The sequence below is a fragment of the Rhinatrema bivittatum genome, chromosome 7, assembly GCF_901001135.1.
Source record: "Rhinatrema bivittatum chromosome 7, aRhiBiv1.1, whole genome shotgun sequence".
NCBI lineage: Eukaryota > Metazoa > Chordata > Amphibia > Gymnophiona > Rhinatrematidae > Rhinatrema > Rhinatrema bivittatum.
Window position 1 is genome coordinate 163,598,450 of NC_042621.1, and position 72,089 is coordinate 163,670,538.

The window sequence follows — 72,089 nt, forward strand, 5'->3', positions numbered from 1 at the left end:
TAGACAATTGCACAGTAGTGCACTTAAGGAAAATAACCCTAATTGTAGATACACAATGATGGATTCTGCATTAGGAATCCAGAAAAAGCATTCAACATACTGTCCATAATGACTCTTAAAATCCTCAGCTCAGCGTGTCTGGTGATAACCAATAAAGCAAACATAATGCTAGAAATTATTCAGAAAAGAACAGAGAAAAAAATGGAGAACATCATAATGCCTCTGAATTAATCAATGGTGCAGCTGCACCTTGCGTACTGTGTGCAGTTCTAGTCACCCCATCTCAAAAAGGATAAAACAGAAATAGAAAAGGTACATTATAGAGAAGGGAAACATAACTGGTTAAAAGGGCTGGAATACTTCCTTATGAAGAAAGGCAAAACATGTTAAGCCTCTTCAAGCTGCAGAAGATATGATTGAGCGGGATGACTGAGGTCTACAAAATCATGAGTGGAATAGAACAGGTAATAGGGGATGGCTGTTCTCCCTTTCAAATAACACTAGGACTGGGGGGGGGGGGGGGGGGGAGGGGCGGTGTCATTCCTTGACACTAACAGATTTAAAACAAATTGTGAACATAGTTTTTCACTCAACACATAATCAAGCTGTGGAATTTGTTACGAAAGGATGTGATCAAGGCAACTAGCATAACTGGGTTTAAAAAGGCTTTGACACCTTCATGGAAGAAATGTACATACATACAGGCCGATACAGTATAGTGCGCTTCGAAGGAGCGCACTGTTAACCTGCCCTTGGACGCGTGTTTTCCCTTACCCCTTATTCAGTAAGGGGCAGAAAACGCGCATTCAACTCGCGGCACCTAATAGCGCCCTCAACATGCAAATGCATGTTGATGGCCCTATTAGGTATGCCCGTGCGATACAGAAAGTAAAATGTGCAGCCAAGCCGCACATTTTACTTTAAGAAATTAGTGCCTACCGGCACCGGGAAAGTGCACAGAAAAGCAGTAAAAACTGCTTTTCTGTGCACCCTCCTACTTAATATCAGGGCAATATTAAATCGGAGGTCCCGTAAAAAAAGAGAAAAAAAAATTTAAATGGGTCGGCGGCTGTCGGGCCGAAAACCGGATGCTCAATTTTGCCGGCGTCCGGTTTCTGAGCCCATGGCTGTCAGAGGGCTCGAGAACCGACGCCGGCAAAATTGAGCGTCGGCTGTCAAACCCGCTGACAGCCGCCGCTCCGGGTCAAAAGGAGGCTATAGGGGACGCACTAGTGTCCCTAGCGCCTCCTTTTGCCCGTTTCTACTGCACCACCTAATTTAAATACAGAATCATGCGCACAGGCGAGTGGCCTGTGCTCACGCTGGGAGAGCGGGCGTTCGTCCGCTCTCCCGCGGACTTTACTGAATCGGCCCAATAGTTATTAACCAGCAGGTCGATACAGTAACGTTCAGTTAAAGATTCCCCGTCTGTAACGTGCTGGGAGCGCACAATACAGACGAGTAAGGCGGTCCAGCAATACAGTCTCCAGTTTCACGCGTCCTTAGCGCTTCCTAAAATAAACACATAACCCTTTCCGCACCCAGCATGTAAATGAACGAAAAAGCTGTATAATGAAGGAATTAGCTATTCCCCTCCGATACTGTAACGGGCGCTGATATTATCTCCTCAGTAACCCGCTGTTCTGCCGCGGCCTTAACGTGCTAGTTTACCGCCTCCCCCTAGTAGGTGTTAGTGTAGTGTAGTGTAGTGTAAAAAATTGCTTACCTGCCCTGGTCCCCGGTCCAGCCGTCCGGTGTAGCCCCAGTCCGGTCTCCTGCAGCCCCGTCCGGTCCGCTCCTCCCGAAGCAAAAAAAAAAAAAAAAACCGAAAAAGTAGCAAGGCTCGGGCCTGCTACGGTAGTCCCTTCTCCCTTCCTCCCGATTTCACGGGTAAGCGGCAATGGCAGCGGGGGGGGGGGGGGCAGCGGGATCCGGGGGCAGCAGCGGCAACGGGGGGGGGGGCAGCGGGATACGGGGCCAGCAGCGGGGGGGGGGCAGCAAAGAAGCAAAAAAAGCGGCATCTGGGATCCGGGGGCAGCAGCGGAATTGATGCCCGTGCGATTTTGGCGCTCATGCCATGAGCGCCAAAATCGCACGGCAATTCATCCAGGCAGAGGGAACCGGTGGCGAAAACGGCCCACGGTTTCCTCTGCCTGGATGAATGCACGGCCCCCGCCGGAATGGATGCCCATGCAATTTTGGCGCTCATGGCATGAGCGCCAAAATCGCACGGCCATTCATCCAGGCAGAGGGAACCGGTGGCGAAAACGGCCCACGGTTCTCTCTGCCTGGATGAGTGCACGGCCCCCGCCGGAATGGATGCCCGTGCGATTTTGGCGTTCATGCCATGAGCGCCAAAATCGCACGGGCATTCATCCAGCCGGACACGCGCCCACCCATCCAGGCAGTGGCGGGAGCCGGACACGCGCCCACCCGCCCCCCGGGATCTGAAGCCATCAGCAGGATCGTAGCTCCCCCCGACGAAGACGAAGATGGCCGCCTGCACGGGGGAAAGCGTGCAATTGGCCGCTGAAGACGTGACGTCACATCCCGTGACGCCAAACGTCGTGACGTCACGTCTTCAGCGGCCAATTGCACGCTTTCCCCCGTGCAGGCGGCCATCTTCGTCTTCATCGGGAGGAGCTACGATCTTGTTCCTGATGGCTTCAGAAAAGTAAGTTACTTTTGCGACTTACTTTTGGGATCTTGACAGATCCCAAAAGTAAGTCACTTTTGGAAAAAACCAAAATTGTCGCTTTTTGAAAAAAAAAAAAATTGCTTTTGTTTTTTTTTTTCTTCTCTGCCGCCGCTGCTGCCGCCTACCTGCCCAATCGAACATGCGCCCACCCGCCCGATCGCCTTTGGGTTTTTTTTTTGCTTCGCCGCTGTGTCCCACCTCCTCCTGGAGCAAGGCTGCTTTCGCGCCCTGCGCCGGGAGGAGGAGAGACACAGCAAGAAGTAAGTCGCTTCGCCGCTTCCCTCCTCCCGGTGCCTGTCATTCCAAATGTCATTTGAAATGACATTTGAAATGACAGGTACCAGTGCACCCAGGTTACTGTATAGGTGCTGTATTAAGCGCCTTTACAGTAAAATGGGTTGTGCGGGCATAACCCTTCCCTATCGCTTCACAGCCGCGGCATGCATTTGCATGCAATTAGAAGAGAGTATCGGGGACTTAGTGAAGAGAACTGTGTGTGCGGGGAGGAAGGGTGCGCCTGACACTGCCGCACTCTTTCTACCGTGGCCTTACTGTATCGACCTGCAGGTGACTTAGGGAGACCCACCACTGGTCATAGGGAGTGAGCAGCAAGAAATCTACTTTTAGGGATTGGACAGTACCAGAGAGAGGATGTGAGGCTCGATGGACCTTTGGTCACACCTAGCATGGCATTTCTTATGTTCTGAATTTTCAGCAGGGATGATGATACACTGCAACCACGATCCCAGTCTGTGTTTCCAGCATTGCTATTTCTATTATGCCGGATGTGTAAGCTGCCAGTGTTGCTCTGAATAGCAATGCAGAATCGCTGGCCAGGATCATGGTAGTGTTATATCACAATTTCCACTGAAGATTGCCTTTTGAAAAGGTACTGGGTTGGGAGGGTTAGGGTTGGGGTGGGGGCGGAAGGGAGAATTTGGAGGCATATGAGGGCTCACTGAGGATAAATTTTTGCTGAACTGGGAAGCAGGTGGGGGAGGGAGAATGGAAATCCTGTGTCCAACCATCACTATTTGTTTTGTATTGAACACTTTGAGGGATTGGGGGCTCGGGGTTCGGCTGGGCAGTCCACATTTGGTTTCATGGAGCCACCATGCCTACGAGCCACTATTTTCTTTTTATTGCTCATAAACACTTAACCAGCTCTATTCTTGAACAGAACTGGTTAAAGCTAGAGTTTTCCGGTCACACAAGGCCAGATAACTTTAAACCTGTTGATATTCAAAAAATAGCTGATTAGGTTTTATCCAGCTAAAGGTAGCCAGAAACCTTTAATCAGGAATATTCAGCAAGACATTTATTCTGTTTAATATCTGGGCTACCTTATCTGACTAACTTTAGCTGAATATTAGAGGTTTTTAAAATATTGGCCTCAATAAGTTTAAGGGTTGTAGTAACATAGCTGTGATTTACTAAACCGCACTAAAAAAAATCAGCTGCTATAACATCCATTATTGACAAGCATTAGTGGCTGAATTTAATGCAGCTTGGATCATAGTGAATGGGACTTATTTACTAAAGTGCATTAATGCACATTATTGCAAGGTATTACCGTAGAGCACTTTAGTAAATTATTTGTCTGTCTACTTCTCAAATTAGAGGCAGGTGCCAAACAAAATTGTGTAGAGATATAGCTCAGTAATAGTATGTTTTGGTACAGTACAAGCAAAACAAAATGAATGTCACTCCTCAAATATAGAGAAATGAACAAATAAGCTGTGAATACCTCAGTCTCAATGTGTATCCTTATATTCCATTAAAAACTTTTTTTTTTCAAAAAATCCCTTTCATCTAAAAATGTTTAATGGAAGAGATTGATGGTTTCATATAAAGTGAAGGTTGTTTCAAGCAGCAACTGTTTTCATTGGCTATTTCCAGGTCACATGATAGATATATAAACAGAGAAATGGACAATATTCAATGCAAACGCTCCATCTGTGCATTTAGTGTCTTAAGTGAGATGATCTTGACTATAGGGATGTACGATTGGTGCTACAAAACAGAAGCAATTTCCCCTGACAAAGGATTTAATTTGAAATGTGGCCTCATTGGGGGGGCAGTAAACTATTAATACTTGATGCTGTCTGTTACTTTTTATCCTTGGTCAGCATGATATTATAAGATTGTGATTGACAAATATTAGCATAATGTAGGAGCGTTATTTTTTGAATTCTAAAAAAAAGTGTTGTAAAAAAACAGAGCTTTATAGAGAGGAAGGTGGTTGGTGGTTCATGATTATATTTAGTTGTGGGGCTTTCAGTACCGGGATGGTAACAGCCTTCACTTTATATGAAACCATCAAATCCTTCCATTAAAAATTTTTAGATGAAAAGGATTTTTTTGAATTTTTTTTTTTAATGGAATACAAGGATACACATTGAGATTGAGGTATTTGCAGCTTATTGGTTCATTTTTGTATATTTGAGGAGTGATGTTAATTTTGTTTTTCTTGAAGTATTGCACTTCTTCGTGGTGATTGTATATATTGGTTTGGTACAGTACAAACCAGCATTTCTTTTTGTTCCTGTTCCTAGTAGGGACAAGTGACATGGACATGATATTTCATATTTTCAGGCCTTATAGCAACAATTAGAAACGAAAATGTGTCCTCTTAACATTAATTTCCATTGGCATATTTCTGCTGCTGGAATCTCATTATTCATAGACCCAGACTACTTTGCTCAGAGTTACTGCTCTCGAGATAGGATGGTCTGACCAACACTGAGAGACTGTAACCTAGCCACTATCAGAAGATGCGATCAAGATTTGCAGTTACACATCTTAATCATTCCAAAAAAAGCACAGGTAGTCTCCATGGTTATATTGCTTTTTGAACTGCTGAACCCAGGTAGACCCATTCCATTTCTTTAGATCCAGATCCAGAAGCATCTGGACTTCTTTGGGACAAGAAAGCATTTAGAATAATGGTGCCAGCTGACCCTTTGCCCCTATCACATGACAGAGGCTACCATTGCCAATGAGTAGTTCGTGTCACATGTTAAGGTTGAAGAGCTGGCACCATACTTAGGGAACTCTCTATATTTGGCCCAGAGATTCCAGAATTGTAAAGGAATTGCCAGGTTTTCGGGTCAATACCTGAAAACTGTGGGTGCTACTGCAAATGCAGGCTCCAGAAGAAAAAATTGACTGGGCCGCATCTCAAAGAGCAGGGCAAAGAAGGAGGAGAAGCATCAGAGCGTTGGAGAAGAAGGAACAGGGTCTCCGCACATACCCCCTTCTGAGGTTTGTTGGGGGAACTTGTGCACACTATCTGCAAACAGCGTACACTATTTGCAAATAGCAAGTAGAAAAAATGATAATAAAATAAACAAGAAATTTAATGTTTTTTTTCTATCGTTTCATTTAAAAAAATGACTTGAAATGACAGACAATGTTGTTGATATTGAAATGATGTGTCATTTCAAATGAATGCACATCTCTAAGAAAATAAGAAATACTACAAGGTGCTGTTTGTGGAATGCAGCAAGTGGGAGTAAACATGCTTTCTCTTTTATTTAATAATTACATCTCATGGAAAAATACCCCCATCTGTTTCATGCTTACTGCTGTTTGCATCTGTACAAAGGTAATTTTGATCTTATTAACTGCTTCATCCCATAACCAATAGAAAAGGCAGGGGGTGTGCTCTATTTATCACAGTCTCTGTGTAAATTTAAATGAGCATCTTCAATTGTGCAGAAGATTTGAAAAACCTAATCCAAACTTTTCTATGAAGCTAACGTATTAAACAGAAAATAATTTTGCATGCAAAAATGCTGCATAGTGTGTTAGTGATCATGTGCACTATGGGGCAGATTTTAAAAGGTGCATGCGCATGCCAGTGCGTGCATGTTATAAAATCCGTGGGTTGCACGCACATGCATGCCGGATTTTATAAGCCGCGTGTGCGGGCGGCGCGCACAGGGGGGTGTCTAATTTTAGAAAAGTACGCATGACGATGAGATTGGGCCTCTCCCAGTTCCCTCCCCCTACCCATATTCCCCTCCCTCTTCCCTTCTCCTTCCGACCCCCTAAACCTGTTCGCCTACCTTTTTATTTTTTTCTTTTGTTGCTTACTGCTCCATTGCAGCAGAAGCAACTTGTGCACGCCAGCAGTACTTCCTCGGCACAGTAGCAAATGGCCGCTGTACCGGATACCTCTAGGCCCACCCCTCCCTGCCCCCCAGACTGCCACTCCCCGCCCCCTTCTCTGGGCCTGGCGTTTCAGCACGTGCCGGGGGTTACACATGTAGCCGAGCCACTTTGAAAATGCATGCGTCGAGTGCAAGGCTCGGCCACGCACATAACCCCCATTTTTTACACACGAGGCCAATTAAATATTTGGTTGTATTTGCTGTTTTAGCATGCAAAGTTAACTTCACAAATTTTTTTGGGTTCACAAATAGTTAAATTTCAATTGTTGTTTTGTGCTTGTAAAACTATAGTTAAATTAATGGTTAACAAGCTACTTTGATGCACAGTTATGCAAAGCAGCTCAATAACTATTACCACCTAGTAAAACTATGTGCAAAATTTTTTCGAAAAAGCCTTTTTTTGTAAAAAAAAAGTTGTAGTTGAAGAATTTGTAAAAATCAATGCAGCAAAACTACTACACGTGCTATTTTTTTTATACTTTATTACATTTTTTGCATTTATACAGGAATTTTAACAATGTGATATACACAAAACAGATTGAGAAAATAACTTTCCAGCAATATATGAATTCTTGACAATTCCAATTATCATAATCTGAATGCAAAACACATTCAATCTAATAAAGAAACAGTGGAGACCAAGAAAAAGAAATTATAGCAGATTGCTTAAAGAAATACATATTTCCTAACATGCTCACAGCTGTAAGGCCTCGCCAATCTTTCCTTTTACCAATACCTTAGGAGGATCTCAGGAACATGGACTAGCATCCAAATAGGAACGAAGCTGTTCTGGCTCATTAAAAATATATTTAGTATCCCCACAAAGCAATATTAATCGACATGGAAAACGTAACATTAATTTTACTCCTCTATCGATCACCTCCCCCCTCATCCGAGGAATTTCCTCCTCTTTAACTGTGTTGTCCTCACAATGTCTGGGAAAATTTGGATTGTTTGCCCATAGAATTTTAACTTTTGAAACCTGAAATAATGTCTCAGTACATTATCCCTTTCAGTTAGAAAAGAAAACTGCACAAGTAACGTTGCTCTTGACTTTATGTCCGCCTCAAAAGATTTTTCCAGATAATCAGTTAAGTTCAAATTTAATTCTTCTTGATTTTCCTGTTGTGATATACTTTAGGGGTGTGCATTCGTTTTGAACTTAAATGTAAAACGCAACTTATTTTTTTTTTAACTTAAAAAAGTGATGAGGCGAAAACGATCGGATTTCCAACTTATTCAACATAGCTATGTTGAATACGTTGGAAATCGCGATTGTTGATCCTAAATAAAAATTTAAACCCCTCACCCTCCTTAATCCCCCCCCCAAGTCTTACCACAACTCCCTGGTAGTCCAGCGGGGAGTCAGGACGCCATTTCTGAACTCCATTTAAACCCCCCAAGCTGGCCAAAAGTTCCTTTTGGGTCCAACGAGGGTCCCGGAGCGAACCCGCGGGGAATCACGTGACGCCGCGTCACTCCGACGTGACACCGACGTCACGTGCTCCTCGCAAAGGAGTTCAGAAATGGCGTCCTGACTCCCCGCTGGACTACCAGGGAGTTGTGGTAAGTCTTGGGGGGGGGGGGATTAAGGAGGGTGAGGGGTTTAAATTTTTATTTGCACGTATGGACATAGACTCAACTTATGGAATTCTCCATATGTCCATATTGACCGAAATTGACCCCCCCTTTCGACTTATGGACTTATGAACATAAACTTTTGCTCTGCACATCCCTAATATACTTCCACCCAATGGTTGTCTTGTTGGCAGGTAATACATAGTTGATATTACAGGTAGTGCATCTAATGAATATTTCTCTATATTTAAGAGATAACTTTTAAATAATTCCATTGGGGATGATAATTTTGTCTTAGGAAAATTTAGAATCCTCAAATTTGCTCTCTTTGACAGATTTTCAAGATTTTCCATCTTATTTTCAATCATTTTATCAGACTTTATCAGATTAAATAGGATGTTTTCAATCTCTTTTACTTTCCCATCCATTACTTCTAGCTGTTTCTCCACCATCACCACTTTTTCTTCTACTACCTGCACTTTAGTAATAGCTTCTTGGACAGTAACAGTTAGTGTGCTAATCAACTTCTGCATAGAAATCAAAATATTCCTTATTTCTTCTAAGGAAGGTGCAAGAGCTGGAGTAACGCTGTGAAGGGTATTATTATTACTCACAGTTCTTGCCTCCGTAAGGCTTCACCACTTTTTCCCTGTTCTGGGCATTGCTGTTTCTCCCGGTCCTCATGGCTCCTGGAACCTGGTCTCCCATGGTTCACTGAAGAGTCAGAGTAGCTCTCCTCTCTTCTCTGGACACCAGCTGCCATTAAAGAATTGTCTATAAGATTTTCCCACAGCTCGCGTGGCCGTTTCAAACACGGTAATTCCCTGGAGTGCCCTCGGGGTGGGTCCAGTATAATTGGTGCACCCGGGCTTAACGATATTTCCAGAGTCAAGGGGCTCGGTAGCTGCTCCTTACCGGCTCCAGCGACTTCAGCATCCGGGTTAACTATCGGCATTTTGGTGAAAGCTTCATCAATCCTGGGCAGTCGAGTGTCCCTTTCCGGGGTTGAGGTAATATCTCGTATTCGGGCTTTCCTTTTAGTATGTGGCATGATCTTTTTTTCCCCCCAAAAAAGAGAAAGGGAATAAGGAAGCTCAAGAAAAGATTTTGCTGACAGCCGGAGACAGCAGCCTTCACGCCCTTACATCTCAGCGGCCATCTTGGTCTCCCTACACATGCTATTTTTCTACAAGGCTCATTTGCATATAAATTCCAATAGAAAAAATTGCACACAAAATCATAATGTGCAAGATTCAGCACACATTAGTACATTGGCCCCTATACCTTACTATGTTTTCAAAATGCTCAGAATAGTTTTCTTTCTGTTAAATGTATAACTGTTTATATTTCTTCCAGCTTGATCATAGTTTTGGGCCACAAATTTCCATGAACCAGTATTATTCCTGAGAAGAATTCTTATCTTTCATAGTGCTAAAACAGTGCAGATATGGAAACAAGTAAAATTATAGTAATATTGAGGTCCATATTGAGTCATGCCACTGAATATATTCAGCTATCTTAAAGTTAGCCAGATAAGATATAAGCCAACCAGGGTTAACCAGATACGTTTTCTGGCTAACTCAACTCCTCCCAGTTATGCCCCAGAATGATCCTAACTTGGGCCTGGATTTATCAAAATGCACTAAATATCGCATGCGAAGGAAAAGGAGCGTGTTTTATGGTAATAGTGCACTTTGCGATAACCTGCCTATCTTAGTGCTTTGTATAGGTATTAGCGCAAACTGAGATAAATTTTTCACACTTTGTGATAAGTGCCAGAATTATTGTGACATTAAAAGTGAGGATGGATTCTCTACCTGGGCAACATCAAGCTAGGTTGCGAGAACACTGCACAAATCTCATCTTTGTGTGTTTCCTCACTCCGAAGGTCATCAAATCTTCACAAAAGAGCACTATTCTGCTCATACATCTCACTTTGAATTTCTAAGTGGCCCCTAAGCCCTACACTAATACCTAAACCTCACCTCGAGTAACTAGGTGGGCCTCATATAGAGGTATAAAATACCTACCTAGTATGAGGGCATTATGGCTAGTCTCTCTCTTTCTCTCTCTCTACCTGGGCAACAACAAGCTAGGTGGAGAGAACGTTGCCCAAATCTCCTCTTGGAGTGAGTTTCCTCACTCCGACGGCCAGCAAATCTTCACTAGAGACCACTGTTCTTTCCGTAGGTCTCATGTGGAATGCGAAAGTGGCCCCCAACCCCCGACGCTCATATCTAATCCCCACCCCGAGTTAGTAGGTGGCCCTCCCATAGGGATTAAAATACCTGTCTAGGGCATAGGCACTATAGTAAGAGTCTCTCTCTCTCTCTCTCTCTCTCTCTCTCTCTCTCTCTCTCTCTCTCTCTCTCTCTCTCTCTCTCTCTCTCTCTCTCTCTCTCTCTCTCTCTCTCTCTCTCTCTCTTGCCTGAAACAGGCTATCGGGGACCGCGATAACCCTTTACTGGCCTGTAACGCAAATTTGAGGGTTGTAGTTATGTTTCACCGCACACAATAAACTGGTTCCTGCTTTACATATGCTCCGCCCCAACTCCGCCCCCTGAATACCAAATTACTAATTTGCAATTGCAAACTGCTTGGAAAATGAGGCCCTTAGATAATTTATGAGTTATTTGTCTAAATAGCTTTTGAATATGGACCTCAATATGTGTAGTGAGTTTTCAGTGGAAATGATCATAAAGTATATTTAAATGGCAAGAATCGTATAATTGGTGAAATTTCATTTCTGCAAAGAAATCAATATTTTATGACATTTATGTATGTGTCTGTGTATTTCTCCCTCTCTCTCTTGTGTGTGTGTGTGTGTGTGTGTGTGTATATATATATATATATATATACACACACACACACAGAGAGGATTATTCGACTTTTCTTAGTAATTGCTTCCCCAGCCCATCAGTCACCCAAAGCGTTATACAAAAGAAACATACATATATTTTCTTAAAAAACATAAACATATAATAAAATATAAAATAATTATAAAATAAACAATCAACAATATAGCAAAAATCTTATATCCAAGACATTACCATGTACTTACTGTAGAATTCTCTAGATGACGAGAAATATTTAAAATCTTAATAATCAAACCTTGAGACAAACTAAAAAAAAAAAACAAATCCTGCATAAAACATGGCCGATTATATAAAATCTAATTTCTTGTCTGTCTCTTATCTACCTTTGCGCCCCCCCACACACACACACAGTTTAAATTTTTTAAATGGGTCACCCATCTTGGGAAAAAAATCCATCTTAAGACCTTTTTTCCAAAGGTTCAACAGTTTTCCTTGAACCTGATTTCCATCAGTAGCATGTTCCATAATGTTGTAGCCATGATTAAAAAGGCCCTGGCTCAGAAATAAATCCATCCCAAATGCTTAAAAGACAGATCAGACAATAAGGAACTTGGCTAAATCTTAATCGTCATCTTGGAATATACCACGTCAATTTGTTCATAGGTTATCAGGGCCAATTCTCCTTTAGGGCATTAAATCTCAGGGCCAACATCTTAAATTGCAAGCCGACCCTAACAGGCAAGCAATGTAAAGAATATAACACATGGGAAATAGAAAACTTTCTAGATTCTCCTAAATTCATTCTAGTAGTGACATTCTAGATTACCTGTACCCTGTGTGTGAGACATTCAGAAAGGCCTACACAGCCCTGGATTTGTCAGTAGGCAATCGTTATATTGTACCTGTGTCTTGGGCAGTAGGCTGGCTAATATTTCCTGCTTTCCAGCTCTGCTGAATCTTATTGAACAGAAAACAGCCTTCTGTTACCCTGTAACAGACCTTTACTGGAGGTGGGGAGTTTAAAGCACTAAAAGTGCCTTGGGCGGCAAAATCATAAATCCGTCACTGGGCCTACACACAGTCTATTGCAATAGTCCAGGTGAGATATGAACATCTCCTGGGTGATGTTAAATAGACTTCAGATCAAGAAAAGTACAGAGTTTCTTAACTAGCCTCAACTTCCAGAGGGTGGTTCATACCATCTGTGAGAAGTGAGACTCCTAATTAAAATCTGAGTCAAAAATAACTCTCAGGTCTCTCACATACGGAAAACTTTATCATTTCAATCCCAGTCTAACTGGAATAAAGTAACTTACCAAGCTGGTGTCCTAAAAAAAAAAATCTATCTATCTATCTATCATGTATATAGATACAGAATGAAACAATTACGCTTGATTGTACTTCCTCTTGACAGAGTCTCCCTGGAAGAATAGACTAAATTTAGACAATTTTCCCTTCAGTCATAGAAAAGGTTTTTTATAAGAGAACAAAAATTATTTCTTGAAATGGTAATTACAAGATCTTTATAAGGTATCCTGTTGATAAACTCATTAAAGAGGGATATATAAAAATAAGGATATACTACAATTACAGCGCACAGGTAGGAGGGCAAAGTAACTTCAACAATCTGAAATGTGCAATTAAAGGGTAACAATACACACCCTGGAATCTCATGTTCTTATTATAAAAAGGATATGCAGTGTTCAAATGCCTTTTTGCTGCTTTTCTGATAGACTTTAAAAGCTTTGGTTGCTGTGCTGATTATAGCATATTTTCCTGAGTGACAGCTATATAAATGAAGATTTAAAAATCTTAGTGTGCATAGAGAAACTATTCCTAGATATCCACAATCACTTCAGAGTGTGTTTCATTTGAATGCACATTATAAAGATAGAGTCTGGCTTTAGCCAGAATTATTAACCAAAAGACAAGTGCTGCTGTAAATATCAATAGTTAAACAAATAATAACTGGAAATCACGATGATTTTGCAATTTCTGCCTACTCTATTCTCCATATTCGTTATCCTTGAGTAAACAAATTGTGTGGTAAAAAGCATCATCCTCTATTTTCTCCTTCTATATAGCAAAAATATTTTTAGTAAGTCTGACCTAACAGGATTTTTATATTGTTTTATATTCTGTATTTTAAAACAAAACAGGCTGCAGAGTTTTGTATGACCTACAGATGTTGGTTTAAGGTGTTGGGAGTTACAATGGTCTAGGTGAAGCCTGGACAATGGTTACAGAAGCTTAGCTGTTTAAGAGGGGTCATAGCTGGCAGAAGTGGGGAAAAGCTGTTTTGGACGCTGCTTGGATGTAGGCCTTGGTGCAGATTTGAGTCTAAAATAAAGCCTAGACTCCGCACTTGGGAACTGAATATTAAGGTTGCTCCATCGAGGATCACTTTTGGGAAAAGGTGGCTGGGTTCCTTTTTCCCCAATCCACAGCATCTCTGTCATTTTTGGGTTTAGGCTTACTTTGTTTTGGTATAGCCAGTTGTAAATTTTATTTTAGCAGTCATTCAGGTTGTTAATGATTGAGCCTTGTTTTGTGCTGAATGAGATTTCCTTCCCTCACTGGACTGCCAAGCCCTCCCCATCACCTCTCCCTCAAAGTGACAGTCTGCCATGTTCCCCAATTCCCCCCCCCCCCCCACCAATAAACAGTGAAAACTACTGAACCCTCTCCCATCTACATCATGCTCCCTCCCTCCCCCAATAGCCTTCAATGAGCAGGCACTGTTAAAAAAAAAAAATAGTGCCGGTGGATCCCTCGTGGCAGCTTGGCTCCTTTATTTTGTATGCATGGTCATGGGGAGGAAAGAAATCTGCTATGCAAACTGGCCCACAGTGAAAGGGCTAGTTAATGCCAGATGTGAAGACTTTCTGTGCTCTGTAAAAATTTAGCTGGTCTGGGGCAGGTGTTAAATTTTTACCCTTTACCAAGCTCAGACATCTAGTGTGTGTGCAAAAATACAACATTATTTGCTGTGGGTCCAGTAAATCCTAAAGTGCATATGATGCTTCCTCATTTACAGACAAGGTATGCTAATTTTGGCATGCCCTCATTAATATCTTGAGATATTGTTTAAGATGGTAACTTTTAAACAGGCCCGCGGGTGCACATGCGTGCACATTCGTCAGCCCGCGCTCAGGGACGCAGCCATTATATAACATACATGTGTCGGCCTGACATAATCATTTATCTCCAGGCTTTTACAATTCACCTTTCAATGTGTATATTCAGGCATTACTGCATAGCACATTATTTTTAGCATGCACAAGATGGCCTTAACATGCCTGTTAAAGTTTAGTGCAACGTCTCTAAGTTATTGACATACTTTAAAAAAAAAAAAAAAAAAAAGCATCACTTTAATATCATTCACCCAAAAATGTTGCTATATTAAACTGCTTTGTCCTTGGTGTATAGCAAACTGTAGCTCATACAACAAAAACTGTCTAATTAAACCTAGACCGTGTAAGAGATAAGCCAGGAGAGAGAGGTACAACTCTTGCTAATATCAGGAAGCATTTTAAGTGGAGATATATCTAAAATCTATCCCACCTATACAGTTTCTACTAATTTAGTTACGTGTGCACCTGTGATGGTTAGTTTAGAGTCAAGGCCCCCAGCTTCCTGCTGAGTTCAGGAATAGAGTTTCTGGCTATGGTTAGAAAGTTTTTCATAATGGTTTTGAAGTTTATGTACTTCCTATGCAGAAGGACATTATTTTATTGAAAAGTTTTCAGTTGTATTAGAATAAAACAAAATAATTACAATATTTTTGTGTACATCCAGTTATTTTATTTTTTTTATAGTTGTGTTCCTTTTTGCCATTTCAGTTTTTATGTGTTTTTTTTTTTTTAACTTTTCATTCTGCTTCCTCTTTTTTTCCTTCTTATGCATGCTGATTTTTCCTCCTCCCTCCCTTAGGGGTAGGCAACCTTCAGCCACTATTGTTTATGAGAACAATCTTTTATACTGCTAATAATTGTGGGCACTAATCCACTCAGGTTTTTAGGATATTCCTAACAGGGGCAGCAAAATGCCTTTTAGGTTGGGGCGGGGCAAACCAATCAAGCTCTAACCCCACCCCTTCACCTCTCTCTCTCTTATGATTCCCTTTCTCCCCTCCATGTTGACAATTGGCAGGAGGAAGAGTGGTGGTGGTGGTGGTGCCTTGGGTCACATCCTCTTCCTCCTCCACCGCCTAGTGTTAAACCATGCGGCTGTACAGATTCCCATGCAGTTCAAAGCAGTAGTTGAGCCCAGAGCTGCAGAGGTGGAAGATACAGTCGATGCATATTTCTTATTTATACAAGCAGAAATGAGACTGGCAGAAAGTTGTGGAATTGCAGTGTTGGGAATTGGGTAGAAGTATGATAAAGGAGGGGGAAGAGGAGGATGAAAGGTGGTTGGGTGGAGATAGTTGATGCTTCACCAAGGCCAGTAGAAGAAGTCTCTCATAGCTGTTGGGGCTAGCGGAAAATGACCTGTACAACAGGTATGTCCAATTCTAGTCTTCAAGGATCATAAAATGGTTTGGCAGTGCATATTCTTGAGGGATAGCCTAGTTTACAGCCTTTGAGTACTAAAGTTGGATGCTTGCTGTACAGGCTAGAGGAAGAGGTCCCCTATGGCCAAAGGAGCAGGCAGGGCTGATGAGAGACTCTAGCAAGAAAGGTTCCACAAAAACACATAGGTGGTGATGACCAATTTCTCATGCTGCAAAGGTAAGGTTCAAATTCTGTGGCCATTAGCAAGGCTGTTTCTCAGCACCAGGCATCTACTGTAGGTACCTACAGAGTATCTAGGAAACAATTTCAGCAAAAAACATGGATCCCTAAATTCAATTGAAAATCTACCTAATTTTAGGTACCTAAGTACAGCACTGAGCATTTTTTGATAATTGACCCCATTGCTGTTAGCATCTATGGACTCCTATATGCTAACAATGCAGCATTAGAAATGTTTTTATTCTTATAACATCAACCCCAGTTGTGAATTGCAACCTGATAGGGCCATAAAAATATTTGTTACTCTTCTGCACTGGAACTTTCCCAGGCTAGCTTGAACACTGACTCTTCCTTTCAGGGCCTGGATCCTTTGAGTGTGTGTGTACATGCTTAGAGCACAGATATATACCTAACTATATTGTATATTTTGATTGATATTAATTTATTGTTCAGAACCAGTTTCTGTTTTCTCTGTTAAATACTTTTAATGTAACAGGTTGTTGTAAATGTAAACCGGAGTGAAGGCAACTTCTACTATACCTCGGTATATAAAAAAAAAAAAAAAAAGCTAAATAAATAAATAAATAAAATAAATACTGTAAGATTACTCCCATGGTCCCAAGTGCTCCTGTTCTTGTCCCTGGGAAAGGGGTGCTTGTATGTCCCAGTGTGTGCTGGATGTGCCAGATAAAGTCACTGGAGCTCCACTGTGTTGGTGTCCAAATAAAATCTTTACTGTTGAAAAGAATGGCACAGAACTTTAGTTCACAGCCCCATACTATATGATGGTTTATAATTTCCTCCTCAATCTGTGCCTGTGGCTGTGCAGGTTAGGGAAGACCTGCCCCTGAAGTGGTGGTGCTGGTGTGCAGGAATGTCTAGCGCCAGCGTCAAAGGGAACTTCTACCCTCCAGGGCTTGGAAACAATAGAGTCTCCAGGTGGGCAGGATGTCCTTTAGATGGGCAGCTAGCCAAAAGTTACAAAGTTAAGTCTCTGCATAGAGAGAGAAATTCTCTGTCTCCCCAGGGGTTTGGAAGCACCTGATGGGTGTCTTCGAGAATGTTAGAATTGCCTGTACTCACAGTTAGTTGACTTCCTGCACTTCTTTGTTCTGGTACAGTTCTTTTATCTTTGGGATATGATCCCTGATGAGAGGGATACCCTGAAGCAGGACCCTCTGTGCTTCAGTCAAGAAGGAAGGGCATCAAGAACCTGCTTCTGGATCTTGAAACTAAATCTTCCAAAAATTGAGAATAACAGCAGATTGTATCATTGCTGCAGGTCACCACCACCGCCACTTCTAGGGCAGGTCTTCCCTAACCTGCAGGCACAAGGTTCCCCATTCCCTGGGCCCAGGTGGTGTACAGGCTCCTGCAAGACTCCTACTACTAAAAATATTAACTTCCAAAAAATGTATCAAGAGGGAAAAAATCCAAACCAGCCAGGGAGTGGACGGGAAAGGAAACCACCCCCGGACCTTGCTCAGGATAACCAAGCAGGGCTTGCCTGGCTCCCCGACTAGGTCCGAAAAAACAACAAAGGATAAGCTCCTATGTACCTCTGAACTCTTTGCAAACCTAAAGGCATTGTCTCCCAAGCTCTAGTCAGAGCCCTTCTATATGATGGATGACCATTCCAGACCCTGCAGAGAGAGAGGGGCTGTATTTGAATGGAAACCTTCCCCATCAACCATCCTGCATTAAGCTAGCAGACACCTAAAAACCCAGGGCTTAATGGTAGCATTATCATAGAGTCTGTTACATTCTAGCTATTGGTACACACACCAGTGGGTGACTGATGTTCCCAGAGCCTACCATAACTTCAAACAGGACATGGAGCTCTAGGATTGTGCAGGTGAGGCTTCCCTACCCTCAGCAGCAACTGGAAGAGGCCCAAAATGGAGGGTCCCTTTTCCAGAGGGGGAGGGGAGCTATGGCAATGTTATTTTCACCCCCATCAATTCTAGGGCTCCCTATATTGCTACTCAGTTATAATAGTTAGTTATATTGCCCAAATTATGGAATGATCTCTTCTGTCAATTAGAGTGGAGACTGACTTGATGCAGTTTCAGTGTACGTTAAAAACTTGTCTGATGGTATCTCACCTTCCAAATTAACCCCTAGGAACTGTTTGATTTGACTTATTCTGATGACACTCTAGCCCTAAGGGTAAAGGCATGAGCAATGATGTTGAAGGTAGAGAAATTTTCAGGAAATAACAAATAATGATGGCAGTACTGAATAAATTGTATATTATGTTTTATATGCTATTTTTATGTTTGTTTGATTTTATTGTTTTAAGATTTTAGTTGATAATGTGTACATTGCTTCGAAAGATTTAACTAAAATCTGGAAGTGAATAACAAATTTTATAAGCAAATATTTCACAATTTTTCTATTTATTTTCTCTGGGATGTCAAATTTTTTCTGCATTTCAAAATTTCTGGGCAATTTTCTCTGCTTATGAAACTGAAGAAAAGCAATGTTCTCATTTGCTCATTATGATTTTCTAAAATCTAGTAAAAACACAAATGTTTCTTCATCACTATGGGGCCGATTTTAAATTTTAAGCACGCGGGGTACATTTATGCGCGTTACCCTGCGCGCACAAATGTACACCCAATTTTATAACATGTGCGCGGTGCGGCACACATGTTATAAAATCCAGGGTCAGCACGCGCAAGGGGGTGCATGCCGAGCCCAAGGGGAGCCCTGATGGCTTTCGCTGTTCCCTCCAAGGCCGCTCCGAAATTGGAGCGGCCTTGGCGGGAACTTTGTTTTTGCTCCCCCCCACCTTTCCCTCCCTTCCCCTATCTATTAGGGATGTGAATCGTGTCCTCGATCGTCTTAACGATCGATTTCGGCTGGAAGGGGGAGGGAATCGTATTGTTGCCGTTTGGGGGGGTAAAATATCGTGAAAAATCGTGAAAAATCGTTAAAAAATCGAAAAATCGAAAAATTGAAAAACCGGCACATTAAAACCCCCTAAAACCCACCCCCGACCCTTTAAATTAAATCCCCCACCCTCCCGAACCCCCCCCCAAATAACTTAAATAACCTGCGGGTCCAGCGGCGGTCCGGAACGGCAGCGGTCCGGAACGGGCTCCTGCTCCTGCATCTTGTCGTCTTCGGCCGGCGCCATTTTCCAAAATGGCGCCGAAAAATGGCGGCGGCCATAGACGAAAAAGATTGGACGGCAGGAGGTCCTTCCGGACCCCCGCTGGACTTTTGGCAAGTCTCGTGGGGGTCAGGAGGCCCCCCACAAGCTGGCCAAAAGTTCCTGGAGGTCCAGCGGGGGTCAGGGAGCGATTTCCCGCCGCGAATCGTTTTCGTACGGAAAATGGCGCCGGCAGGAGATCGACTGCAGGAGGTCGTTCAGCGAGGCGCCGGAACCCTCGCTGAACGACCTCCTGCAGTCGATCTCCTGCCGGTGCCATTTTCCGTACGAAAACGATTCGCGGCGGGAAATCGCTCCCTGACCCCCGCTGGACCTCCAGGAACTTTTGGCCAGCTTGTGGGGGGCCTCCTGACCCCCACGAGACTTGCCAAAAGTCCAGCGGGGGTCCGGAAGGACCTCCTGCCGTCCAATCTTTTTCGTCTATGGCCGCCGCCATTTTTCGGCGCCATTTTGGAAAATGGCGCCGGCCGAAGATGACAAGATGCAGGAGCAGGAGCCCGTTCCGGACCGCTGCCGATCCGGACCGCCGCTGGACCCGCAGGTTATTTAAGTTATTTGGGGGGGGTTCGGGAGGGTGGGGGATTTAATTTAAAGGGTCGGGGGTGGGTTTTAGGGGGTTTTAGTGTGCCGGCTCACGATTCTAACGATTTATAATGATAAATCGTTAGAATCTGTATTGTATTGTGTTCCATAACGGTTTAAGACGATATTAAAATTATCGGACGATAATTTTAATCGTCCTAAAACGATTCACATCCCTACTATCTATCCCACCCCCCAGCCCTACCTAAATCCCCTCCTACCTTATCTCGCTGAGTTACGCCTGCTGGCTCGCCATCCCCCGGAACAGGATGCTGTGCCGGAGGATTTGGCCCTGCCCCCGGACTACCCTGAACCGCCGTCACGCCCCCGGCCCCACCCCAGATCGCCCATTTTTGAAAGCCCCAGGTCATACACGCGTCCCAGGGCTCGCGCGTGCCACTGAACCTATGCAAAATAGGCTCGGCGCACGCAAGGGTAGGTTTTCAGGGGTTATGTGTGTATCTTACATGCGTAACCCTTTGAAAATCTACCCCTATGTATATAGACTTGTAACTTAATTTTATAGATTGCAATCTGTATGTAAATTATTCAAATTATATAATGCAAAGTAATGCATTTTTTTTCTATGCATTTATTTATTTACCACAAAATAAGTATTATGAATTTTTCTGTTACTTACTTGGCTTCTTCTATCAGGATGGATCTCAATAGTTTTGAGTTGGTATGAGGTTGATTATTTTCTTTAAACTTTATAAAAACCATCCAGAAACACCTGAATAAAGACAGTATAAAAATGGAAACAATAAACAAAGCAATAACAGGTGTTTACCAGTAAAAGAAATAAATTATGTTAAGGGAAGATAGACTGATAATTTGTCAAATTGGTATTCTGAGGATACTGGGTATTACTGATTTAAAATGACTCTGTGTTAGGACAAAGACATGAAAAGGCATGTGTGACCTTTGCTAAAATTGCTTCAGGCACATCACTGTGCCAATGATATTTGTACCCTTTTCATAAAAATGCCCTTTACTTTATGCTGCAAATAGCATCAGAAAGTAGAAACATGTAAAGTGGTGCCTCATCAATTAGTAGCTAGTAAGCAAACATGGCCATTTCAACAACATATTTCTGTGCAAACCAAAATTTATCAGGAAAATCAATAAAGCCATGCAGAAACATTTTTAAAAGAATAGGTTTTCCCTGAAGCAATAGCTAAACAATTCTGTAGGAGCAATTATATGGGTTATGTATTTGGTAAATACATTCCTTGCATACTGAAACAATATGGAACTCATATAACAGAAATAAATATCTTTTAAAGAATTAATGTGAAATAAAATATTTATGCATTAGTATATGGGTGGCCATCTCTGATCCTCAAGAGTCACAAACAGGCCTGGTTTTGAGGAACTCCACAATGAATATGCATGATATATATATGTATACAATGGAGGCAGTGCATGCAAATGTGTCTCATGCATATTCATTGTGGAGATCCTGAAAACCAGACCTGTTTGTGGCTCTCGAGAACTGGAGTTGGCCATTAGTAGTATTCATATTGAATTAGCTTGATAAGAGAAAAACTGCTTGCATTATTTGTTTATTTATCTATTTATTTATTTATTTGTTTATTTATAATTTGTTTGTTTATCTATTTATCTATTTATTTGTTTATTTATAATTTATTTATTTATCTATTTATTTTTATATAACGTCATTCGGTTCAGCCATCATAACGGTTTACAAAGTCAAACAAAAACAGATAAATTAAACATAGTTACAAAAAAGTAACAATGGGGGGGGATGGAAGGAAGGGGAAGATGGTGGGGTGAAAGAGGGAGAAAAGGGAAAAAAGGGAAGTAACAGTAATAGTATTAATTTATCATAAAGGAGGGATTCTATCATTACTTCTTATTAGGGATGTGAATCGTGTGATCGATTGTCTTAACGATCAATTTTGGCTGGGGGGGAGGGAAATCTGATCGTCATGGGTTTTTTTGTTAAAAAATCGTAAATCGGGGGAGGGCGGGAAAACCGGCACACCAAAACAAACCTAAAACCCACCGCGACCCTTTAAAACAAATCCCCCACCCTCCCGAACCCCCCCCCCCCAAATGTTTTAAATTACCTGGGGTCCAGTGGGGGGGTCCCGGCGCGATCTCCCGCTCTCGGGCCACGGCTGCGTTAATAGAAATGGCGCCGGTGGCCCTTTGCCCTTACGATATGACAGGGCAAAGGTAGCGCCGGTGCCATTTTGGTTCCTGTCACCCGACATCACGAGTGCAGGAGATCGCTCCTGGTCCCCCGCTGGACCCCCAGGGACTTTTGGCCAGCTGGAGGGGGGGCCTCCTGACCCCCACAAGACTTGCCAAAAGTCCAGCGGGGGTCCGGGAGCGACCTCCTGCACGCGCGCCGTATTGCCAATATTCAAAATGGCGCCGGCGCTACCTTTGCCCTCACTATGTCATACGACCCATTTTGAATATTGGCAATATGGCGCGCGTGCAGGAGGTCGCTCCCGGACCCCCGCTGGACTTTTGGCAAGTGTTGTGGGGGTCAGGAGGCCCCCCCCCCAAGCTGGCCAAAAGTCCCTGGGGGTCCAGCGGGGGTCCGGGAGTGATCTCCTGCACTCGTGACGTCTGGTGACAGGAACCAAAATGGCTCTGGCGCTACCTTTGCCCTGTCATATGGTAAGGGCAAAGGGCCACCGGCGCCATTTCTATTATCGCAGCCGTGTCCCGAGAGCGGGAGATCGCGCCGGGACCCCCCAACTGGACCCCAGGTAATTTAAAACATTTTGGGGGGGTTTGGAGGGTGGGGGATTTGTTTTAAAGGGTCGGGGTGGGTTTTAGGGTTGTTTTGGTGTGCCGGTTTCCCCGCCCTCCCCCTTCCCCTCCCCCTTCCCCCTTCCCCCGATTTACGATTTTTTGACGATAAATCGGGGGAATTGCTATTGTATCGCGGCTCTAACGATTTTTGATGATTTAAAATATATCTGACAATTGTTTTAAATCGTCAAAAAATGATTCACAACCCTACTTCTTATCAGTTCCGAATTGTCATGAATATGGTTGATGCTCGTTGTAGATACTTTTTCTTTCGTGCTTGGGTTTGGTTGGTTGAGTTGATTGTAGATGGATTGTTGATATAGATGATCATTAATGTGGACTGTATGAAAAAGGAAAGTTTTTAGATCATTCTTGAACTTTTTGATATTGGTTTGAGTTCTCAAATAAAGTGGTAGAGAGTTCCATTTTTTTGGACAAACAATGGAGAAAGCTCTATTTCTAGTGGATTGTAGTCGAGCATCTTTGATGGGAGGAATATTTAGACAAGAAGTGTTATTAGATCGAAGATTTTTTTTTGGTAATTTGTGGAGTGACTTTTAAGCCAGTATGTTTATGGTGATCAGCATTCACTAATTTGTGAATGATGGTCAGGATCTTATAATCAATTCGAGATTTAATAGGAAGCCAGTGAAGTGACACTAGTTTTGGGGTGATGTGATCATGTTTTTTTGTTCCAGCTAAAATTCTAGCTGCTGCATTCTGAAGAATCTGCAGAGGTTTGATGCTAATGAATGGAAGACCAATCAGAAGGGAATTACAATAGTCTATTGTTGAGAAAATTAAGAGTTGTAAGACAGTTCTGAAATCCAATGAATTTCGGAAAGGTTTTAAACATCTGAGAACTAGGAGCTTGTGATATCCTTCTTTGATTTTAGTAGTTATGTGCATTAGAGATGTGAATCGTGTCCTCGATCGTCTTAACGATCGATTTCGGCTGGGAGGGGGAGGGAATCGTATTGTTGCCGTTTGGGTTTTAAAAATATCGTGAAAAATCGTTAAAATCGTGAGCCAACCCCCTAAAACCCACCCCCGACCCTTTAAATTAAATCCCCCACCCTCCCGAACCCCACCCCCCAATGCTTTAAATTACCTGGGGATCCAGTGGTGGTCCAGAACGGCGGCGGTCCGGAACGGCCCCCTCAATTGAATCCTTTTGTCTTCAGCCGGCGCCATTTTGCAAAATGGCCGCCGCAAAATGGCGGCGGCCATAGACAAAAACGATTCGACGCAGGAGGTCGTTCCGGACCCCCGCTGGACTTTTGGCAAGTCTTGTGGGGGTCAGGAGGCCCCCCCAAGCTGGCCAAAAGTTTCTGGGAGTCCAGCGGGGTTCAGGAAGCGATTTCTTGCCGCAAATCGTTTTCCGTACGGAAAATGGCGCCGGCAGGAGATCGACTGCAGGAGTTCGTTCAGTGGCGGTCCGGAACCCCCGCTGAACGACCTCCTGCAGTCGATCTCCTGCCGGCGCCATTTTCCGTACGGAAAACGATTCGCGGCAAGAAATCACTTCCTGAACCCCGCTGGACTCCCAGGAACTTTTGGCCAGCTTGGGGGGGCCTCCTGACCCCCACAAGACTTGCCAAAAGTCCAGCGGGGGTCCGGAACGACCTCCTGCGTCGAATCGTTTTTGTCTATGGCCGCCGCCATTTTGCGGCGGCCATTTTGCAAAATGGCGCCGGCTGAAGACAAAAGGATTCAATTGAGGGGGCTGTTCCGGACCGCCGCCGTTCTGGACCACCGCTGGATCCCCAGGTAATTTAAAGCATTTGGGGGGGTTCAGGAGGGTGGGGGATTTAATTTAAAGGGTCGGGGGTGGGTTTTAGGGGGTTTTAGTGTGCCGGTTTTCCTGCCTTCCCCCTTCCCCCGATTTACGATTTTTTAACGATAAATCGGGGGAATTGGTATTGTATCGTGGCCCTAACGATTTTTGACGATTTAAAATATATCGGACGATATTTTAAATCGTCAAAAAACGATTCACATCCCTAATGTGCATATTGTAGGAAAGGTTTTTATCCTTTCTGGTGTGATTGACAGGGGATACAAAATTGATTTGATTGTTAGCAATGAATTGAGGTGGTGGAATTAAGTTGGATTTTTTGTTCATGATAATTATTTCTGTTTTATCAATATTGATTATTAGTTTTAAATTTGATAGGAGTTGTTTTATTGAGTCAAGTATCATGGAGGTATCTTTGTATGTTTCATCAATGGAGTTTTTTTATGGGAATAAGAAGTTATATATCATCTGCATAGAGGTAGTATGTTATTTGTATGTTAATAAGATTGATACAAATTTCTGTACTATGTTAACTTCCATCATATCACTTAGCTGCTCAATGCACTCTCAGTAACACATTCTTTATCTATTTTTCTTGACAAATTTGATCAGCTGTTACCAGTTTTTCATTAATGAAGCCATGAAAAATCTAAGAGCATGAAAAATCTAAATCAGACCTTAAATGTAAATTTCATTCTTCTTTATAGCCCAATTCCATTCTGGCAGCACATCGTAATAGAAGGCTAAATTTCCCTGATGTGCTTATTGACACAGTTGCCAATGTGGGACCATAAGAAAAAAAATTACAATTTTGCATTGTATCTGCACTGATGAATGATCACCAAAGAAGGTCCCTGTTCTGAAATAGCTAAAAACTGACAATACAAATCAAATATCTTATTTTCTCCATCTCCATTTATTTATTTATTTATTTATATGTTTGTATATTTATTGATCAAGGGTGCTTTATGGTAATAGCTTTGAAGAATCTACTTTCCACACCATATGAAGAGTCAGAAACCAAAAAGCGAATGCAAAAATCAGATAAAATAAAAACAGAAATGGTCTCAAATTAAGCAAGTAGCATCATTTTTTTAAAGTTGTAATTTGTCATGTTTTCTCTTGGCATTACTGGTAAGATTTTCCCTAGTTCCTTCTCCCTCTCCTTTTTAATTAGTAGCCTTGGTACACATTTCTTGCCAATTGAATTTGTTTTGTTAAGCCCAACAGCAGTTTAACAGCATCGTGATTGCCTTCCTCACTATTAGAAATAAGAATATTTCACCTTGACCATTTCTACCCATGAAAAGTATGGTCTGCTCCTTGCTATACCTGTTGTGCTTAATATAACAGAATGTTCCTAGAGGACATGGTGAAGACGACCAACATAGTATAGTTTAAAAGAGACTTGGACAGGTTCCTGGAGGAAAAGTCCATAAAACATGATTAGCCAAGTAATGAATAGGCATGCACACACTAATTTTTTTTTGTCTTTTGTTCCATGGATGTTTTTTTTTTACTTATTTTTTAGTAGTTTGTTTTGGGGGTTTTTTAATTTTTGGGGCTTTATTTTTGTTTTTGGGAAATAGCGTGCCATATTAGCAAATGTGATTGTCATCTTGGGAATAGGATGGCAAAAGAACATAAGAAGTTGCTTACTGGGTCAGACAAAGGGTCCATCAGACCCAGCATCCTGTTTCTAGCAGTGGAAAATCCAAGTTACAAATACCTGGTAAGTATCCAAAACACTAAGTAGATCCCATGCTACTAATGCCAGTAATAGCAGAGGCTATTCCCTGTCAACTTGATTAATAGCAGTTAATGGACTTCTTCTCCAAGAATTTATCCAAAACTTTTTTTAAACCCAGCTACACTAACTGCACTAACCACATCCTCTGGCAACAAATTCCAGAGCTTAATTGTGCATTGAGTGAAAAAGTATTTTCTCTGATTTATTTAAAATGATTTATTTTAAAATGTGCTACTTGCTAACTTCAGGAAGTGCCCCCTAGTCCTTCTGTTATTCGAAAGAGTAAATAACTGACTCACATTTACCCATTCTAGCCCTCTCATGATTTTATAGACCTCTATCATATACTACCTCAGCTGTCTCTTCTCCAAGCTGAACAGCCTTAACCTCTTTAGCCTTTCCCTCATAAAGGAGCCATTCCATTCCTTTTTTCATTGTGATGCGGCATCCAAAATTGTATACAATACTCAAGGTACGGTCTCACCATGGAAGGATACAGAGGCATTATGACATTTTCCATTTTATACATCATTTCCTTCCTAATAATTCCTAACATTCTGTTTGCTTTTTTACTGCTGCAGCACACTGAACCAATGATTTATTATCCACTATGATGCTTACATCTTTTTCCTGGGCGGAAGTTCCTAATATGGAACCTAACACCGTGAAACTACAGCATGGATTATTTTTCCCTATATGCATCACCTTGCAATTGTCCCCATTAAATTTCATCTGCTATTTGGATGCCTAATCTTCCAGGCTCACAAGGTCCTCCTGCAATTTATCACAATCCACTTGTGATTTAACTACACTGAATAATTTTGTATCATCTGCAAATTTGAATAACTCACTTATTGAATTCCTTTCCAGATCATTTATAAATATATTGAAAAGCACTGGTCCAAGTTCAAATCCCTGAGGCACTCCACTGTTTACCTTTTTCCACTGAGAAAATTGAACATTTAATCCAACTCTGTTTCCTGTCTTTTAACCAGGTTGTAATCCATGAAAGGACATTGACTCCTATCCCATGACATTTTAGTTTTCTTAGAAGCCTCTCATAAGGGACTTTGTCAAATGTCTTCTGAAAATCCAAATACACTATATCTACTGTTTCACCTTTATCCGCATGTTTATTAACCCCTTCAAAAAAATGAAGCAGATTTGTGAGGCAAGATTTCCTTGGGTAAATCCATGCTGACTGTGCTCCATTAAACCACTTCTTTTTATATGCTCTGTGATTTTGATCTTTAGAATAGTTTCTGCTATTTTTCCTGGCACTGAAGTCAAGCTCACCAGTCAATAGTTTCCTGGATCACCCCTGGAGCCCTTTTTAAATATTGGGTTACATTGGCCACCCTCCAGTCTTCAGGTACAAAAGATGATTTTAATGATAGGCTACAAAATTAACTAAAAGATCTGAAATTTCATTTTTGAGTTCTTTCAGAACCCTGGTGTCCAAAGCATCTGGTCCAGGTGATTTACTACTAGGGATGTGAATCGTTTTAGGACGATTAAAATTATCGTCCGATAATTTTAATATCGTCTTAAACCGTTATGGAACACAATACAATAGAGATTCTAACGATTTATCGTTATAAATCGTTAGAATCGTGAGCCGGCACACTAAAACCCCCTAAAACCCACCCCCGACCCTTTAAATTAAATCTCCCACCCTCCCGAACCCCCCCCCAAATGAGTTAAATAACCTGCGGGTCCAGCGGCGGTCCGGAACGGCAGCGGTCCGGAACGGGCTCCTGCTCCTGAATCTTGTTGTCTTCAGCCGGCGCCATTTTCCAAAATGGCGCCGAAAAATGGCGGCGGCCATAGACGAACACGATTGGACGGCAGGAGGTCCTTCCGGACCCCCGCTGGACTTTTGGCAAGTCTCGTGGGGGTCAGGAGGCCCCCCACAAGCTGGCCAAAAGTTCCTGGAGGTCCAGCGGGGGTCAGGGAGCGATTTCCCGCCGCAAATCGTTTTCGTACGGAAAATGGCGCCGGCAGGAGATCGACTGCAGGAGGTCGTTCAGCGAGGCGCTGGAACCCTCGCTGAACGACCTCCTGCAGTCGATCTCCTGCCGGCGCCATTTTCCGTACGAAAACGATTCGCGGCGGGAAATCGCTCCCTGACCCCCGCTGGACCTCCAGGAACTTTTGGCCAGCTTGTGGGGGGCCTCCTGACCCCCACGAGACTTGCCAAAAGTCCAGCGGGGGTCCGGAAGGACCTCCTGCCGTCCAATCGTGTTCGTCTATGGCCGCCGCCATTTTTCGGCGCCATTTTGGAAAATGGCGCCGGCTGAAGACAACAAGATTCAGGAGCAGGAGCCCGTTCCGGACCGCTGCCGTTCCGGACCGCCGCTGGACCCGCAGGTTATTTAACTCATTTGGGGGGGGTTCAGGAGGGTGGGGGATTTAATTTAAAGGGTCGGGGGTGGGTTTTAGGGGGTTTTAATGTGCCGGTTTTGCGATTTTTAGATTTTTCACGATTTTTCACGATATTTTACCCCCCCAAACGGCAACAATACGATTCCCTCCCCCTCCCAGCCGAAATCGATCGTTAAGACGATCGAGGACACGATTCACATCCCTATTTACTACTCTTTAGTTTGTCAATCTGGCTTACTACATCTTCCAGGTTCACCGTTATTTTGTTCAGTTCATCTGACTCCTCACCTTGAAAACCATTTCCACAACCGGTATCTTTCTAACATCCTCATTAGTAAACATAGAAGCAAAGAATTCATTTTAGTTTTTCTGCAATGGCCTTATCATCTCTAAGAACCACTTTAACCCCTCTGTCATCTAACGGTCCAACCAACTCCTTCACAGGTTTCCTGCTTCAGATATATTTTTAAAATTTTATTATGAGTTTTTGCCTCTACGCCAAACTTCATTTCAAATGGTCTCTTAGCCTGTCTTTTCAATGTTTTACACTTGACAATGTTTATGCTTTTTCCTATTTTCTTCAGATGGATCCTTCTTCCAATTTTTTAAGGATTTTTTTTTTGGCTAAATTAGCCTCTTTCACCTTACCTGTTAAACATGCTGGTAATAATTTTGCCTTCCTTCCACGTTTGTAAATGCATGGAATATATCTGGACTGTGCTTCTAGTATTGTATTTTTAAACAACGTCCATGTCTATTGTACACTTTTAAACTTTGCACCTGCACCTTTCAGTTTTTTCTATTTTCCTCATTTTATCAAAGGTTCCCTTTTGAAAATTTTGTGTTAGAACTGTAGATTTACATATTGTCCCCTTCCAGTCAGTTCAAATTTGATCATGTTATGATCACTATTGCCAAGTAGCCCCATCACCATTACCTTTCTCACCAAATCCTGCATTCCACTAAGAATTAGATCTAATATAGCTCTCTCTCTGATCAGTTCCTGAACTAGTTGCTTCATGATGTAGTCATTTATGTTCAAACAGTTTTTATTGAAGTTTACACAATAAAACAAGTACAACATTGAGGAAGGTGTGTTCCTGAACCAACCTCAGATTCTTAATTCCTACAGCTGTAAATTACAATCTTATGTTCCCCAATCCCCTCCCCAGCTGCTTTCCCCCCCCCCCCAAGTAGAGCTATGTAGGTGAGATGGTTTGAAGTCGGTGAGTAGCCAAGTGGAAGTGCCTTCCATTATCCAATGCATCGAAGAACTAGTCATCCATTACTAAACTGCGTGCGCGATGAGGCAGGCATTGCAGATATGGTTCCCAAATCGTAAGAAATGTTCGTCAGCGACGTGGTGATTCTCGGGATACCAAACTTTCCATGGTCATCATGGCGTGAAGGTGGTTTCTCCAGGCCCAGAGGGACGGTGAGTCAGAGGAGCCAATGTAGACATTTATTAATTCCAGGAAATGTATATCTCTGGCATGTTCTGATGTTACATTTACCCAGTCAATACTGGGGTAATTGAAATCTCTCATTATTTCTGCACTGTCAATTGATTGGCTTCCCTGATTTCTTTTAGCATTCGATCATTTTGACCAGGTGGATGGTAGTATACTCCTATAAAGATACTCTTACCCAACATACATGGCATGTGAAGAATTATCTGCTGCTATACTAGTTGCTGTGGAAACTTCAGTCACTTATAGCATATGCATTCTTTGCCTTCAGAGTCTTTTAATTTTATTTTTTTTTAAAGAACATTTCCATGGATATCTCAAAACAAATTGACCCCCCTTAGATAATACTTTAGAGCGCACAGAGAGAAAATTTTCCTACGAAGTTGAGAAACTCTGGTAAGATCAGGGTATATCCACAACTTACTCCCATAGAATAACAGGGAACAATTACAAAAGAAAAACCTGAGAACATTATTACGGTCAGATGAAAAGGCAAAAGATACCAATAGAGTTCCTCTATGCGATATTTCAGTAGACTGGGAATTTTCAAGATTGTCCATTAAATCCAGAAGATTATCCTGGGGCAGATTCCCTTCAGGTACTTGTTCGCTTTGAGGCAAATATTATGCCTTGGTAATCACAGGCATCGCTGCATTAGGAATTTCTAAGATTTGGAAGATATAATTTCTAAATAAATCTGCTGGAGGAATAAGCTTGATAACAGGAAAGTTTAATACCCTCAAATTAAGGGCATGCAAAGAATTTTCAAGATTCTCAAGCTTCTTAGAATATATCTGATCTGAAATAACCAAATTTTGCAGAACTTTTTCCAAAGAAGAAACATGAGTATCCAAGGCTGCCAGTTTAGTCTCATGAGAGGAAACCGAATTAAGAAGAACTTGTTTATTGGTGTCCAAAGTAGCATTAGTAAGAGATGAAATAGAGATTTCCAAAGTCATCAAATCTTGCCAAAGAGCCTCTAACATAATCACAGGGGGTCTGGAGAGACCAGACTTACCAGCCGGGATGTTCACTGCATCACCTCCACTCACAAAAACACCCTCCTCCAATCCAACTGAAAGGGCCGATATCAGTGCTGGAGGAAGAGAATCAGCAGTCCCAAAAGCCCCAACATCAGGGGAATTCTCTTCAGCAGTTTGCAAAACCGCCCTGACAGGAGAAGAAACAAGACTTCCTGCCTTCTCTGTGGCCATACACAATGAACTCTAAACTCCCCAACTGAATTCTGGGGAGATGAGAGATGTATCAGCAGCAGCAACACTCCATGGAAGGGAGGAGAAGGTGTTGCCGGTGATCCCAGGCTAAGGGAGATCTCATTGGCCAGCGGGGTTGACTTAGAAACATAGAAACATAGAAATGACGGCAGAAGAAGACCAAACGGCCCATCCAGTCTGCCCAGCAAGCTTCACATTTTTTTCTCATACTTATCTGTTTCTCTTAGCTCTTTGGTTCTATTTCCCTTCCACCCCCACCATTAATGTAGAGAGCAGTGATGGAGCTGCAACCAAGTGAAATATCAAGCTTGATTAGTTAGGGGTAGTAGGGGTAGTAACCGCCGCAATAAGCAAGCTACACCCATGTTTATTTGTTTTACCCAGACTGTGTTATTCAGCCCTTATTGGTTGTTTTTCTTCTCCCCTGCCGTTGAAGCAGGGAGCTATGCTGGATATGCGTGTAGTATCAGTTTTTCTTCTCCCCTGCCGTTGAAGCATAGAGCTATGCTGGATATGCGTGAAGTATTCGTTTTTCTTCTCCCCTGCGGTTGAAGCAGGATATGCATTGAAAGTGAAGTATCAGGCTTATTTGGTTTGGGGTAGTAACCGCCGTAACAAGCCAGCTACTCCCCGCTTTGTGAGTGCGAATCCTTTTTTCTTCTCCCCTGCCGTTGAAGCAGAGAGCTATGCTGGATATGCGTGAAGTATCAGTTTTTCTTCTCCCCTGCCGTTGAAGCAGAGAGCTATGCGTGAAGTATCAGTTTTTCTTCTCCCCTGCCGTTGAAGCAGAGAGCTATGCTGGATATGTATTGAAAGTGAAGTATCAGGCTTATTTGGTTTGGGGTAGTAACCGCCGTAACAAGCCAGCTACTCCCCACTTTGTGAGTGCGAATCCTTTTTTCCACATTTCCTCTTGCTGTTGTAGCTTAGAGTGATGTTGGAGTCACAGTAACCATGTGTATGTTTATTGAATAAGGGTATTATCTCCAGGCAGTAGCCGTCATTCTGGCGAGCCACCCACTCTTTATTGATGGCCTCTTGATTTTATGGATCCACAGTGTTTATCCCACGCCCCTTTGAAGTCCTTCACAGTTCTGGTCTTCACCACTTCCTTCGGAAGGGCATTCCAGGCATCCACCACCCTCTCCGTGAAGAAATACTTCCTGACATTGGTTCTGAATCTTCCTCCCTGGAGCTTCAAATCGTGACCCCTGGTTCTGCTGATTTTTTTCCTATGGAAAAGGTTTGTCGTTGTCATTGGATCATTAAAACCTTTCAAGTATCTGAAAGTCTGTATCATATCACCTCTGCTCCTCCTTTCCTCCAGGGTGTACATATTTAGATTCTTCAATCTCTCCTCATAAGTCATTTGATGAAGACCTTCCACCTTTTTGGTCACCCTTCTCTGGACCGCCTCCATCTTGTCTCTGTCTCTTCGGAGATACGGTCTCCAGAACTGAACACAATACTCCAGGTGAGGTCTCACCAAGGACCTGTACAAGGGGATAATCACTTCCCTTTTCTTACTCGATATTCCTCTCTCTATGCAGCCCAGCATTCTTCTGGCTTTAGCTATCGCCTTGTCACATTGTTTCGCCGACTTCAGATCATTAGACACCATCACCCCAAGGTCTCTCTCCTGCTCCGTGCACATCAGCCTTTCTCCCCCCATCGAATACAGTTCATTCGGATTTCCACTCCCCATATGCATGACTTTGCACTTCTTGGCATTGAATGTCAGCTGCCATGTCTTCGACCACTCTTCCATCTTCCTTAAATCCCGTCTCATTCTCTCCACTCCTTCCGACGTGTCCACTCTGTTGCAGATCTTAGTGTCATCCGCAAAAAGACATACCTTACCTTCTATCCCTTCCGCAATGTCGCTCACAAAGATATTGAAAAGGACCGGTCCCAACACTGATCCCTGCGGTACACCGCTTAAAACCGCTCTCTCTTCAGAGAGAGTTCCATTTACCATCACACATTGTCTTCTGTCCGTCAACCAGTTTGCAATCCAGGCCACCACCTCGGCACTCACTCCTAAGCTTCTCATTTTATTCACCAGTCTCCTGTGCGGGACAGTGTCAAAAGCTTTGCTGAAATCCAAGTAGATGACATCGAGTGCTCTTCCTCGATCCAATTCCTTGGTTACCCAGTCAAAAAAGTCAATCAGATTTGTCTGACAGGATCTTCCAATGGTGAATCCATGCTGCCTCTGGTCCAGCAATTCTCCCGACTGTAGATAGTTCACTATTCTCTCTTTCAACAGTGACTCCATTACTTTTCCCACCACCGAAGTGAGGCTAACCGGTCTGTAGTTACCAGCCTCTTCTCTGTTCCCACTCTTGTGAAGCGGGACCACCACCGCTCTCCTCCAATCATTCGGCACCACTCCCGTTTCTAGGGATCTATTGAATAGGTCACACAGCGGACCTGCCAGCACATCTCTGAGCTCCCTCAGTATTCTGGGATGAACTTCATCAGGCCCCATGGCTTTGTCCACTTTCAGTTTCACCAGCTCTTCCCATACATTTTCTACTGTAAATGGAGTTACATCTACTCCATTCCCCTCCAGTTTCTTGTTAACTAGTGTCGGTCCTTCTCCAGGGTCCTCTTTAGTGAACACAGAACTGAAGTATTCATTTAATATTTCTGCCATTTCTTCGTCTCTCTCCACGCATTGATCCTTTCCACCTTTCAATTTCACTATACCATTTTGAACTTTTCTCTTTTCACTGATATATCTGAAAAATGTTTTGTTACCACTCTTTACCTCTTTGGCAATCCTCTCTTCCGCTTGACTTTTTGCCATCTTGATTAATGTGACTTCTTCTCACTGTCTGCCTCTAGTGGTCATCGCTACCAGGACTTCAACTGGCACCACAGCGAAAAACCCCTGGTGCAAGTCATGCGAGGAAGAACTAGTAATGTTCTCCCTCAGTTTGGCTTTCCGCTTAGTGTGAGGCATTTGAAGAAATGGGTAAATGGAGAGAGAGAGGCTCTAGGTATGTTTCTCACTATGAACCATCCCAACTGTGGTCATTCCTGGATTCGCATCCTTAATAGGTATTCTCACAATCCGGTTTATAAATGTGATCCTGGCGTTATTCTCTCTCTCTATGCTTTTTTCTTTATTTCAAGTAATTAAATATCTGCTTAATTTTCTTTGTCCTCTTCCCTTTTTCCTATGATAATATGAGGATGCTTGTTTTTCCTTTACCTCTTGTACCTTGTTAATACTGGGTTGTTTTTTTTTTTGTATTCATGTTACAATTCAAGAAATTATTGTTCAGTTTGTATGCATAATAATAATTTAAAAACATTATTTTTTGTGCTGCTATTAATTTTGCCACCACCCCCCCCCCCCCAAAAAAAAAAGTCCATATATTGCTATTATTATGCTGTGTAAGTAGTAAATTAAGTAATATATATTTCTGGTCTGGCAGTTTGCATTTGCAACTCCCCAGCCTTTGTTGATCCAAGGATCAGAAGCCTGGATCTGAAATCAAACTCAGGTCTCCTCCATGGCACTGATACTGAGCCACAAGACTGACCTGTTAAAAAAACAAAACAAAACTTGACTTTCAGTTTATTAATATTTACCTGTTTCTGCAACAACTAGCATTCAGAGTTTCTTTCACTCTCTTACTCATCTTTGTTCATAAGATAGGGTTTAAAAAAACTAAACATTGTTTTGTGTAATTTGGAACACTTTCTCTGCAGACATAATCCTGATGCAATCTGTGCAGTAGCGTATTGCGCAAACCGCTGCAGCTGTCTTTGTTGTGTTGTACATTGTGCATAACACTGCAGTCCTTTACTACAATACAATAAGTAAAAGTAATTACTACTAATCAATCTGCGACTATGGTAGTGGGGGGGGGGGGGGTGTGTGCAAATGGGTCTGGTTTTCAGAATAACAAAATATATTTAAATGTACCTGATGAGATTTCAGTATGGATCCAAGCAAGCAAAACGTCCGTCAAGCTGAGCTCTGGACTGGGAATGCATTTCTTAGGTCATCATCATGAGTAGCAATATAGGGAGCCCTAGAATTGGTGGGGGTGAAAATAGCATGGCCAAGGCTCCCCTCCCCCTCTGGCAAAGAGAGCCTCCTTTTGGGGCTCTTCTAGTTGCTGCTGACTTCTCATTAGTCTCCTACTGTGCCAGCAATGGGAGATTGTAGCTGAAGGTAGGAAACTGCACAATCCTAGAGCTCCATGCCATGTTTCTGTTTGCAGCTATGGCAGGCTCTAGGAGCAGACATTGGAGCGTGTAAATGTTATCTGCCTACATGAAATAAGAAAAGGCTGAATAGTTACATAACAAGAGTTCTCTTTAAATAGTTAAAAGATCCCAACATTATATTTGATTACACTCATTTAATATCCTTAGTTTAATCCCACCTATAACCACCTACTTTAATTCTGAGTCATAGCCTTGCTGTCATAACTCAAACCTCTTGGTTTTGGGGTTTTTTTTTTGTTGTGTATCTTGCTTGATCGTCTTGACAAGATTGTAAATTTCAGACAATAGGAACTGTGTCTATGGAGATTGCTGAATATATCTTATATATTCTATTCAAATTAATTATAATAATAATCTCCTAAAACCAGAGGACTAGAGTTGCCAATCTCTGGGCTAAGACACACTAGCTACGAACATGGTATTGATTATACTTTCTGAGAAACCTAATGCTTGTTCTTTGATTATAGGTACATAAGTTAATGCCATGGACATCCTTTTATTTATATTGAATTCAAATGATTCCTAACTCAGTAAAATTAGTATTCAAAATCATACTTAAGTTATGAGATGAACAGAGGCACTGTAATCAGACCAGGATTTGTCAATAGGCACACTAGGCATGTGCCTCGCGTGGCAAAAGTCTGGGGGTAGCAGGCTGGCTGAAGATTTTCTGCCTTCCAGCTGTGCTGTGTTTTACAGCAAAGAGTAGCCCTTTGCTTTCAGATCCAGGAGAGAAAGGAGTGAGTCTGCAGCAAACAGAGTAAAAGGATTATTTTGTGGTGGTTAGGAGGGACTGAGTGTGGGATCACTGGGGGGATGGGGGAATTGGGAAGGAAGCACTGTTTTTGTGCGTGAGAGTCAGAAGGGATTGGTGCTAGGGCTATGTGTGTGTGTCAGTGCCAGAATGGGTGAGATGTTGGAGAGAGGATTGGAAGGAGAGCAGGATCACAGCACGATAGGGACACCTGTCTCCTTCTTACCCCACCACCTCACTCCCACTGCAATTCATATTCTCTCTCCTTTTATCTCAGATTCTATTCCCCAGATCTAGTAAACTCTGATTCTTCCTACTTCTCCTATCTTCTAAGATGCTGCCCTCTCCACTTCCATCCCAGATTCCTGATTTTCCCCCATCTCTGGTCCTCTCTCTTCCTCCTCTTCCCATTCCCAGTCCTCTCAACCTGTCCTTACCCCATCCCGGGTCCTCTCACCCTCTCCTTTTCCTCTCCCATACTGATATTTGTGATCCCTTTTCCTCACCCAATAAAAGGAAAATATATAATACAGATACAAGCAGGGTTTACAATGTAATATAAAAGATAGAAATGTTTGTCAATAGAATTTTTCACATTTTTGCAGCAGATTCTACCTCTATGCTACCACTGGAAACTGTACGGCTGTGCCTTAGACCCACTCCCTTTTGTCCGACCTGATTAGGAGGGGACAACAGCACCATCAATTCCTAGGGGCAGCAAAATCCTAAATCCATTACTGACTATAATTATCAACAGTCTCAAACTTAGGAGAATGTGTCTCCTTCTACTGTGATGATATCAAGAAAAACTGGTAGTTCAGTTGTTGGAAAGTAGAACAATAAGTTGCATTTCAGTTCTTCTGTTCTTACAGTAGTTGCTGCATGTATTTACCTTTAAATTTAAGATTTTGAGCTCTACTTTTAAAGTCTTTTTTTTTTTTTTTACCCAGCACTGTCAAGAAGACAAATTATGTGGCACAAAAATCCCATAGAGATTTTCTGTTTGAGAATGCTCGCACAGCTCCTCTGGTTACCTCTACTTTCCCTCTATTATGTATATGTACACTAATTGAAGAAAGGTACATGCACATACTGGTCTAGATGGATGATGATTCATACATAAAAATCTGTTTTCTACAACCCCTATCTACTCAGTTCTCTTATTGACTCTACCTCTTTTTTTTTATTTTTCAAACTACTATATAGAAAAATTCATCTTCCTTTCTTTCCTGCCAGTTCATAAGACAATATTTGCCCCTTCCTCACTTTCCTGCCTCTGTCTATGTCTCAGCACTCTGGCATCTGCTCACTTTATTGTCCCTGCTGAGAGTAGCTGTAAAACAGCAGGATATTTCAGACTGAGCATGCTCAGAACTGACAAGAGGTTGATTTAATACAGAAATAAACTTGTCTGGTTATTCATGCAGTATTTTACTAGGAATCAGAGACAGTTTGATTCACATTTGCAAACCAGATTTGTGATGATCTGCCTTTAGATTGAGGAGAAAAGATTTTGCTTTTTTTATGTGCCCATTTCTAAATATGTCTACATTATTCTAGGTGTAAAGGTCAACAGACATATATTGTAGGTGACCTGATAAAGGAGGTATAGATCTTATAAGCTAGTCACAAATGTATTGTTAGTCCAGTCAAAGGTATAATCTACAAATTGTCTGTTAGCTTTTTGTTCTATATGGACTAACATGACAACCATACTACAAGCTATTCTAAATGCGGTTTCAGTACAGTTTCAGTTTATCACCAAAATAAACTTTGGATGGGAGCGAGATCAGGTGACTGGTGTGGTGTGTGTGTGTGAGAGAGAGAGAGAGAGAAAAAAAGAAAGTGATTATGGGAATGAGAAGCCTGTGCATGTGAAGAGTGAGCATGGGAGTGAGAAAACCTGGGTGTGTGTGAGACACATCATGGGAGTGAGAAGCCTGAATATCTGAAAGAGAACATGGGAGTGAGAGACTGGTGAGTGTGTGTGTGTGTGTGAGAGAGAAAGAAAGTGATTATGGGAATGAGAAGCCTGTGCATGTGGAGAGAACAAGCATGGGAGTGAGAGACTGGTGAGTGTGTGTGTGTGTGTGTGTGTGAGAGAGAGACAGAGAAAGTGATTATGAGAGTGAGAAGCCCATATATGTAAGTAGAACACGGGAGTGGGAAGCCTGTGTGTGTGTATGGCATGAGAGAAACTGTTCAGGAAGGTGACTGGTGTGTGTGTGCCAAAGACTGTTTGGGAGATGATTGGTGTGTGAGAGACAGAAACTGGTCATGGGGGCATGACTGGTATGTTGTGTGTGTGAGAGAGACATGGGCACTAAGGAAGAGGACCATAAGTATAGAGCTTAGCTTCTACTGCTGCTTCTGGTGTGTGTGCCACGGCCTGCAGGGAAGGGGAGTAAGAGAGCTGCTGGAGGGGGTAAGTAAAGGTGGCTTTTTAAGTTTATTTTTCTTGACTGCCATTTTAATTGTGTGATGTCTGCTTTTTTTGAAATATTTTAATGGTGCTTGGAGAATGTTTAATAGTTTTTATGAGTTTTTGATTGTTGGATGTTATTCTGTTCATAGCTGTTTTGAAATATTTATTCTGCTTATTAGTATAGTTTTACAATTATTTCTGTGTGGGGATCTATAGCTGCTTGCTAGTTCTGTTTTCCTAATGAGGTGTATTGGTTTTTAGGACCTGATTTAATATATGTAGTGTTGCCTTTTCATAGATAGGGTTGCTCCTGTTTGAGTGTATTCCATAACACAGGTGTAACTGTGTGCGGATTAGTTTATGTGCATTACTACAGATCCTGGGAATATGTTAGGTCGGTTCTGTGTCTGTTACCTAGATGAGATATTTTACTAGCATGTAAGCGTTTGTATCGGTCTTATTTGTTGTGTTTTCTCAAGAGGACATGCATTGGAGGTAAAATACTGTCTTTTCATAAGTAGGGCTATTGAGCCTGGAAGTAGAAGGAGTTTGAGTTGCTGTTACTGAGATGAAACCAGAACCAGAATATCTTTTTTGTAGGGTGAGTTGTATGGGGAATGTCATAATTCTACTTTACATCCATTATTGTGGGTCAGGGGGGTTCCCGTGGATGCAAACTGTACTTTTACATCTAGCCCCGTGACGATCATGGGTCAGTGTGTCATGCATGGGAGAACCTATGGTGAGTTGAGTCACATTCACATTATAAATGTCATAATTAAATGATAAGTGTGCACTAAAATCCAACCCCCTCCATAACCCCGCCCCATATGACCAAAGCCCCACCCCTGCCCCACCCCCACCCTGCCCTGCCGGGCCATGGAAAAATGGTCTTGCTTGAAGCCGGTCCCTGGTGCAAAAAAGGTTGGGGACCACGGCCCTAGAAGGTGACTGGGATAATTGCATGACCTTCTGGTGATATGGTTTGGGTACTAGGAGCTGGTCTATTAATTCCCCCTCCACACTTCCCTTTGTGACTCGATAAAATAAGTCCCCCTTTAACACAAAATAAGGAGGAATAGAGTAGAGATGTGAATCGTGTGATCGATCATCTTAACGATCGATTTCGGCTGGGAGGGGGAGGGAATCGGATCGTCGCAGTTTGGGTTTTTAAAATATCGTGTACATCGTGTAAATCGAAGACTGGCACACTAAAACATCCCTAAAACCCACCCCGACCATTTAAAATAAATCCCCCACCCTCCCGAACCCCCCCAAAATGCCTTAAATTACCTGGGGTCCAGAGGAAGGGTCCCGGTGTGATCTTTCACTCTCGGACCTCCGTGCATTGTAGAAATGGCGCCGGCGCTACCTTTTGTTTTTTTGTCCCCCGACGTCAGGAGATTAGGAGATCGCTCCCGGACCCCCGCTGGACCCCCAGGGACTTTTCGCCAGCTTGGGGGGGCCTCCTGACCCCCACAAGACTTGCCAACAGTCCAGCGGGGGTCCGGAACGATCTCCTACCGCGAATCGTTTTTCCATACGGAAAAACGATTCGACTGCAGGAGGTCGTTCCGGGCCCCCGCTGGACCCCCAGGGACTTTTGGCCAGCTTGGAGGGGCCTCCTGACCCGCACAAGACTTGCCAAAAGTCCAGTGGGGGTCCGGAATGACCTCCTGCAGTCGAATCGTGTTGCTGTACGGCCGGCGCCATTTTGCGCAAAATGGCGCCGGCCGTACGGCAACATGATTCGACTGCAGGAGGTCGTTCCGGACCCCCGCTGGACTTTTGGCAAGTCTTGTGGGGGTCAGGAGGCCCCCCCAAGCTGGCCAAAAGTCCCTGGGGGTCCAGCGGGGGTCCGGGAGCGATCTCCTAATCTCCTGACGTCGGGGGACAAAAAAAACAAAATGGCGCCGGCGCTACCTTTGACCTGTCATATGACAGGTCAAAGGTAGCGCCAGCGCCATTTCTACAATGCACGGAGGTCCGAGAGTGAAAGATCACACTGGGACCCTTCCTCTGGACCCCAGGTAATTTAAAGCATTTTGGGGGGGTTCGGGAGGGTGGGGGATTTATTTTAAAGGGTCGGGGTGGGTTTTAGGGTTGTTTTAGTGTGCCGGTTTTCCTGCCCTCCCCCTTCCCCTCCCCCTTCCCCCGATTTACGATTTTTTGACGATAAATCGGGGGAATTGTTATTGTATCGCGGCTCTAACGATTTTTGACGATTTAAAATATATCGGACGATATTTTAAATCGTCAAAAAACGATTCACATCCCTAGAATAGAGTCTATAACCTATGTTCCCAGGACTCCTGGGCCCACTTAAAGGACTCATCCTCTCTCTGGGCCTGCCTTAAATTCCCGGTTCATCCCCCTTTTTCCACTCAAAGGGGCCAAGTAAAATATTCTGGGTGGGTTGCTGTTCTTCCCTAGACTCCGATTCTGTTGACTCGGCTATCTCTAAATTTTCTGCATAACTGTATTTGTTCTGTCGGCAGTGCCTTTGATACTTAGGAGTCTTAGAGTCTTTATTAATACAGATCTGGATCCTCCACTGTAAAGTGTTCAGGAAAACCCAATTCTTAATTTTTTTGTTTGGACAAGCCCATTGTGAAGTGATTCCATAGGCTCTTGAAGTTCAGATTTTCCCATCCAATCACCATGGGTAGGGTAGCGAAGGAAGAACTCCTTCCTCAATTTGGTCTTAGCTGACCGGGGTATTAAATTGCACTCGGCTTGTTGGATACTGCAGTTGGTCCCTGTAGATGCATGCCAGGGTCACTACTCTGGTGTCATCAATCTGGACTTGCTTCAGTAACTCTCTTTGAATGAGTATTTTCACACTCCCAGAGTCCACCAATGCTTGGGTTGGAACACCATTAGCTCAACCACAATCAGAAAAGTAGAGATTCCCTGTCTGGGGCATCAACGAAATTACAAAAGTGTGGGGACATGGCATTAATGTTAATGGTTTCATCTTCCATGTGAGGACAGTCTCTGGTAAAATGTCTCCTTTCTCCATAGCTAAAACATGACAGTCCAGCTGAGGCTTGCTGTTGAGGTGAAAAGTCTGGTCGGAGCTGTGCCATTGGTTATCAGGGCTTCTGATTCTTAGGGCTCCAGCATCCTCTATCTAGGTCAAGTGGCTTCTCTGTGACTCATGGTGAATTAAGCATAGTCTGGGCCTGAAGAAAGGCCTCGGCTACTTCCAGTTCCTTTTCCACCGTAAGGTTTAGGTGATGGCAGAACCACTGTCACATAGGCCATTCTAGGCTGTCTAGAAATTGTTCCAGCAGATCTACTTTGGGTACTTCCATCCCAATCTTCTCTTCTGGGTGCAGCCACTTCCAAGCAACATCTCTGTGGAATAAGTTCCTTGGGGTTTCTCAAGCCTGCAGAACTCCCCTCCTAAATCGCTGTCTGTTGGCTTCTGGCATGAGTCTTGCTCACTCTAGCATGGAGGCTTTGACTTCCTGGTATATGGCCCTCTCCTCCAGATTGGAAGATTGGAAGGCATCTTGACTACTCCCGTGAGTAGATTCCCAAGATAGGTAACCCATTTGTCTTCTGTCCAGCCTGCCAGTTGTGCTGTGCACTCAAACGTTTTTAGGAAACCATCTGTGTCTTCTCCTGGTGTCATTTTAAGTAGTGTCGGTGACACAGGAGCTAGACTGGTTACCATGGGTTGCACAACATCTGATAGCTGGGATAGCACCATCTACTGCTGCATCACCTTTCTTGCAGTATCTATTGCTGACTAATTTGGGTTTGCAGAGTGTTCTGCAATTGCTGCTGCCCTGGATCACTTGCTCCATGTCTGCTTCTTTCTGCTGCCTCCAAACTGGGTCACTCTCTGAGGAAAGGAAGGGGGGGGGGGGTTGAACTGCTAGGGCATTCATGGCATCCACTACCCTCTCCGTGAAGAAATATTTTCTGACGTTGGTTCTGAGACATCTTTCCTGGAGTTTCATTTTGTGACCCCCCTAGTTCTACTGATTTCTTTCCAACAGAAAAGGTTTGACATTTTTACATCCTTAAAACCTTACAGATTTCTGAAGGTCTGTATCATATCACCCCTGTGCCTCCTCTCTTCCAGGGTATACATATTCATATCCTTCAGTCTCTCCTCATTTAAAACTGCAAAACATATTTTTTCAGTCAACACACAATTACATTCTGGAATTAATTTCCAGATGATCTGGTAAGGGCAGCTATTGTAGCTAGGTTTAAAAAAGGTTTGGACGTTCCGGAAGGAAAAGCCATAAATTCTTATTAACCAGGTAAACTTGAGGAAAACCAGGAATGCCCTTCCAGAAGAGGTGGTGAAGATGAAAACAGTGAAGCAATTAAAGGGGCATGGGATAAATACTGTGGATCCCTAAAGGCTAAAGGATGGAAATGAAGAAAAGAGTGCATGAAGTAACTTGCTGGTGTGGTGGTTACTACTCTTAATCAATAAGCCTTGATACTAGGGATGTGCGGTGGTTACTACCCTTAACCAATAAGCCTTGGTACTAGGGATGTTCATTCATTTTAGATGAAATAGACAACGGCAATGAAAATCGCAATTAAAAAAAAAAAGTCAAAATTTCAGAAAAATGAGAATTTTGTGTTAGCGCACACTAAGTCCTGTTAATGTGCACTAACTGATTGTTAGCGTGCACTAACTATAGTTAGTGTGCACTAATGGAACATAGCACACTATGTCCTGTAAGTGTGCACTAAGTCTGAAATTAGGGGAAAACAAAAAATACACCCCCGAACCATTTAAAAAATGAAATTAAGCACAAAAAAACCTGAAATGAAAACAACAGGAAAAAAAAATCAGTGCACATCCCTACTTCATACTGTTGATGCAACTCCATCATGGCTCTCTGCTTCAAAGGCAGGGGGAAAAGGGGAATTGGATTTGTACAGTGACAAATGAGGATCCCGAATTTTACGGTCTGGGGAAACTAGTACGGGGGTAACTTGCTGATGCGGCATTACTACTTTTAATCAATAAGACTGATAGTTTGATGCAACTCAAACATTGCTCTCTGCTTCAACGGCAAGGCTTACTGGAGAATTAGATTCTAACAGCAACCAATGAGGGCCCTGACTTTTATGGTGTGGGAAACTGAAAAGCATGGTGTAACCTACACAGTGCAGCAGATACTACCATAAGCTTACTGGGCAGACTGGATTAACCATTTGGCCCTTTTCTACCATCATTTCTATGTTTCTATGTAAATATTCTACTTAGTAACTTCATGGAGTTTACACTAGTCTTTTTATTTTTTGAAAGAGTAAACAACTGATTTGCATTTTCCATTCCACTCATGATTTTATAGACCTTTATCATATCTCCTTTCAGCTGCCTCTCCTTCAAGCTGAAGAGCCCTAACCTCTTTAGCATTTCCTCATAAGTACTTGTTCCATCCCCTTTATCATTTTGTTGCCATTCTCTAGTTTCACTATACCTTTTTTGAGATGCAGCAACAAGAATTCCACAACATGAGGTAAAAGATATTAACACAGATACTGCTGAAAGAAAGGATAGTGAACTATCTTCAATCAATGGATTGCAGGATCCAAGGCAACATATTTTTACAAGAGATAGGTTATGTCAAATTAATCTAATTGATTTGTTGATTGAGTGACTAGAAAATTAGATCAAGGAAGAATATGTTATGTGGTTTACTTGGATTTCAGCAAAGCTTTTGATATGGTCCCATATAGGAGGCTTATGAATAAAATAAGAAACCTGGGAGTGGGTCACAAGGTGGTGATAGATCACAAATTGGTTGACTGACAGACAACTGCATGCAGTAGTAAATGGAACCTACTCTGAAGAGAGAATGTGATAAGTGAAGTGCCTCAAAGATCGATTCTGGACCTTTTTGTCAATATCTTTGTGAGTGATATTGCATAGCAGTTAGAAGAGATGTAGGCAGCTCCAGTCTTGGAGTGCCACAAGCAGGTCTGGTTTTCAGGACATTCACATGAATATGCATGAGATATATTTGCATACAATTGAGGCAGTGCATGAAAATATACCTTATGCATATTCATTGTGGATATCTTAAAAACCAGGTTGTGGTACTCCAGGACAGACTTTACCTTCTAACCCAAGGGTAGGCTTGTCGTTTTACGGATGACAATAAGATATGTAACAAAGCGGGCATGCCTGAGGGAGTAGAGAACATAAGTGATCTAAGAAACTCAAGGAATGGTCCAAGGTTTGACAGCTAGGATTCAATGCCATGAAGTGCAGAATCATGCATTTAGGGTGTAGAAATCCAAAGGAGTTGTATGTGATGGGGGGAGAAAGTCTAATGTGCATGGACTGGGAGAGAGACCTCAGGGTAATAGTGTCTGATGATCTGAAGGTAGCGAAGCAATATAACAAGGTAGCAGTTAAGGCCAGAAGGCTGTTGGGCTAGCAGAAGAAATGCCCCATACAGGTTATTGGTTAAGCCTCACCTAGAGTATTGTGTTCAATTTTGGAAACAGTATCTGAAAAAGGATAGAAACAGGGTGAAAGCAATCCAGAGAAAGGCAAACAAAATGGTATAGTGTCTGTAGCGAAAGACTTATGAGATGAGTCTGGATGACCTAAATATGCATACCTTTGAGGAGAGGTGGGACAGGGGAGATATGATATAGATTTTTACATAACTGAAAGGTATTAATGATGCACAAGAATCAAACATTTTCCTAGAGAATTAAAGCTGTAGAACTAGGAGTCATGATTTGATACTCCAAGGGGTAAACTCAGGAACAATATCATGAAAAGGGGTGGTGAATGCATGGAATGCCCTCCTGGAAGAAGTGGTGAAGACAAGAACAATAATGGAATTCAAAATGGCATGGAATAAACATAGAGGAACCCTAGTAGTTGGAGGACATAAATGAAGAAATGGGTAACCTGTTTTAACTTTAGATGTAACTTTTCTGCATGGAGTGGCAATTACTACCCTTAACAGAAGGCATGGGGGTAATCTGCATGAAGCAACAGTTAGTACTCTAAACAACCAGCAGGGCAGACTGGATGGATCATTTGGTTCTTTATCTATCATGTTCGATATTACTTTATTTGATCTATTCATGCCAATCTTGACTCCTTGCCCCATTCTTGGTGCCTTGGAATGCTCTGTCCTTTGCTGCTGATGCCTTCTTATAAGTTTCATTAAACTTGGACAGAAGACCACAATTTTTAGAAACCAGAATAGGATGTAGTGCTTCCCCCGTTGACTTGAATGGCAAATAAAGGAAATAAGAAAATGAAATTTTGGGACCCGAACTGAACAAAAAAATGTTTTCACACTCATCCCTATACAACACTATAGTAGCCCTTTAATAGATTGCTTAGTTTGTGAGTCATAAGTTGTTCTACTTGATATTTTCAGACTTTTTTCATTCAGTAAAGATAGAACAGCTTTATTTAACATCTACTTCCATCCCCTGAGGGAGCTCATTGTGTCATTTGGTACACACTGTAAGATTTATGCTGATGAAATTCATCTGTTTTTATCAGTAGTTACATCTCTCCAGACTGTTCTGGCCTTATTGAGTGGTTGCATACAACAATTGAGAGCTAGTTGTTCCTTAATAAATTGACTTTCATTCTCAAGAAAACTGAAGTTTCACTGTGTGAGTCCTGGTCCTATCCCAGTTGAATCACAATGTCTGTAAGTCAAGGACCAAGTGTGCTTGGAATCATTACTGATTCCAGCTTTTCCTTTAAGTTCCAATTCAAGGCAATATTAAAATCCAATTTTTATAAATTACACTGGTAAGGCACCTTAACTATATACTTTACAGATCTGATTTTCATTTTGTACTTCCAGCTATAGCTGTTAAGTTATTTAGATTATTGCAATTCTATTAACCTGGATTTCCCCAAGGGTCTACTGCAGGTTTTGCAACTGATTTAAAAGTTGGTTGCTTGATTGATTACAGGTTGTGGCTTCACTGGTTGCCTGTTCTCTTTACTTGGGGGGGGGGGGGGGGTCAGGGTGGGAGACAGTAGAAATTTCAGTTGCAGTTCTGTGAGTGATTTTTTTTTTCTATGTCTATCTGGACATCAGTGAGGTGACCAGTACATGCTCAAAGACTAATGAGAAGAATCTTGCCAGGCTGCCAGTCTGTTAGGGTATAACAATTTTTTAATGCATGGAGTCAGTCAATCAGCACTACCACATACAACACAGCAAACATACACTGCAATTGTGTGTTTGAATGTGTGTATGTGAGATAGTTTTCCATACAGTGAGGTGTACAGTTCCCATATCAATACATTCATATGTAATAGAAATACATCCAGTAATCAGCGCAAGTAAAAACAATTGTATCAAATAAGGCACAGAGAGAGGAGGGGATGTTGGAAGGGTTAGCAGCTTTGGCAGGAGAAATAATTTAAAAAGTCAATCCTGCACCTAAATTGAAGAGGAACCTTTTATGTCCAGAATGGCAGGAGAGGAAGGCAGCTCAATTCAGAAAAGCATGTGCCACTGCCACCTGTTCATTTTTCTCTTGTTTTGGAGCATAGAGAAAGGGTGAGAGAGTCATTAAATACCAGCATTAGTAGGGTAGATGTAACAGAAGTACAACATCCAGAATTAGCAGTGTACTTCTTTTTGGTGTTGTGCTGGAGGTGGACCTTTGGCCTGGTTCAGGATTGATACGGCCCTTTTGTCAGATGCAGAGAGTGCCTGCCACCAGGAGGTGGAACACATGAGGAGACAGAGGCTAGCTGGAGCCTCGCCAATAATAGTCCGGGGTTTCCGCAGGTTGAGCCCTTGGGTACCCGGACCGCCTGGACTTAGGTGGGCCTCAGATGGTCTCCTGGAGAGGTAGCAGAGGGGTGTGCCCACCACGAGCAAGGGTGTGCAGCTGATGTATATAGGATGGACTAGACCCGAACTGGAAGCTCCAGAGGGAGGTAACAGTTCAGGAAGGTTCTCCGGGTGAGGCAGGCAGCACCTGCGGGTCTAGTCAGGTGGAAGCCATGGGTGGATTCCAAGCAGGTTGGTCTGGTAGTCACAGTAGACCAGAAGAGGGTGTCCAAGTGAAGCGCAAGGGTCAGAGCCAGAGTATCAGTCCAGAAGTGGTTATCCAAAGTGCAGGGGCCAATACCAAGGTCAGTCCAAGCATAGTCAAGTGAGGGTCAGTTCCAGGCAGCAGACAAGAGAATGGTCAGGCAGGCAGAGGTCAGTACCAAAGATCAGTCCGTAGAGGTACTACCTGAGTAGGATGCAGGAACACATGGAGACTCAGGAACAAGGAGATGCTGGAACAAGGAGACACTGGAACAAGGAATTGCTGGAAAACAGAGATAGGCAAACTAGAACACCACGGTGTTGACCAGATTGCCAAGGCGAGGTCCTGGGGAGCAGGGCCTTGCTTTTATATGGGCCTAGGTGACATCATTTATTTATTTATTTATTTATTTATTTATTGTTTTTGTTATACCGAGTTTCATGACTGGCATCACATCAACCCGGTTTACAATTAACAATGTGTGAAAAGCATAAGGTAACGTGATAACAATATTCCCAATAGAACTGTGAACTTTAAATACAGAGAATCAATTGAAGGGTGAGAAAGTTACAATAAAACAATAAAACAGGGAAAATTAACTTGGAGCTGGAAGAGGGGAGAGATTGAACAATGCAATATTTACATTTCAGCCAATTAGTGTAGTAGTATAGCGGAGTGAATAAATAAGCCTATGTGAATAAATGGGACAGTACATAAATATGAAACGGTAAAATAAGTAACCAAGAGAATAAATATGACACAGTAGTGAATGATAATAATATGATAAAACTCCGCAGGTAATGATGTGCGTAAGTTTATGGTAGTTGGATTCTTATTTAGATCCAGTTATTGCATGCGAGTTTGTGTTGAAGAGTGGAGGTTTTATTCAAGGCTTGGAAATGCTTTTTTGAAAAGCCAAGTTTTTAGTCTTTTTCTAAATGTTAGAGAGCATGGTTCCTGTCTCAAATCCGGTGGGATAGAGTTCCAAAGAGATGGACCTGCTGAAGAGAAGGCTCTGAGACTCAAGGATTTATGTTGGAAGGTTTTGGCATTTGGAATTTGGAGTGACTCTTTGTAGTATTCCCTGATGGGTCTGGCGGAAGTGTATTTTTTAAGTGGTATTTGTAGATCGAGTTGTGTGTGTTGGTTAATGGTCTTGTATATGATGTTGATGGATTTGTACATGATTCTATAGTGGATAGGTAACCAATGGAGGTTTTTGAGGATGGGGGAGATGTGGTCAATTTTCCTGGAATTTGTAAGCACTCTGGCTGCAGAGTTCTAAACCATTTGAAGGGGTTTGGTATAAGAAGCTGGGAGGCCTAGTAGTAATGAGTTGCAATAATCTAGTTTAGAAAAGATTATTGCTTGCAAGATTGTTCTAAAGTCTTGAGCGTGGAAAAGTGGTTTAATTCTTTTCAGAATATGTAATTTGTAGAAGCAATCTTTGGTGGTTTGGTTAATGAATGTTTTGAGGTTGAGACGATTGTCTAAGATAGCTCCTAGATCTCTTACGTGGGTTGTTTGAAGGAGTGTGGGTGGTTTTGGAAGTGAGTTATTGTTTTCCGGTGATATGAGCAGGAATTCCGTTTTCGAAGCATTGAGTACGAGGTTTAGGCTGGTGAGGAGAAGTTTAATTTCTAATAAGCAACTGTCCCATAATTCCATTGTTTTTAAGATTGTTTCTTTTATGGGAATCACGATCTGTACATCGTCTGCGAACAGGAAGTGTTTCAGGCTTAATTTTGTAAGAAGTTGACATAGTGGTAACAGGTAGACATTAAAGAGCGTGGGTGAAAGTGATGAACCTTGCGGCACTCCTCTGTTAGAAGGGTGGTATTGGGATTCTTTATTGTGGATTTTGACTCTATATCCTCTGTTTTCTAGGAATGTTTTGAACCAGTTTAGTGTAGCACCTGTCAATCCAATGTTTGCCAGTTGTTTTAGAAGGAGGGCGTGATTGACGGTGCCGAAGGCCGCCGAGAAGTCTAGGAGGATTAGTAAAAATGTTTGGCCTTTATCAATTCCAGAAATGAGGTAGTCCGTGAGAGAGAGTAGTAGTGTTTCGGTGCTTGCGGCTTTGCGAAAACCATATTGGTTTGGGGACAGAATACTGTGGTCCTCTAGGTAGTTGGATAGTTGGGTGTTTACCAATTTTTCCATGATTTTAGCTATGAATGGGAGGTTGGAAATAGGGCGGAAGTTGTTGGGATCACATGCGTTTAGATTTGGTTTTTTTAGCAGAGGCTTGATTGAGGCAGTTTTTAGGTCATCTGGGTAGATACCGTGTGATAGGGAGCAGTTTATGATTTCTGCCAGGGTTTTTGCTATAGTGTCAGGGATGAGAAGAAGCATTTTAGAAGGGATTTGATCAAATGGGTGTGATGACGGTTTCATTCTCTTTAACACCGAATGTATCTCTGTGATTGTAATGGGTTCGAAGGCGTTTAGCTGTATGTCTTTGTTTTGGGGGAGATATGAGTTGTCTGGAGCAGTAGTGTTTGTAATCAGCTGATTAAGGATATCAGATATTTTTTTGTTGAAATGAAGAGCCAGTTCATCTGCCTTAGTCTGGGCTAACTCGGGTGGGATATCTGGAATGACAGGTTTAGTGAGGCTGGAAACGAAGGCGAATAAAGCTTTTGAGTCAAAGATGAGATGATGAACCTTCCTGGCATAATAGTCTCTTTTGGTTTTCAGCGTGCTACTTTTGTATAGATGGAGTGAGCGTTTGTAGTCAGATAGTGAGGCCGGTGAAGGGGCTTTGCGCCATTTTCTTTCTTTCTGCCGAAGTAGTTGTTTGAGCTTTCACAGTTCATCATTAAACCAGGGTTGTCTTTTGGATGCATTAGACAACCTTATTTTGGTTGTCAGTGGGCAGAGAGTGTTTGCTATAGATTTTGTTATTTTGGACCAGGATTGAAGGGCAGAGTTGGGCGTAGAGACATTGATGAGTGGTAGATCTGAGGTTAGGAGGTTGCTGAGGTGTTCCGAGGTGCAAGGTTTTCTGTATAGGAAAGAGGGTCTTGAGTTAAGATTGGAGTCTGATCTTGGTAAAGAAAAGCTGGTGGAGATTAGCGAATGGTCAGACCATGGGACTTTTTTGCAATTTGGTTGTTTTGTAAGGGAAATACCAGAGTTTGTAAAGAAGAGATCGAGCGTGTGGCCTGCTTTGTGGGTGGGTTTGTTGATTTGTTGTTTGAAACCCATCGCTGACATTGCGGTGAGGAAAGCTTCACAGTTTGTTGAAAGGGGGACTTTGTCAACATGTAAGTTGAAGTCGCCCAGGATTATAGCAGGGGAGTCAAGATTGAGATGTAGAGTTATGGTTTCGATAATAGGTGAGGCATCTGACTCTAGTAATCCTGGAGGGGCATAGACTAGAAGGATTTCGAGATGTTCTGATTTGAACAATCCTAGTTCTAGTTTGGTAGCTGTACTGATGTGGTGGTGTGTGAACCTTAAGAATTTTTTTTGCAGCTAAGAAGATACCCCCTCCTCTTTTTTTTTGTCTAGGGATGGAGAAGAAATCGTAAGTCTGTGTTGGTAGTTGGTTAATGAGGGTTATATCGGTGGATTTGAGCCATGTTTCTGTTATGGCGCAAAAGTCTGGGGTTGTGTCCTGCAGTATGTCGTTGAGTATCAGAGTTTTGTTGGTGAGCGATTGCGCGTTGAAAAGGATGATGGTGAATAGAGTGAGACCTAAGAATTGTGTAGTGGGGGAGATCATGATTGGGATGAGTGATTTGTAGTTGCGTGGGCGGTAGTGCATAGTTGGAAAAGGTTGGATCGGTGCGGGATGAGTGCTGCTGGAGGCTGAATGCGTGCTGCTGGAGGCTGAATGAGTGCTGCTGGAGATTGGATGAGTGCTGCTGGAGATTGGATGTGCTGTTGGAGGCTGAATGAGTGCTGCTGGAGATTGGATGTGCTGCTGGTGATAGGATGAGTGCTGCTGGAGATTGGGTGTGCTGCTGGAGATTGGATGAGTGCTGCTGGAGGCTGAATGAGTACTGCTGGAGACTGGATGAGTGCTGCTGGAGACTGGATGAGTGCTGCTGGAGGCTGAATGAGTGCTGCTGGAGACTGAATGAGTGCTGCTGGAGGCTGAATGAGTGCTGCTGGAGATTGGATGAGTGCTGCTGGAGATTGGATGTGCTGCTGGAGACTGGATGAGTGCTGCTGGAGATTGGATGTGCTGCTGGAGACTGGATGAGTGCTGCTGGAGACTGGATGTGTTGCTTTGTGTTCAGCTGGAGGTTGAATGGGTGGAAGAGTGGTCGCTGAATGAAAGGATGAGGTGGGTAACGGCCCAGGCTCAGGGACGCTCCAAGGGGCGCGCTAAGGGGCAGGCCCCTTAGGTCGCGCTCCTTCGGGCGCTCGACACCGGGCGCGTGACGCCTCTGAGATGCGCCGGAGTTTAAAGGGGGCAGTAGCCGCCCTCTGATAGGCCTGCTGCCTGCTTAGGGGCGCGGCTCACTCACCACGTTGCGTCCTGCTGGCTCTCAGCTCTGGGGTGGCTGATTAGTTTTGGTTTCGTTTTCAAAATCTTTGTCCTTTGCCTCCCGTCTCTCCTGCACGGCCGCGCCGATCGCGCAAGCCTCGGCAGGGAGGAGGAGGGAGCGGTAGGGTGCGGGTGGGCGCCGCGATGTTCCCACCCTGGCCCTTTAAAGGGCCAGGCAGTCTGCATGCACGTGCCTAGGGATAGGGCTGGTGCCGGAGAGGACACCTCACCCTGGCGTGGAGCTAGGCCCAAGGTGGAAGGCCCAGGAGATGCCACCACAGGGCGCTGCAGATGGGAGGCACTGGCATCGGCAGCAGGAGAGGATGGCCCGGAGCCAGTTAGCGCAGGAGCAAGGTGAACAAGCCCAGGCACGGGCCTAGCGCGGACGATGCATGCAACATTTGGTTCCTGAGACAGTGAAGGTGGTATTTGCACCAACTGATTCTGAGGAAGAATCCTGCCTGGGATTCCATAAATCAGAAGATACTGAAGAGGTAGTAGTTGAAAAGAATTTTGGAAGTTAAGTCCATAACAACTTAGCTTTCAGTGAGGTGAGAGTGAGAGAGATGATACTGAAGATGTTGAGATCAATCCCCAAGAAGACCAGGTAGCACAGATAAAGTGCATGAAAGATATTCCTAGCATTTTTCTTTAGTGTCCACCCTCTACCTCAGTTCCAATGCCACATCACCCTACAAGGATGTAAAGAAAGGATTGCAGAAGAAATCCATGATCTGGAGGCACTTTTAAAGTGAGAGAGGACCCACACTTTTCTTAGTGTTATTTGTTCCAATGTATCCCGCTCCCGAGGCGATAGTTCTAGTTCCTTGTAAACCGGTGTGATATGTATACTATACAGGAACATCGGTATAGAAAAATTAAAAATAAATAAATAAATAGTGTATTCACTGGTGGAAGGATATCAGTTGAGGGAAGCAAGTGGAGCATCTCCCAAACACTAGTATGCAGAAGCAGCACCTGAAAGCATTGACATCAGGAGAGGGTGACAGTGCAAATCTGGGGATCCTTTCTTCCAGTCAAAGTAAAAGCTAGAAGAAAGGGTTTGAAAGGGGAAGACTTTTTTGCCCAAGCTGATCCCACAGCCCCTTCTAGCAGTCAGATAGGCCAGCAGTCTCCAGCCATGCATCCAAAGTGGCAACCCACCATAGAGGAAATGGGGTGGTGTTCCATGGCACTGTCTCGGGGCAAAGGCAGAAAGCATCTGAAATAATAATGAGGAGAATCATGGAAATGATTGGCCTTGATGATATGCCTCTGCAGGTAGTGGACAACATGAGCTTTAAGTACCTGCTGCATGTATTATCCCACATGTACAAAGTCTCCTTTAGGACTATATTTAGTAGGAAGGTCATTCCCACCATGTACAACCAGTGCCATAGTCACATGCAGACATAGCTGTCTAAAGCAGAGGGGAATAGCATGCATGTCACCAGTGATATCTGGACCAGCACAAATGCTATACACTCTTACCTCTCCCTGACAGCACACTGGTGGGTCCTGACTGAGGAATGGACTTGCAACTGCTATAGCAGGATAGCCCCCATACCTCATGAAATATTGTATCAGCTATAACATAGATGCTGGAAAGTTGGCAGCTAGACCAGAGAGGCAGGAGTCTTGTCACAGGTTTCCTTGTGACAGACTGTAGTGCAAAGGCAATAAAAAAAAAAAAGGGGACTATCAGGGTATTCATAGCTTTACACACTAGCTGTGCCTGGCAATAATGGATGCCCTGGAGCTGGGTCCCAATGATGATGGGAATCCATTCCTGAAGATTTTGATAGAGAGGTGCAGGGAAATAGCAGGGCATTTCAATAGAAGCATGGAGGCGGGGCAGCTTCTCCATGAGAAGCAGAAATAATTTGTGATGTTTTACAAGCATCTGCTTGAAGATGTGGGAATCTCTAGAATTCTACCTATATGATGATGCAAAGGTTAGTGGAACAGCAGATATCCCTTCATGATCTATCTCTAGAAACAGAGATAGGTGTGCATTGCCCCTTGGGGCATCATGATTGGGTAATGATGAGCAGCTGGTACAAATCTTGAAGCACTTCAAGAGCCATGGTGGCTATAAGTTCCAGAAATGCACTCTGGACAGGGTTCATCCCAATAGTAAATATTTTGCAGGAAAGATTAGAGGGCTTTCATGAGCAAGAGGGAATAGAAGCAGAGATGTTGTAGTTTCTGGAATCCTTGTAGCAGCAGGTGTGAGAGAGACTGAAATCTCTCATGAAAAAAAACCCAACATATATAATCAATACACTTTGTAATCCACAGGTGAAAGTAGCCTTGCTCTCCACTCCTAGCATCTCACATTCATGAAGGAGATGCTTGAAGCTAAGTTATCAGAATAGGCAGAATCAGAACCATAGGGAGGAGGAATAGCCTAGTGGTTAGAGCAGTGGGCTATGAACCAGAAGACCAGGTTTCAAGTCCAGCTGTCACTCCTTGTGACCTTGGGTAAGTCACTTTACCCTCCATTGTCTCAGGTACAAACTGAGATTGTAAGCCCTCTGGGGATAGGAAAATACCTACAGTTCCTGAATGTAAACCGATGTCAGTATATAAATAAATAAAAATCACAGTGAGGATACAGCACAAAAAAGAGTGGCCATATCAGAGTAGTGCAGATGGGAGCAGCTACCACTTCTTCCCCCTTCTCAATACATCAAAGGCATGTTGCCCATAAAGAACCTGCTCATGCCCTACCCCACCTGACACTCATGCCAAGCACAAATTTCTATGATACCCTCTCTTGTAGAACCCATTGTAGACATGGACACAGGTGTGCTAGCATATTGGATGCACAAGCCTGCAGTCTGGTCAGATCTAGCCAAGGTGGCTCAGTACTATCTTTCCTGCTCACCAACCAGTGTGCCCAGTGAACATATTTTCTCATTGACAGGGGCATCCTGAGCCTTCATCATTCAAGGCTGGCTCCAGAGTTGATAGAAAAACTGGTCTTTTTAAAAATCATTTTGTCTTTGTTTAGGTTTCCAGAATTTTCATGCAAGTGGCAAGATGACCAAAAGCATCTTGAAGGCCTTCCTGCTTCTCTGGCTATCTGCCTTGCCTCTGATATATCAACTTGGGGGTCTTGCTGCCATATGCCTACCTGCCATGTCTGAGATGTTCCACCTTAGAGATCTTTCTGCTACCACTCTGCCAACCTGCTTTGCCCTGATATACCACCATAAGAGTCATGCTATTAATATGCCTACCTGCCATGCCTATTATGTGCTAGCATGGGAGTTTTGATGTTTCCATGTTTGCTGTTTGGATCTTAGCCTAGTTTTCCCATCCTATTTGTTTATTTGTATATTTGTTTGTTATACTGGGGAGTTTTGTCCCCAGCATTTCTTTTTTAAAGACAAAAATATAGGTTTTTCTTCCCAACCCATCCCTTTTCTGGTTCTCTTTGTAACTGTTTTGTGGTACATCTCTAGGATCCCAGCCTAGTTCTCCCACCTTTCTACTTTCTTGGTTATACTGGGGTATGCTGTTCACAAAAACCCTGAATTGGAAGAAAGAAATGCAGGCCGAACAGAATAGATGTACAGGAGACCTTATGTTCTAAATGTGATAAATGTTTCAATAGGAAAACAGATCTAAGGTAACACCAGAAAATTAACAAAGGGAAGAGTCTGTCTTCAGCTACAGAATATAGGAAAAGCTTTCTTAATAAAGCAATCCTTATAAATTACCAGAAAAGCCACACCGATGGGAGACCATTGTCATGTCATGTTTTGATGGTTGCAAAAGTTTCAATCAGAAAGCAAATTTTACAAGAAACCCAAAATTCTACCAAGCAGCAAGATTAATTTTAAGCACAGAATGTAATAAAAGCTTATGTCACAAAAGTGATAATGAAGCAGATCATTTTCTTGTACTAAATCTGCCAAGTGGCAAGTGATTCAACAGGAGGTCAGACATCTCCCTTGCTACTCTGCCTTGCTGCCATACTCCTTATACTACCCATTAGGGACATTTCTTCCACTCAGTATTGCTGCCATATTCAGTCTTTGCACTATGACGGAGTATACTGTCAAATCCCTCATTCTACTTTAAGGAACCTTGTTCATGCTTTTAACCCAGGCCTCCTTAAGGCAGAAGGCCTAGAAAGCTTGAGGAGACCCTGGGGGAGCTGGTGGGACCTCACAGTACATCCGTATGCTGTATGTCTACCTGTTAATTGTGCCTGATGCAAAGTAAGCTATTATTTTGATTTATATAACTGTGAAGCACTGTAAATAAATGATTGCACCTGAACTAATTTAATCAAATCTTGTGGTGTTCCTTGACTGTTTCTGAGGCCACTGGCAGCCTGAATATGCTATATGTGGTATCAGTTTTGGGATTTGTTTTGCTTAAGTGGGAAGTACAAGTAAAAACACAAAACCTTCCAGAAAAAAAAATTTGATTGCAGTGTTTTGTTTTTTTTACTTCAAATTTTACTTTAGCAGGCCAAGGAGGTTATCCCCACCTGGGCAGTCAGGAGTCAAGTAGTAAGTTAAGGCCATACAGGCCAGCAGATGTTTTTTGTTTTCTCCATCTCATGTGAGGTATCCATTTGGGAACTAGCCCCAAAGGGAGATAAAATAGACCTAGTAATCCAGGTCTTGGCCACAAGACAGCAACAACTGCAAAATACTGCACAAACACAAATAGATAAGCAGTAATGGCTACAAGACCAATTAATGCAACTAAGTGCAGTCTTGACTCAGCTAGTTGAGGCCTTGCAATTGGCTATGTCCAGAATACCTCAAGAACCTTCTCCTTTCTACGTCTTGTTCAAAATGAAGGGAGGAGAGGACCCAAATGTTTTTCTAAAGAATTTCGAACAGACCGCCTGGTTGGAGACCAGCTGGACATCTTACTTGGCTAATTTTCTCACTGGTAGGAGTCAGTTGGCATTCTAGGCAGCTGATCCAGATGGAAGAGCTTTCTATGAGGACGTCAAGGCTGCTATCTTACAGAAAGCTGGGTACTCCCTAGAATACTACCAGCAGTGGTTCCGACTGGAGGCCCTACAATCCAGGAAAAGCCCCAGAAACGTCTTTCATCATTTGAAAAATGCCAAGTGGAAGTGGATCCAGCCAGAGGATCCAGCCAGAGGACTGGAAGTGGCTCACCTAATACTCCTGGATCAATTCTTAAATGGTCTGGACTGGCCCATGCAGAACTGGGTATGCCAACACACCAGGCTTACTCTGGTCAGATCCCTGGAAGTGGCAGAATCCTTCCACCAGATACATTCAAAGCCCACCGGCATAAAGGGCTTAGAGAGACAACCCATAACAATTCCCTGACATGGTACAGAGGATAGAGAACTTTAGCCATAAAACTCTGAGACAGGGGGCTCAGCCTCTGTATCCGGCTTCCAGTCACCAATCTCATCCACATGTTTTAATTGTGGACAGAGAGTATACCTAGCAAAGGTCGGTATGGCCGTGCAAATATATGGACGTTAGCCAGGTGACCTAGCCAACGCCAGAGGGGGAAGTGCCTATACTTAAAAATAATGCTCTGAAACAGCAATGACCCATAACCTGGGAAAAAAAAGGGAAATCTGGAGAGGCAGGAACAACCCATAAATGGGATTTTGCATATCCTCTCTTTTTATGCCCTTTGTGTGGAAAACTGGCATGAAGAAGACCGTAGTCCATATAGGCAACTGGAAACTGAAGAGTCTTTAAATGAACCTGGTAGTGCAGAAACCTAACCAGCCCTACAGGAGTGTGCTTTCTGTAAAAGAAAAAGTCATTAAAAGGAAGAATATCCTTGGCTTGATGATCTGGAGTGCGAATGCTTTAGCAGAACAATGTGAGAAGGAGCAAAGAATGGGGACAGAGCCCCAGAATGTTAATGACATGTGGGAACATGCTTGGGATCACAAGTTGTCAAAACTCCAAAGCTGTAATTTTGTGGATGTCCCACACGCATGACTTAAGGACTTTTTAATCCAGATGGAGCTAGATGAAGCCTCTACCCAGGCCTTGGTGGATTCCGGCTATAGCAAAACGCACATTCGCCAAGACTTACTGTGTCAAGAACATATCAACTATAAGAGGAAAAAAATATTAGCCTGTATATATGGAGATGAACAGAAGTGTTCAACCTCCCACATCCTTTTGATGCCGGCCACCAGACAAGCCATTCTAGAAGCGAGTGTCCTACCCGAACTCCTGCACCTAATAATCCTGGGTCGAGATTATCCCCATTTTGCATCCATATGGAGACAACTCATGAGTGGTGGGGACAGTACGATTGGAGAGGGAGTCTACTTGAATGCAAGCTGGGGTGTAACCTGGGCACCTCTGGATGCTTGACCTGACAAGGCCAAGCTAAATGGGAGGGTATATGACAGAGTATACAGACAACAATCTCATTCTACCTTTTTAACCCAGGCCTCTTTCAGGCAGAAGGCCACAAGGGATTCTGGGTGAAGGGAGGTTCCCTTCACTCTACCATAAGAACCTAGGCCTAGTGAGCTTGAGGAGGCCCCAGGGGAGCTGGAAAGACCTCACGGTATATCTATAAGCTGTATGTCTACCTGTTAATTGTGCTATTATTTTTTATTTATGTAACTGTGAAGTACTGTAAATAAATAATTGCACCAAACTAAGTTAGTCAAGCCTTGTGGTGTTCCCTGACTGTTCTGAGGCTGCTGCTGGCCTGCATATGCTACATGTACCTTGAGGATCCTGCTGTCACTCTGATTTGCTGTCATACCCCAGACTCTTCACCTTGGGTGTTCTTGCCAATGTGGGGGGTAGGGGAGCTGCTTTGTTCCTCTTATTGTGCATTGGTGTGCCAATGCCACTCTTTGGCTGCTTTGTCCCTTTATCAGTGCCTTGGGGTATTTCATGCCACCTTTTCTGCTTTGTTCCCCCTTCATGGTACCTTAGGGTGTTGATGCCACTCTTGGTGCCACTTTGCCTCTCGTGCTGCCTTTGAGGGTTCATTCTACTGTTGTTGGTGCCCTTTTTTGAAGCCTTGGGATGTTATTCTTACTCTTGTTGCTTTCCTCCTTTGATGGTGCCTTGGAGAACTTCTGCCACTGCTGGTACCCCTTATCTCCTTTGTGGTGCCTTAGGCTATTAATGCCATTTTTGGTGCCATATTGACATAGGGCCTCATTTTCCAATATCGCAGTGGTAACGCATGAGGGGGCGTGTCCTATGCAAATAAGGCATTTTTCGTGCAGCGGGTAAACAGCGCAGCACGCGATGTTTTCGCCATTTGCGGAACTGGAGTCGCAAATCACGAAAACATCGTGATAAAACAACCAATGAATCTTCGCAGTACACAAAAGTGTCCAGCCAGGAGTATCGCAGTCCACGACAATTCCGAACGGCTTACATGAGAGAGAGAGAGAGAGAGAGTATAGTGCCTATGCCCTAGACAGGTATTTGTATCCCTATGGGAGGGCCACCTAGTAACTCGAGGTGGGGATTAGGAAAGAACAGTGGTCTCTAGTGAAGATTTGCTGGCCGTTGGAGTGAGGAAACTCACTCCAAGAAGAGATTTGGGCAACATTCTCTCAAACTAGCTTGTTGTTGCCCAGGTAGAGTGTCCATTTATTTATGTATTTATTTATTTATTTCGGATTTTTATATACCGACATTCTCAATACAAGTATTGAATCAGGTCGGTTTACATAGAACAAAACTGTCGCAATAAAGGCGTTACATCAAGCTAGGTTGAGAGAACGTTGCCCAAATATTTTCTTGGAGTGAGTGTCCTCACTCCGATGGCCAGCAAATCTTCACTAGAGACCACTGTTCTTTCCGTACGTCTCATGTTGAATGTGAAAGTGGCCCCCCTCCCCCTACGCTCATACCTAATCCCCACCTCGAGTTACTAGGTGGCCCTCCCATAGGGATACAAATACCTATCTAGGGCATAGGCACTATAGTCTCTCTCTCTCTCTCTCTCTCTCTGGGACTATCATGAACTGTGATAACCCTTTACTAGCCTAATGGACCCCCCATAGTCTTGATGCATTGGCATGCCTTCACCCTTCTTGACAATGTTCACCCACCAGTTTTTTAATGTGAGAACCCCAATTTTGGAGCCCAAAATAGGCTGTAGACTTCCCCCATAGACTTTAAACGTAAACAAATGAACGAATAGAATGAGAAAATTATTATTTTTTTTTTCATTTGAAACTAATGAACTGAATGGAGGTGGCCTATAAAATGAATGAACAAACTGAAAGAAAATGTTTTCCCCTGCACATCCCTACTGGGTTCTGAATCTCATCTGATTTGAGGAAGATTGGGAAGTAAATTTTGGTACCATGTTATTTCATGAAGGTTTGGAGGCAGATTATTTTGTTGTTGCTGTTGATGTTGCTGCTAAGTTAGTGCTGTGAACCTGTGAATCCTGAATAACTCAGTGCCTTTGTAAAATCTCTGACTGCTGGAAATGCCACATTTTCAAAATAAAGGTTTTGTTGTTTGAAGATTCCTTTTGAGTGTCTTTCCTTTATCCTAAGGTGTGGTTCACAAGAAGCATCTATCAGTGACACAAGAGTGGGCTTGAAAAAGTTGGATTTAATGGGGTGCCATCAGAAAAGGAAAAGAAGTATTTTGTTTCTTATTTCTATTCCAGATTGAGGAGTACAACTCTTGCCTCTGTGCCACAGCCATCTACTTGATCACAGGTTTATTTTGAACACACAGAGGCTGGTGCTTAGCTCCCAAACATAGCTCATTTTATGTGCCCCAAGTGGGAGTTACATATGTTTAATACTTTTTATATATAGCTTGATGGTTTTATGTTATTGCTTTATTGAATTTGGAGGAATGGACTTAAAAAAATACATAAATACATTAGTTTTTAAAAACTAGAGTCTTAAGCACACCACCAATTTGAGCCGAATTACTGTAGTAATATAAAAAAAACCTACTCTCTATATTGTAGTGCCTCAATTTTAATATCAACAATATATGTTATGACTTAGAAAATTATCAATCACATACCTTAATCCAAAACTAAATAGTTGATATGGGAGATCATAAAAAATGGGCTGGTTATATTGCTGCGAGCTCTGAGCATAACAAATAGTTACTAGCCCTTATATGTAATCATAGGTTCCACTATATTAGATGTTCTTTAACTGTCCCAGTTTTTTTTGTATATTTTTGTAAATCTTTTAACTATGCAATAAAAAATATATTCTGCATATTTTTTGAGACTCAAATGCTGAAACCTTATATGTGCCTTGCAAGCATTGCAATTGTATGCTTGAAGGATATCCATAAACATAAAGTCACACTGAAGATGTTCAAACAACATATAACAAAAATCAATCAAATGTCAATGATCTCAATTCGAGTATGCATTCATGTTCATTCTTCATAAATGTCCCCAACACAAACCGTGTTTCAGAAACTTCGGGCCTGAGAGGAAATCCTTTAGTAGTTCAGACTTGACCAGCAGGACTGCACATAGCGGTGGATTACTGTAGTAATACCTTTGGTTCTTAAACAAACCTACTTCTGGTTTTTTTCTTGTCAACATAATTGTTTAGCTAGTATTCAGATATTCTATTTGTTTTTCTTGATTTGATTTGGAAAACTCAATATCATAGAATTTGTGTTCTGAAAGTTTGTTTCATGCTAAACTAATGTCTTCACTTTTCACATGTACCACACACAGTACGAGATTGCTTAGTAGGGGTGTGCATTCGGATTGACCGCATTAGTAAAACGCAACTCATATTTTTTTTTTACTTAAAAAATTGATTCGACATAAACGATCAGATTTCCCACATATCGAACATAGATATGTTCGATATGTGGGGAAATCGCGATTGTTGAGCCAAAATAAAAATATAAACCCCTCACCCTCCTTAATCCCCCCCCCCCCCCCCGACTTACCACAACTCCCTGGTGATGGAGCGAGGAGTGAGGACGCCATTTCTGCAATCCTTGGCGAGAAGCATGTGACGTCGGCGGCACGTCGAGTGACGCCGGCGTCACGTGATTCCGGCTCGTTCGCGCCGGACAGCTCGTTCGGCCCAAAAAGAACTTTTGGCCAGCTTGGGGAGGCCCCCCCCAAGCTGGCCAAAAGTTCTTTTGGGCCCGAACGAGCCGTCCGGCTGCGAAACGAGCCGGGAATCACGTGACGCCGCGTCACTCGACGTGCCACCGACGTCATATGCTTCTCGCCAAGGATTGCAGAAATGACGTCCTCACTCCTCGCTCGATCACCAGGGAGTTGTGGTAAGTCTGGGGGGGGATTAAGGAGGGTGAGGGGGTTTAATTTTTTTTTTTGCACATATGTACATATACCCAACTCATTGGATTTTTTTTATGTCCATATTGGCCGCAAGTGGGACCCCCTTTCGGACATAAAAAATATGAACATAAAATTTTGCTCTGCACATCCCTATTGCTTAGTAATGAAAACAGGGAGCTTGCCTCATGCAGAAGGCAGAAATTTATATTTCTGACTCTAAGGAGGCAATTTTCAAAGGGGCTTATGTGGGTAAAATAGTGTTTCATGTGCAGAAATGGCCTTTTAAAAAAAATTGTCTACTGAATATGCGGGTGAACTTATCACACATGTCATGTTTGCTTATACGTTTACCCTGAAGGCGTTCCTGGTAGTGGGTTTGAGATGGAGTTTGAATTTAGGGGCATTCTGCTATGCAATAAGGCTTAAAGTGGTGTGGAAATATGCCAGCATGAGTACATTAAGCATATTCATGCACAGAAATTAAAAAATTACATATGCAAATGAGTATATATGTGCAAAGTAAATAGCTCATCCTCTAAGATGCACTTGCAAAATAAAAATGTTTTATTAAAGTGCATGGCTGGAAACAGATAAGCTTAAGTTTTTAGCACATGCCAAGATCTTTGTTGCTTTGAAAAATCTTCAGACATGACGTCACAGCATGATCGAAAGCAAACAAACCTTGCTTGAGCTGTCAATAAAAATGCTTCTACTGGCTCAAAGATGTTGCTGTTTGCATTTGGTGTGTAGCAAGTAAAATGAAGTCATTATAGTAATGCTCTTGTGCTGGTTTCGTCTTGGCTCCTGTAACATATGTATAGATTTTTGATATGACAATTAGATATTTTTAAAGAACAAGTCACCATCTGGCTGAAAATTTGCTAGCAACACAATTGGTAGCACTCTCATATTTCCTGAGGGGGAGTCATGTTCTCTCATTTGGCCTTCATAATTAGCACTGTGCCAGTATCAGAAAATGTCTTCAGATCTTTAATCCTTGCTTATTTTAGGAAGAAGAAGAAGAAGGGGGGGGGGGGGGGGGGGGTTTGGTTGGCACCCATAATTCTGCTAGTGTCAGATACTTGACTGTCATGGAGAGACATAGTTCCCAAAGATTCAGTTGCCATGGCAACCATGTTAAAAATACTAGCATAAGCTTTACACAGATGATGTGATTGACATAGTGGGGGTAGACTTCAGATATAGGTTATTAGAAGATTGCCATTTTAAACTGCACTAATACATATATTTTTACTATTTTCGTAGCCTTCCGCATTGTACTGTACTTTTTTTTTCCCCCTTGCATTCAGACTGCTCCCAGCCTAAAAGCTGCAGCTCAACCTTTAGTGAAAGACAGGCATACTAATGTGTTTTGTACCTTGACAGCATGAAGAGATCACTGGAATGGCATAATTATATTTTGTAAAGGAGTAAACTGTTTTACATATCTTCATAAAAAAACAGGAACTAAAGGTAGAACCATAAATAAACCATGGATTTTTGTTTGCTATAATCCCATAGCTGTGACAGCTAAGGCAGAATCATAATTTTTGGTGTGGAATCATGGGAAGTGGCCTGTTTGTTACTAGCCCCACTGATTCCAGTACAGCTTTCAGTTCTGCATGTCTGTCACTGTGGTCAGTGTCTCTATAGTTGACCTTATCTCTGTCCCAGCAAAGCTGCTCTTTCCTACTGCTGCAGGAAGGCCTTGTTGTGCTATTTATTAGCTTAGAGTGAGTGGCCCTAGCAGGAAACAAAATGCACTGTAAAATCTTACAGGCCAATGCAATATAGTAGGGATGTGCAATCGTTTAGGAGGAGTTAGGCAATTTCAACGAAAAACCGAACCAAATTTTCCTGAAATTTCAGGAAAATACGTTTTTCAGTTTAGCGCGTGCTAACAGGGTCCCCCGAATTTCAAAGGCCCAAACCGCAGGAAATATGAGTTCGGGCTTTGCACATCTCTATAATATAGTGCGCTCGGCTCAGTGCACGGCTTTACATGTGTTTGGTTGCGTGTTTTGTATATGCGTCCAAAACCCCTTGTACAATAAGGTGATTAGTGCATCCAAAACACTTGTCCAAACCAGCGCATAACTAATAGTGCTCATCACATGTAAATTCATGTTGACGAAGTTATTAGCTATTCCCCCCCCCCCCCCAATGTAAAAAATGTCCGCGTGGCCACAGTGCCCATTTTAACACTGCGAATTTAACGCCTGCCCGGGAGCAGGCGTTAAAGCATGCAGTGCTCAAGGGCTGATGAAAAAAAACAAAAAATCCTGCTCTCTGTGATTCCTCCTATTAGTATCCTAGTGATACTAAATAGGAGGAACCACAAAAAGCAGAATTATGTCCTGCTCAAGGGCTTAACAAAAAAAAAATCCTGTCAGAAACGTGATATTAATTTATTCACTCCTTCACTTCCTGCTGATTGGTCCATTCACTGTCAAATGTCAGTGAAAGGACTAATCCCCTTTCAGAAGGCTGTCCTGAAAGGAGACTGAATGTTTCACTGACAAGTGTTCGTGAAAAGGACCAATCAGGAACAGCCCTGTGGTGGTTGGGAGGGAGTCTGGCCAGGCTGTTCTAGATGCACAGCCACTTCTTCTGGGCGCCTGATGCAGACTGCTAGGGATGCACAAATTATTAGAGATGTGAATCGGAACCGGAATAGGTATTGGTTCCGGTTCCGATTCACATCGTTAATTTTTTTTTGTGCGGCCTGATTACGGTTTTGTTTATCGGCTTCACCCGAGCCGATAAACAAAAAAAACCCACCCGATATCTTTAAAAATGGCGCGGGCCATCCAGTGCTCCTACCATGTGACAGGGGCCGGCCAATGGCATGTATACCCTGTCACATGGTATGGGCAAAAGGCCATCAGCGCCATTTTGATTAGTGGCAGCCGACAGCCCGAGAGTGGGAGATGGCTTCCGGGATCCTCACTGGACCACCAGGTACTTGTAAATGGTTTTTGGGGGGGTTTGGGAGGGTGGGGGAAGCTAAGGGAACAGTCTTAAAGGGTCGGGGTGGGTTTAGGGATTGTTTTGGTGTGCTGTTTTTCCTGCCCTCCCCCAAAACGATAAGAGAACCCCAGGAACAAAATTGTGGGGTTCTCTTATCGGGAGCCCTGATTTCTATTTTGAAAATATTGTCCGATATTTTCCATTGTCCGAAGCCTGATTCACATCCCTACAAATTATCCATTGCGTATCCCTTTTAGCATGGCAGCTCATTTGCCTATTTTGAACGTGTAATCAAGCATGTCTCTTCTTCCTAGCTATGGGATGAGCTTCCAGACTATGGGACTTGATGGGCAGCATGCAGGGCATGGATATCCGTTCTCCATTTGGTGCAGCACACAGCACTTCCTCTTTTTCCCCGTTCTGAGCCTCCTCCTTTAAGTCCTTCTAGCCTCAGTCTTATCCCCAGATGGGGTAAAATGGGGAGTGTGTGCACTCAGCACTGATATGATTCACTGAGTGTTGTGTGAAGCAGCAGTGGAGGAACTCTGGCTTTCACATGCAGCAGCCAAGGTAACCAAGCAATCCACTGACCACACCACATCTACATTTCTCTTCTGCATTGTGTATATAAAGGGAGCTAGTCCATTGAGATGAGTTAGGTTTATGTGTGCCTCTGCCCACTCTCCATTTGTTCTAAAATTGGGAAGAGAGACTGGTGAGGCCTCCATTGTGCTTCCCTAGCTCTTTTGCTATATGAGTCTTTTCCATTTCCATACTGCTTGCTCCACGGAGGCTGGTGTGCCATATAACATTTTTGTTAATGTTGGTGTGCCTTGGACGTGAAAAAGTGAGGAAACACAGGTTTATAATATATAGCATGCACATATAGAATGTACTGTCCAAATAAAAAAAATATATATTTGAGATTGCCTAAGATAATAGAAATTTCTTTTGTTTGTCTGCTATCATCTAAGGGAAGGAAATAATCCTATAAATTTGATCATACAACTCTATTATACTTTTAAAGGACCAGTGCCACTTTTCCCACCAGTGTTTTCTTTTTAAGAACAATTTTCATGCCACAACACTAAGAAATGAATCTACAAAAAATAATGTTTTCCTCATAATTAAAGGTACTTTTCCCTATACCATTAAGTCATATCCCACACCCAGGCATTTGTAGTCTCTCCGATTTGTTGCATGCATGCAAATCCATTTCAGAGTACCATTTCTCAGTATGTTAAATACCAGAGAATCCAAGGAACGTATGCATTCTCAGTATTTTAGCTAATAAAAACACTGCTATCTACAATTATAATACTATAGTAGCATATAGTAATACAGTAATGATGGCAGAAAAATACCAAAATGGTCCATCCAGTCTGCCCAGCAAGCTTCGCAAGGTAGTAACTGCCGCTCCGTGCAGGTTACCCCCAAGTTTCTCTTAAGGGTAGTAACTGCCACTCTGTGCAGGTTATACCCATGTTTCTCTTAAGGGTAGTAACTGCTGCTCCTTGCTGGTTTAGCTTTTTTATTTATTCCCATCCTCTAGCCTTTTAGGGATGCACAGTGTTTATCCCATGCCCCTTTGAAATCCTTCACAGTTTGTCTTCACCACTTCCTCTGGAAGGGCATGCCAGGCATCCACCACCCGCTCAGTGAAGAAATATTTCCTGACATTGGTTCTAAGTGGCAGATGAAATTTAATGTGGACAAGTGCAAGGTGTTGCATATAGGGAAAATAAAATAACCCTTGCTGTAGTTACACGATGTTAGTTTCCATATTAGGAGCTACCACCCAGGAAAAAGATCTAGGCATCATAGTGGATAATACTTTAAAATCGTCGGCTCAGTGTGCTGCAGCAGTCAAAAAAGCAAATAGAATGTTAATAATTATTAGGAAGGGAATGGTTAATAGAACGGAAAATGTCATAATGCCGCTGTATCGCTCCATGGTGAGACCGCACCTTGAATACTGTGTACAATTCTGGTCGCCACATCTCAAAAAAGATATATAGTTGCGATGGAGAAGGTACAGAGAAGGGCAACCAAAATGATAAAGGGGATGGAACAGCTCCCCTATGAGGAAAGGCTGAAGAGGTTAGGGCTGTTCAGCTTGGAGAAGAGACGGCTGAAGGGGGATAAGCTAGAGGTCTTTAAGATCATGAGAGGTCTTGAACGAGTAGATGTGACTCGGTTATTTACTCTTTCGAATAATAGAAGGACTAGGAAGCATTCCATGAAGTTAGCAGTAGCACATTTAAGACTAATCGGAGAAAATTCTTTTTCACTCAACGCTGTTGTGTCCTGTGGCCATGGTGCAGGCCACGACCGCTGTCTCCGACCTCGTCCGAGGCGGTGACCCGCCGCGGCAGCCTCGGGGAAACCCCTGACCGGGTGCTCGGTGCCCTGGCGCGGGTCCCCGGCCTGACCATCGGGGGGAGAGCCGTCCCTGCTCTGCCCCCGCGCCATTCCTAAAACCCTTCCTGTGCGGAGGAAATCTAAGATGGCCGCCACCATCCTTAGGCACGAGGCCGCGCCCCCGTCACTAATTTTAAGGGACCTGATCCCTTTAACTAGCCTCACCTGTCCTGGATCAGCCTGAGCAGAGAAAGTATATAAGGGAGCTTCCTCTGCTCATTCTCTGACTTGGCAATGTCCTCCAGCGTTGTCTTGTCTGCTTGCCTCGGTGAGTTCTTGAGCTTGGATCCCTGTTCCTGTTTCGGCTTGGTCTTCCCAGTTCCTGACTTTGGATTGGCTTCGGTACTTCTCTGGTGTGGGACTCGGATTGGCAAGCAGTAATTCTCTGGTGTGACCTCGGACTGGCAAGTGTTGATCCCTCGGTGTGTGACCTCGGCCTGGTAAGCGACGACTCTCTGGCACCTGATCTTGGACCCCTCCTGGACTCCGTCTCCAAGGGCCTGCCTAAGTCCCAGCGGTCTGGGTCCCTATGGGCTCCTCCTGGGGGGACCGCAGACTTCCAGGGCGAATCTCCAGTCAGCCCTTGCACCAATAACGCGACTCCTCAGGGTCCACCTAAGTCCCAGCAGTCTGGGACTCTACGGGCTCCTCCTGGGGGGACCACAGACTTCCAGGGGTGAAGATTCAGCTCCCCTTCTAGTCTCTTCATCTGTCTGCAGTCATCTCCACCTCCAGAGCTGAGGGTCAACTGCGCTCCTCTTCTGTTCTGCCTCACCACCCGACGAGAGAACCTACGGAACCTCTGCAAGGTATTCCATCCTCTCATCGGCCCAAGGGTCCAAAAGCCTGAGCTTAAAAACGCACAATAAAGCTCTGGAATTTGTTGCCAGAGGATGTGGTTAGTGCAGTTAGTTTAGCTGGGTTCAAAAAAGGTTTGGATAAGTTCTTGGAGGAGAAGTCCATTAATGGCTATTAATCAATTTTATTTTGGGAATAGCCACTACTATTAATTGCATCTGTAGCATGGGATCTTCTTAATGTTTGGGTAATTGCCAGGTTCTTGTGGCCTGATTTTGGCCTCTGATGGAAACAGGATGCTGGGCTTGATGGACCCTTGGTCTGACCCAGCATGGCAATTTCTTATGTTCTTATGTTCTTAAGTCTTCCTCCTTGGAGTTTCCAATCGTGACCCCTAGTTCTACTAAATTGTTTCTAATGGAAAAGATTTGTTGACGACCATGGATCATTAAAACCTTTCAAGTATCTGAAGGTGTGTATCATATTACCTCTGCTCCTCCTCTCCTCCAGGGTATACATATTCAGGTTCCTCAACCTCTCCTCATAAGTCATTCGATGGAGATCACCCACCGTTTTGGTCGCCCTTCTCTGAACCACCGCCATCCTGTCTCTGTCTCCTTTGAGATACGGTCTCCAGAACTGAACATAGTACTCCAGGTGAGTCCTCACCAAGGACCTGTACAAGGGGACTATCACTTCCCTTTTCTTATTAGATATTCCTCTCTCTATACAGCCCAGCATTCTTCTGGCTTTGGCTATCTCCGTGTTACACTGCTTCGTCGACTTCAGGTTGTTAGACACTATCACCCCAAGGTTTCTCTCCTGCTCCATGCACATCAGCCCTTCACCCCCCAACACATATAGTTCTTTTGGATTACTACACCCCAGATGCATGACTCTGCAGTTCTTGGCATTGAATTCCAGCTGCCATATGTTCGACCACTCTTCCAGCTTCCTTAACTCCCATCTCATTCTCTCTACTCCTTCCGGCATGTCCACTCTGTTGTAGATTATAGTATCATCTGCAAATAGACAAACTTTACCTTATAACTTTTCCGCAATGTTGCTCATGAAGATGTTGAACAGAACCGGTCCCAACATCGATCCTTGTGGCACTCCACTTAACACCATTTTCTCTTCAGAGTAGGTTCCATTTACTATTACCCGATGTCTTCTATCCGTCAACCAGTTTGTAATCCACACAATACTTTGGAGTTGACTCTCAAGCTTCTCATTTTGTTGATGAGCCTTCTGTGTGGGACCGTATCAAAAGCTTTACTAAAATCCAAGTAAATTACATCGAGTGCTCTTCCCTGATCCAGTTCAGTAGTCACCCCATCAAAGAACTCAATTAGATTCGTCTGACAGGACCTTCCCCTGGTGAATCCATGCTGCTTCTGATCAAGCAACCCACCGGATTGTAGATAGTTCACCATCCTTTCTTTCAGCAGAGTCTCCATTAATTTTCCCACCACGAGGTGATGCTAACCGGCCTGTAGTTAACAGCCTCTTCTCTGTTCCCACTCTTGTGAAGCGGGACCCCCACTGCTCTTCTCCAGTCACTAGGCACTATGATACAAGATAACAATCCCATGTAAGCACTTATTACACTCGAGGCCAGAGATAATAGTAAGGATCAAGTGTAAGAAGTTTCCTTTAAACATATTTCTCAAATAACTCTCACAAACACTAGCAACTATGATGCTATCATTTGTGTAACATAACAGACACCATAGAACAAAAAAGAAATATGCTTGACATTGGAATGTGTTGCTAAAATTTATATTCCAATAGATGTTCAGGAGGAAAACAGGAGCATCACGTGCCCTGGGGAGTAAGGGATTTTTTATTCTCTCTTGCTTCATCCTTCTTGAGTACAAGGATATCATTCTATACATGAGAAAAAAAAGTCAGTTACTATAGAAGAATATTAAACCTCCATGAAACATTAGCTTATAATGGCTGTCATATGGGTACTGGATATGTCAAATCCTAATCATATAATACAATCAGTTGAGGGTAACTAGAGCAAGATGCAGAAAATGGCTGTGATTACATTGGATTTAAATGCATTGTCCAAATGGAAAGGATAAAGTTAAAAAAAAACCCCACAAAACAATGGCTCAAAAACTTTAACAGTTTCTATAAATAATCCCAAGCACTAAATACCAAAAATGCACTGCACCAAGGCCAGTGTGTTTTTGGTTCATATATGTTCATATATTTGTAAACCCACCCCAGTGTGCCTGTCCTGCACAGGTAGGGCCATAAACATATTTGTAGGTTCTTTGGAGCAGGCTCTTCCTTCATGCCCCTTCCCCAGAGTGTGAATCCTTTTTGCTGGGTGAAGAAAATTGCCTTTTGGGGTCCAGATGCAAGGGTGGCTAACTTCATCTTGGTTATCCCTGGGAGAGGGATAACCAAGATGAAGTGTGTGCTGTGTGCCCAAATAAAGATGCTGGGTGCACTGGGTTAGTGTTAAAACTTAAATTTATTGTATAAGATAGCTGCAGATGGCACAATATATATGCTTCCAGCACCACAATCTTTTCTTTCCTCAATTACAGTCGTCATCTGAAGCTTTGCATGGGCAAGGGATCCTACCATCCTCCTGGTTTAGGAGAGATGGAGGTCCTGGTGGGCAGGGCAATCTTTAAGCTGGTCAGGAAAACCCCTTCCATGGATGGCCAAAAGTCCAGTTCTTGCACAGAGAGTCATCTCTCTTCTCTCCCCGGGGGCTGAAGACTCCGGATTGGTGTCCTCTAGGATCTTTGCAGGTCATGTACTCACGGTTAGCAGTTCTTCCACTCTTTATTTTATCTCAGTCTTTGGCTCTCCTCTGAATCTCTTATGGGAGGGATCCCTGGATGTAGGTTTTTCTTACCCTGCTCCACTGTAGGTAGGAAGGGGCAGCCAAAAATCTTCCTCCTGGATGTCTAACTTAATAGTCTCTTCCCTTAACCAAATATAACACCAGAGTTGCTTCCCACAATGGATCACCACCAATTCTAGGGCAGGTCTTCCCTATCCCTGGGTGTCCCAGACACAGGGTTCCCCATGCCCTGAGTTCAAGAAAGGACCAGGTGTCCAGTGAGACTCCTACCATGAAAAATCTCAAAATCCCTCAAAAAACAAAATGGAGGAGTATCTCAGGCAGCTATGGAGTAGGCTAGCAGGACCACCCTCCCGACCCTGTTCAGGAATCCCAGGCTGTGTTATTTTGTTCCCTCTGACTGGGCTTGAAAAGCACAAGAAAGGTAAGCTCCTCACTACCTCCTAACTTGCCAAAACATATAAGGGACTGCCTCCAGAATCTTGTGAGAGAGCTGTTATAAGGCTGCCTAAGGGGCAGCCATTCCCAGACCCCTCAAAAAGAGAGAGACTGAACTTTGAATGGGTCCTCCCTTCATCCACTAACCTATTCTAGCTAATGCTTCCCTGGGCATATTACTGTTAATGAAAAATGGCTCTCGGTTACATATG